Here is a 72,089-nt window from a genome sequence, read left to right as displayed (position 1 = left end):
CACTTTAATCGCATTGTTAGCAAATCCCGGAGTGTGGAAGGTCGGATTTCATCGTTCGTTATACCATTGAGATCCTTGCGTCGAGGGTAAGACCTATGTACCGTTTTTATAGTATTTCCTTTAAGTTGTTTAAACCCTAATATGGGGATTTGGGGGTTTTGTTGTAGATTGTAATTGGTAGTAATTATGTGTATGTATGATAGGAGGAGGATTTGTAGAAGAGGCTTTTTGATACAGCTGTTGAGACCGTCTGATAGTTGTGCTTTCCAGGTAGGGTTTCCTACCCAGTATTAGTCCCATAATGTGGTTGATTGAATAATATAGTAATTGTATTGTGACGGTTGTTGATTGTGATTGTTTGTCTTTGGTTCTCGAGATGCGTTCTCGGCTGAGTGGAGTCACTTGCGGGAGTGGCTTCACGCCCTAGTTTCGCCCTTCGTGGAACCCGCCACGGAAGGGGATGTGCACATTAATGGACAGGGTTATCGCTTATTATGAGGAGCGAGGATTTGGTGGGTACGGCTGCGGTCCTCCACTGGCAGGGTTGGTCCAGTGGACAGTCGGTGATTGAGATTGATGGGACTGATGTGATTGTGTGTGTGACGGTGTGAGATATTTGTTTATCGTATTGTTGATATATATAGATTGTGTGATTAGTACTGACCCCGTGTTGTTGTTTGTAAAACATGCGGTGATCCATTCGGGGATGGTGAGCAGTAATTGAGCAGGTTTGAGTTGAGTACTGGGATAGCTGGGATGTGCCACCGTCTGACGATAGGAGTCTTCCGCTGTAGCTTTACTAGTTTTATGACATTTTAGTTAGTTCAGTAGACAGTTGGTTTTGAGAACATGTATTGTATTTTGGTATTTGGTTTCAGTTGTAACCTTTCGCTAAACTTATATTATTTAAAGTTGTTTCGTTATTGTCTTATGAATATCATGCCTCGGGTAATCGAGATGGTAGCTTCCTTATACCTGAGTTGTCCTGGTAAGACATCTATCATACAGACACTGGCCTAAAACAACTATCTATCATACAGACACTAGCCTAAGACAACGAACTGGGGGCTATCCGCCACCTACCGAACTAAGCACTCTCTATCCTCTCAAACAGAAAAGAAAGGGAGCAACACAAGAGACAGAGGAGCAACAACGGAAGCAGAGGTTGTTACCATGACGGTAATACCTCGTTCCTGCTCCACGACAAAAATGAAGACAGTGTCTGGCAGACTTCGGATGATAAGGAGGCCAAGAACCATGATGCGATGCATGATACGTGCATTTTATATAGTCTTTTTAGGCCTTTTCATGCACGTATTTCCATGCTTTTATCGTAGTTTATGCTACGAAATGCCCCGAATATGCTACTTTGGGTTATTTTGTCTCATTTGCAGGAATGAACCCAAAAGTAGTGAAATCAAGCCTTTTACCGTCCGTTTAGCATGCATTTGGAGGAAGAGTGAATTTGGAGCGGGAATGTAGCTATTTTGAGATGCGCAAAGGAGTAAGATAGCTAGGCGAGCAAAGAAAGAACTTCAAATTGCTAGTGCCTACTTTGAAGAGCCATATATCGAGTTCTACAACGGTTATTCAGGTGATTCCAATTTTTGATGAAAGCTTGTCCTCTTAGCTTTCCAACGCCACCAGAATCACCCTGTTTGCCCAAGTAACGAAGAAATGGCAGCCGTTTGAAGTTCAATGCGCAAAGCAGGAAACTGTAGCTGGAAAGTACTCGATTGAGTACAATTTTACTCGATCGAGTCCTTTTTCTACTCGATCGAGTAGTTGCATTTTAGGATTTACTCGATCGAGTAGATTTTCTACTCGATCGAGTGGTTTAAGCTTTAGTTTACTCGATCGAGTGGTTTTAAATCACTCGATCGAGTGGATTCTCTTATGGGCTTGGGCTTTTTAGTTTATCTCCGTCATTAGGTCAAATAAATCATATTTTCTTATAAATAGGGATTTAGGACGTCAGTTTAGAGGGCTTCTCCTTTGAAATTTTATACATACACTGTTACTTTGCTACTGTTACTTTCTTTCCGGATTTATTTCAGTAATTACTTCTTTCCCTTTCTTTTCCTCTTTAATTTATGTTTATGTTTATTGTTCTTTCTTTCTTACTTGTTCTCCCTTTAACTATGTCTAGCTAAATCCTTTAATATGTTAGGATTAGGGAAGCCGTGGTAGCAATATGTTAGGATCGACTTGATTAGATTAGTCTTGCGATAAGAATTGTATTAGGCAATATAATTGTTATTAGGTTGAATATATGCATGCAGGAGACCATTTATTTAGTTAACCCCGACCTGGATCGAAAGATTGAAAGGGAAGGCTTGCTTAATTACAATAGGTGATACCTAATTAGGGCGAAAGCTAAGTTAGGAGACCCTAGGGCGATTAGAGACCGAAAGGGTATAATCGCAGGTTTAAGGACCGAAAGGTGACGACCTCGCTCTTCTTATCAATAATTTAGTCGACTCAGTTGACCCGATAGTGTAGCTGCCACGGTAGACCGACTCCTAGCATATTACCCTTCTCCTCTGTTAATTTCCCTTAATTCTTTCTCTCTTGCCTTAGCTTCATTAGTATAGCTAACACAATCAAAAACCCCACTAGTGACATTAGACAGATAGAATAGACAGGTAGATAATAAACCGCCTCCCTGTGGAGATCGACCCTACTTACCGCTGACTTCTGTTAGTTGTACTTAGGTTTATTTTTGATACTGCGACGACCGGTATCAAATTTTGGCGCCGTTGCCGGGGAGGCATCTATTTATTTGCTTGTTTTATTTTATCTGATTTTAGCCTCAGGGGATTTTTCCCTTGAGGCCGTTCTAATCTTTTTCTTTAGTGCTGTTTTGATAGGCCTTACAGGTTCTACCTATACAGTTCTAGGTGAAAGATTGTCAAGGGGAAGGCTTGAGTACCTTTGGCCCATCGCCGATGTCCCATTATATGGAACAGCAGGTGATTTGCTGCGGGAGATGTGATTCTACTGAGCACAATGCAGTCTTTTGCACGGCAGAAAATGATGAAGCTTACGCGTTCCATCAGCGCAATCGAGTTAATCAAGCAGCTGTAGTTGCGCCGCCACATCCACCCTATCAATGGCCACCGCAACAAGATCCTCCTGATATACAAGAAGAAGAAATTGTGGAGCTGAAATCTTTATTGGAGACACTTGCATCTCAAGTGCAAGAAAATGATAGACGCACTTTTTCGCGACTTGATAAGCTCGAGACTGAAATCGCTCAGTTAGCAGCTGATATACAATAGGAAGAGGTTGTGGAACTGAGGTCTTTAATGAAGACACTTGTATCCATGAGGCAAGAGAGTGATAGACGTATGGAAGCTCAATTCATTGAGCTGGAGTTTGAAATTGCTCAGTTAGCAGCTGAGTCGGATAATTGGCAACCAGAAGAGGTTTACTTTACTGAGAGCGGTTTTTCCCATGCAGAAACCGTGTTGCCCAATGCTGAGGATGACTTTTATGACTCGGATGACGAGTTTCTATCATATTTCACTGCCCCACACGAGGATTTCAGCGCTGTACAGGAGGAATCACTCGGTCGAGAGACTAATATTAGTCGATCGAGTGAATTTCCAGGAGAAAGTGCTCGATCGAGTGATATTTTTACTCGATCGAGTGAAACGCAGGAGGAAAGTGGTCGATCGAGTAATAAAACTGCTCGATCGACTGAATTGGCCATTGGGAGCATTGATTCGTCATTTGGGTTTGTTTCGGATGACGATTTTGACGATGATAACGGCTACGGTGAATCACCCTTATTCAAAGCCGAGTTAGATGCACTTGAGGCTGAGATTTACAGGACGAATTCCACTGAGGGCGACGAAAGGACAGCCGAGTCGGTATTTGCTCCTCGCACGGAAGAGGTAATAAATTCTTTTATCTATGATTCCGTCATTGAGAGCGACCAACCTGAGGTAGTAAATGATAATCTTATTATTGTTTGTTTTAATAATATTTTGCCTCATTTGACTCGTGCTATTTCTTTTAATGCTATACCCCCTCCTCATATGTGGACGCGTAATTTAACGATTTTTCACCATCCTTGTCATTTTAATCTTGTCAAACTAAAACGGGACCCTATTATATTGACAATTGCTCCCGCGCTCCTTTATTTTGTGGATAAATTTAGGAGCTCGCATAGGAAATTTGTTAGACTTAAACGGTTGTTTAATTTTAACAAATATTTCTCTATTCCACTTTGGTGCTACTTACATTTCTGTGTAGCACATGCGCAGATGTACGATCTAATGCTGCGCGCTTTGAGCTGTTTTGATTATAACTAATTAGAGAGCCTCGAAGAAAAGAAGGTCGAGCTGGGACCTGTCTGAAGCTAACGCTACCCGGGAGGCAACCCGACGATTTTATTTTACATTTTATTTTATTTCAGTTGTAATAAATGGTTTTTACATTTCAGTTTTGCTTGCTTTGTTAGTTTTGCGGGCTGTTTTCATTGCGTTTTGCAGGAACACACTACGGATCACTCGATCGAGTACTTTTTGTACTCGATCGAGAGCTTTTTCTGCTGTTTTACTCGATCGAGCACTCTTAATTTACTCGATCGAGTACCTGCATAAAGAGAAACTACTCGATCGACCTAAAAGCCTTTCGATCGAGCAGTTATTGGATGCCCATTCACTCGTTTAACTTGGATTAGCTTCTTGTGACGGTTTTCCGGGCCTTTAGCAACCTCCCATGTTCATGGTCGGTTTGGGGAGGTCCCTTTATTCGCGCAATCTTGTGAGTTTTTCCGCTTTTACTCTCTTTCTCTTTTAGTTTGCATTTCCTTTCCATGTTTTGGTACAATGAGGGCATTGTACGGTTTGGTTTGGGGAGGTTATGCATCCATATCTGTGTCTGCATCTTGTTTTTGTTGCATTCCTGTTATCACGTTTAATTTTCGTATTGCATTGTTGTTTATTTCTATAAAAATTCAGAAATCTCATAAAAATTAGAAAAATTCAAAAAATATTTTCAAAAATTTTACGTTTATTTTTGCATATAGGTTGAGTCGGAACGATTGATTTCAATGATGATATTGCACTACTTTTGTCTTTTTGCTTAAGCCTTGCATTGAACTATATATTCTTTTAGCTTTGTCTTTTGCATATCTACGAGTTAATGTCAAAAATTTAGCTGACTGTTTAGACTTGACCTGAAATTTTGGCAACCTACTTATAATTTCTAAGGATTTAGAGCCTTATAAACTGGTGTCATTTATGACCAGTTTCATGTAGGATTGTGAGTAGTTACTCCTTGCATAACATGTATCATCAATTTGCACGTATATGAAATTCAATTGCTTTTTGCCTACATACATTCGGGTTAGTGGTTGGTGTCACATGCAGGGAGGTTCTTACATTTCCCCTTTATTTCATTTTTACCCATTAAACTCCACATTAGCCAAATTTGCCTATTGACCCTTAGCTACATCCAAATTTAGCCTGCCTTGTCAAGCTAGTTTAGATTATCTTTGCGGTATATAATTTATTGTGCCAAGTTTGGTCTGTATTGCGTTATTTGGAGTTGGTAGAAAAGAAAGAAGGAGGATGAGAAAAGAAAAAGAAGATAATTTGAAAATGAAAAAAAAAAACGTGAAAAAGAAAGAAAGAGGAGAAAAAAGAAGAGAAAAAATCGAAGGAAACCGAAAAAAAAAAAGGGAATGGAAAAATTCGAAAGAAAAAAAAAAGAAGAGTTTGTATTGTTGACGGTTTCTGCTCCTATGCTTTATTTATATCATTTGAGGAGTATTTTCAGTTCGGTTTGGTGAGTTTTGTGCCAAATAAAGGGCATTGTGCTTATTTCATAATTGAGTTGGAATCGGATGTTGTCACATGGTTTTGTTTAGGTACTAGCTTGATCACCTATACCTTCACATTTCCATAAATGTTTTACCTTTTCTTACCCATTGCCTCACTTTACCATATTTTTGTAAGCCCTCGGCTGTGACAGGACCTTGTTTGGTTGGAATGTATGTACGGTAGTTAGAACTGTCTATCATATTAGCTGCATGCATGTTTATGTGGGTCGTAGTCTAGGTGAGAGACTATTTTTCTTTCTCTCTTACATATATATGTTCACCCTTTACTTCATGAGAGAAGAGTGACCTGTGAGAGTCCATTATTAAAGGTCTTGCAAGTTCGACGGTTCAGCTTTATTATAAACATCCTATAACTCGTTTGCATTTGACTGTTTGCTATAAGTGTTAGTTTGCTTGCATTAAATTGGTTTAAGTGGGCATTTATAGCTAGCTCTGAGTTATCTTTTCCTTTCCATTAGTTTGCATTTAGTTTACTCGAGGACGAGTAAGGGTTTGGTTTGGGGAGATTTGATACGTGCATTTTATATAGTCTTTTTAGGCCTTTTCATGCACGTATTTCCATGCTTTTATCGTAGTTTATGCTACGAAATGCCCCGAATATGCTACTTTGGGTTATTTTGTCTCATTTGCAGGAATGAACCCAAAAGTAGTGAAATCAAGCCTTTTACCGTCCGTTTAGCATGAATTTGGAGGAAGAGTGAATTTGGAGCGGGAATGTAGCTATTTTGAGATGCGCAAAAGAGTAAGATAGCTAGGCGAGCAAAGGAAGAACTTCAAATTGCTAGTGCCTACTTTGAAGAGCCATATCTCGAGTTCTACAACTGATATTCAGGTGATTCCAATTGGAAATTAAAGCTTGTCCTCTTAGCTTTCCAACGCCACCGGAATCGCCCAGTTTGCCCAAGTAACGAAGAAATGGCAGCCGTTTTAAGTTCAGTGCGCAAAGCAGGAAACTGTAGCTGGAAAGTACTCGATCGAGTACAATTTTACTCGATCGAGTCCTTTTTCTACTCGATCGAGTAGTTGCATTTTAGGATTTACTCGATCGAGTGGTTTAAGCTTTAGTTTACTCGATCGAGTGGTTTTAAATCACTCGATCGAGTGGATTCTCTTATGGGCTTGGGCTTTTTAGTTTATCTCCGTCATTAGGTCAAATAAATCCTATTTTCTTATAAATAGGAATTTAGGACGTCAGTTTAGGGGGCTTCTCCTCTGAAATTTTATACATACACTGTTACTTTGCTACTGTTACTTTCTTTCCGGATTTATTTCAGTAATTACTTCTTTCCCTTTCTTTTCCTCTTTAATTTATGTTTATGTTTATTGTTCTTTCTTTCTTCCTTGTTCTCCCTTTAACTATGTCTAGCTAAATCCTTTAATATGTTAGGATTAGGGAAGCCGTGGTAGCAATATATTAGGATAGACTTGATTAGATTAGTCTTGCGATAAGAATTGTATTAGGCAATATAATTGTTATTAGGTTGAATATATTTATGCAGGAGACCATTTATTTAGTTAACCCCGACCTGGATCGAAAGATTGGAAGGGAAGGCTTGCTTAATTACAATAGGTGATACCTAATTAGGGCGAAAGCTAATTAGGAGACCCTAGGGCGATTAGAGACCGAAAGGGTATAATCGCAGGTTTAAGGACCGAAAGGTGACGACCTCGCTCTTCTTATCAATAATTTAGTCGACTCAGTTGACCCGATAGTGTAGCTGCCACGGTAGACCGACTCCTAGCATATTACCCTTCTCCTCTGTTAATTTCCCTTAATTCTTTCTCTCTTGCCTTAGCTTCATTAGTATAGCCAACACAATCAAAACCCCCACTAGTGACATTAGACAGATAGAATAGAAAGGTAGATAATAAACCGCCTCCCTGTGGAGATCGACCCTACTTACCGCTGACTTTTGTTAGTTGTACTTAGGTTTATTTTTGATACTGCGACGACCGGTATCAATGCACCACCCCGGTGCTGACCCCCAATCATCAGCCATCTTGTCTATGAGCCACAATGAAAAGGACAAGCCGGCCACGTCAACCGCCTCTCCTCCTCTACGGAATTAAGCATCCTCCACCACCGCCTCGGATCCGGCAGCCTCCTCGGTCACTACAGCTCCTCTGGGATCATCCTCTTCCTCCAATGCCTCCACGACAGACCCCGTAGGTCCAAAATGGTACCCTGCGATCAAGAGAATAAAAACAAAAAAACGTCAGCGGAAATTTCGGCATTATGACGGCGTAAAATAGACAAATCCAAAAAAACAACAACAACCTGCAAAGCAAAACAAGGGCAATCCCGCCCAAATTCAACCAAACAAAACCTTTCAAAAAAAAACACAAAAAACGACTCGCCTCTCTTTTCAAGCAAAAGACGAGTCAAAACCACCAAAAAAAACGGCATTTCAAGACCCATACAAGGTCCGCCAACAAACCAAAAATACATTCCCAATGCAATGGAAAATTTTTCTACGGCTCGAAAAGGCAATTCATGCGCTAATTTGAGCACAAACCGGTCAAAAATTTAAAACGACCGCAAAAAGGCAAACGTGATTTTATCACACCTCAAGGTGACCTAAACTACCAATAAGGTCCATTTCAAGGCAAACTGACTCAATTCAAGCTCAAACAGACGCTCATTTTGTCAGACATAAGAGCGTCACAAAAGGCAAAAATTCCAATTTTGCCCACAATAACCAACAAAGGTCCATAATGGCAAATATGATCTTTTCCGACTACAATGCAACCTAGTGGGACCCATTATCCAAGCAAATAAACTTGGCATTGCGAGATGAGACGGTTTCTCACCTCACTCACGTTTTTCGAGCATAGGGAGCGGGAACGGGGACCAAAATGCAAACTAAAAGCACCCCTATACTCCTAAACAGGTTTCTAACCTAATGGAATCATCAATTTCACTCGAAATTGGCTCAATCAAAAACGCCCAAATCGATTTTCTAGGGTAAAATTTCGCCCTAATTCAATTAAGCTAAAGGGCTAACAAAAACGAATGGATTCGAGAGGAAAGGCATACCTTGAGATGACATTATTGTTGACGGCACGAATGGAAGCTAGCAAAAGTCCAACGATGGCAATTTTTTGTGGGTTTTTGTTTCGAAGGTTGAAGATGAATGAGGAATGAAATGCAGCCAAACCTCGCATCTTTTTACAGAAAAAAGGGAAGCCCCTTTGGTTCGCCAGGTGGCTCGCGCCTCAATCAGGCGACCCTTACTCTTTCAGTGAATTTTGGGCTTTGGCCCAATCTCCACATAACAAACTTCAAATTTTCATTGACGATATTAAAGATCGTCATTCTCTCAAAGACAAAAACAAATAGTGAAAATTTAAATTCGCTATTTTCGAAAATTTCAAACAAACGGCGATCAAAACCGCCAACTTCAAAAATAATGGTGAAAATTCAAAATTCACTATTTTCTTCAATTTTCAAAAATAATAGCGAAAATTCAAATTCGCTATTTCTTCAAATTTTCAAACGACGACAATTAAAACCGTCATTTTCAAAATAATGGTTGGAAATTAAATTCCACTATTTTCACCACACATGTCAACGGCGGCACATAAACCGTCACTTCAATTAATAGTGAAGATTCCAAATTCACTATTTCCATCAAATGTCAACGACGGCACATAAACCGTCACTTCAAACGTAATAGTGAAGATTTCAAATTCACTATTTCCTTCACATGTCAACGACGACACATAAACCGTCACCTCAGTCGTGATAGCAAAATTTAAAATTCGCTATTTCCTTCAAGATTCAAACAGACGGCGATCAAAACCGCCACTTCAAAATTCAAAAAGAACAACGAATGGTGAAAATTCCAAATTCACTATTCCTTCAAATACCAGCAAAGGGCTTCCTCGCGGAACCCGCTCATTTCAAAAGCAGTGATAGTGAAAATTCGACGTCACTATTTCCACGGCGGCATCATGAGTTCGCTACTTTCAAAACAAGCCCATTTGACGCGGCTATTCTCACGATCCATTAACCGACCGCCCTATGGCTAGCGAGCCTTACTACGCCCCATGGCTGGCGAGCCTTACTACATACCATGGCTGGCGAGCCTTATTACGCCTCATGGCTGGCGAGCCTTATTACGCACCATGGTTAGCGAGCCTTATTACGCCTCATGGCTGGCGAGCCTTATTACGCCTCATGGCTGACGAGCCTTATTACGCCCCATGGCTGGCGAGCCTTACTATGCACCATGGCTGGCGAGCCTTACTATGCCCCATGGCTGGCGAGCCTTACTATGCCCCATGGCTGGCGGGCCTTATTACGCCTCATGGCTGGCGAGCCTTATTACGCCTCATGGTTGGCAAGCCTTACTACGCCCCATGGCTGGCGAGCCTTACTACGCACCATGGCTGGTGAGCCTTACTACGCACCATGGCTGGCGAGCCCTCCTCATGTACGCACCATAGCTGGCGAGCCTTTATCCGCAAACGTGCAAGGACGTATCCGAAGATGCCTCGGATATGACTCCTTCCTATGGCTGGCGAGCCTTTATACGTAGTCTAATGGACTTTAAACGACCCGCACGGATAGTCGATAGACTCTAAACTGTTCCCGATGACAGGTCCTTGGCTCGCACCCTCGATTCGCCTTGGAGTCGCCCTTCCCGACGGTAGGTCCTTAGCCCGAATCATTTCGAGCCGCCTCGACGTCGCTTGGGTCTCCAGGTTGTAATCTTCGATTGACCTGGGGGCTCTACTTTGACTTTCGCCCTGTCCAAGCCTCGGTCAAAGTGGGGGCTCTGTAGATACCTAATATCTGCTGAGACTCCAACAAACACCCGATGATTATCGGACTATAACATGTTTTGGAATCGCGGCGTTTGATCGACAGTTTGTGTACAACTTTACGTCGGAAAACTTAAAACGATTTCGAAAATAAAATATTTCAAAACATTTCAAAAATACCTGGAGTGTTTAATGCACGACGACGGGGTCGCAATGACACTAACTAGAGTCAAAACCGACACCGGACCAAAAACCGACTCAAAAATTCAAATCCGAGCTCAACAACGAGTCAAACCGAGTCAACCACCAAAAACAAAACATTTCAAACCTTCTACCTTAAGTTTTCTCGGATTTATGTTTGGTCAAGTACCAAACATATGACTACAAAGCCTAGGATAGAACTAATCATGATTGCTCTTGTGTGAAAGCGACAAGACAACTCGAAGAACCGCGACGTGGCTCGCGCCTCTTTGAGCAGCCCAGGTGGCCACGTCGCTCAAAACTCACACAACCACTCATTTCCCTATAAATACCCCTCAAATGCCCCCCATTTGAGACTTACGCGAGCGTCCGCCCCCTCTTTTCTTCCTTAAAATTCTCGACTCGACTTCTTAAGTTACAATCCGACGCGTATTTACGACCTATCGATCGTAAATACAAGCCTTACACATTGTTTGGTACCGTCATCGTGCATTAAATCACTTGACCAACCACTTCGACCACTACACCGTAACTAATCTTAAAACACTCTTTTTACTTACCAAAACGGTTTTAAACCGAGTTTTTTCCGACCAAACGAGTTGTTACACTTACGTCGGTCACTCGCCATAACCAAACATGTAAGTATGAGGGTGTAAAAATCCTCTTTTTATCATGTTTTCATTTGTTTCATGACTATAACATGCTAAAACTTGCATAACACGAACCAAAACACGGGATAGACGAGCCAAAGCTGATTTTTGGCCTGAGACAGAAGCCCCTTAGGTTGCAGGCTTGCCCGCGCCTAAATGGGGTGTCCAGGTCAGAGATCAACCGTGTTTGTTCTCATTTTTTCCCTTTAATTTATTTTCATATTTGTAATCGGTTTTTACCATTTCAAATATTTTCAAACCCTTTTTATTTTATTTCATTTGTTTTAACCATAAAACATTTTTCACCCTTGGTTCCATATACCATGACGGTTAAATCCGTGTTTCGGTGATAATATTTGGTTAATAACATTTAAAAGGTATTTTAAAGCCTTTTATTTCGTTTTTTGGGAGGTATTTTAAAGCCTTTCATCATTTCTTTACATTTTCGAAACAAACATATTAGTCCCCAACACAAAGTCATCCTTGGTTCTACATACCATGCCGGATTTTAACCCGGGTACGATGATGAGTATCGACTAATTATATTCAAATGAACTTAAAACAATTAGTTCATAGTCCTTTTCAAAACTATTTATGTCAAGCTTGTCAAGTCGAACCCGACACCGAATATTATTAAAACAATGATGATTATTCGAGTCTAGTTCTTCAAATCAACAAATGCGGTCTAAACGACCCTTTCAAACCAAATCGGGTTCAAATACCCATTTCTCAACACGTTTTATAACGTTTTCAAAAGGTCAGAACACGGTATATAACCGTAGGCTGACCCGCGCCTCAAGCAGGCCTTTTTCTTTCTCATTTTCAGAACCATGGGAGGCTCCTTGTATCGCCGGCTGGCTCGCGCCTCATATAGCCGTTTGGTACAGGACCTGTTCCCTTTCCAGCATTAGTCTAGGACGATCTCGACTCCGGTTAGCCCGGATATGAGACGGATCAGATGACTATTTGTTTATTCAAAATCATATTTGTGAAATGCCTTACTAAGACAAATGGATTACGTTATGCACCCTAAACCTAATACGGTAAATGGATGTTTAATTTTCGTCTTGCATGCAAATCAATCATTAATCCACTCGACATCTTATACTTGATACTTGGATTAAATCAACCGGCTTAGAAATCTCTCACATGTTAGGTTTAAATTATTGGATGCACATTCATGCATTTAAACCGTTTTATCAACTTTTGCATTCAACCAACCAAGATCGATCAGTAGAGGCCGCTACCGTGGGCGGAATTGGGTGTCTGATTAAAGGGCTTCCCAATACGTACCTTCACCTCTTACTTAGAAACTTTGGATAGTGGACGACCTTATCCAGGGCGTACGACAGTCATTCTCGAGATAGGATACTAAAGAGGGACGATTTCCTTATCTTTAGTACCTATGTCAAACGCTGCTTTGTGCTTTGATTTGACCGAGGTATAAAGTGGAATTCGAATGGGTTCCAAGCATCCCACAAATTCTTTGTAGTGACTCCGAACATCTCTAATCGTTTCGAGACCCTTACCGAGACGAAACTGACCGATCTAAAACGATCCGGTCGAAAGCATTTTTACGCCGCCGAGCGTGGCTTTTAAAAGACCGTTGCATGTCCATAGATTGGCTTGGCGTGCAGGTGGCCCGTGAATACGGACCGGTAGGTGGCCCGAAATCCACAGACCGAGACGTGGCCCATGTCCACACTTTTTCCCTCGGACATCGCATCATCTCGACCGTGAAACAGAGGAGGAGACGGTTGTGGGTGTGGTGAAGGAAAAGTAGAGAGACTAGGGTTATTGGGTGGTTGTGACGATGGAGGATTGTTGGAGTTTCGGTGGTGTTGATTCCGGGTAGAGGAACGAGTTTTTGCATGGCTTGAATTCATGGTGATGGAGATGGTTGAATGTGATGATGATGGTGATGGTAAAGATTGTAAGAGATCTTTAGAAAAGAGAAAAAGTTAAGCAAGTGGATGGGTGGGTTGGTTTTCCACGACAATGAGGGTAAATATAGGAGAGCATAGGTTAGTCATAGGTCTAGGTTTAGGCAAGTAGTAATTAAATTTTGGTAAGTGTCCAACGAACGTGGTAACACCTGACGTGCTTTTCCTGTCTAGAGAACATCTAGCGTAGTCAGCATCAGAATAACCAACTAGGTCGAAATTACATTCCATCGGATACCATAAATAAAGTTTTGCCGTGCCGATAAGATATCGTAAATTTTTTTTTACGGCCGTCATATGCGATTCTTTGGGTGATGATTGATATCTCGCACAAACGCATACGCTAAACATGATATCTGGTCTACTTGCAGTCAAATATAACAATGACCCAATCATACCTCGGTAAGTTGTTTCGTTAACTGACTTACCGTCTTCATCTAAAGTTAATTTCTTATCTGCGACCATTGGAGTAGACATAGCATGGGAATTTTCCATTCCAAACTTTCGAATCAATTCCTTGATATATTTTTGTTGATGGATTTTAATGCCTTCCTCAGTTTGTTAAATTTGCAGACCTAAGAAGAATTTCAATTCTCCCATCATACTCATCTCGAACTCCGAAGTCATCAACTCAGAAAACTATTTGCACAGGCTTCGATTGGTCGATCCAAAGATGATATCATCAACGTAGATTTGAACAACCAAAAGGTCAAAACCCTCGGATTTTAGAAATAGGGTTTTATCAACAGATCCTCTATTGAATCCACTGTCAAGTAGAAACTTTGATAATCTGTCATACCACGCCCTTGGTACTTGCTTTAATCCATATAGGGCTTTGTCTAATTTAAAGACATGGTCTTCAAATTTGTTATTCTTAAATTTAGGGGGTTGTTCTACGAAGACTTCTTCCTGTAGATACCCATTTAGAAATGCTGTCTTGACATCCATCTGGAAGAGCTTCATCCCTTTATGAGATGCGAATGCTATTAGAAGTCTAATAGCTTCAAGACGAGCAACAGGTGCGAAAGTCTCGTCATAATCTATTCCTTCTTGTTGATTATAACCTTGGACCACCAATCTTACTTTGTTTCTAATAATGACTCCAGCATCATCTAATTTGTTCCTAAAAACCCATCTTGTACCAATGACAGATCGATCCTTAGGTCTAGGAACTAAGTGCCAAACCTTATTTCGTTCAAACTGTTGAAGTTCTTCTTGCATGGCTATAATCCAATCTGATTCTGCAAGAACTTCATTGATATTTATTGGTTTGATCATGGACAGAAATGAGTAGAATGAGCAGAAGTTATTCAGGGATCGTCTTGTCTGTACACCCTTCTTAATATTTCCAAGAATATTGTCCATTGGGTGTGAGCTCTTGTATTTCCATTTGGTTGAGGTACGTGGTTCTTCATCATTATTTGAGCTTGACCCAACTTCATTTGGCTCCGAATTGGAGGAAGTTCCCCCTAAATCCAATCCAGGTGTTGTATTAGAGTCGTTTATAACTTCGGACTCTACACCTTGATTTGGATTCAATGTTATAGTAACATCACCTATAACATTAGGTTGGGAGTCCTTATTTTGAGTCAATGTTATAGTATCATCAACTATAACTTTGGTTTTCTCCTTTTTATCTTTTGAGGAACGATCAAGTTCATCACTTGTTCCTTCAATCTCATTGTCCTCCAATTCTAATTCCGGGGGATCGTCTCTAGAAAGACGAAAGTCGGGTTCATCCAAGTCTTCTTCCTCAACCTGTAAAGGCTTATCAAACACGTTATCTTCATCAAAAATAACGTGGACACTTTCTTCAATACAAAGAGTTCTCTTATTGAAGACTTTGTAAGCCTTGCTATGATCTGAGTATCCTATGAAAATCGACTCATCACTCCTAGGGTCGAATTTGCTTAACCTATTTTTACCGTTATTGTGAACGAAACATTTACTCCCAAAACAACGAAGATGGGAGATATTAGGTTTGCGACCTCTAAGGAGTTCATAGGGGGTTTTCTTAAGAATAGGTCTAATCATAGCACGATTATGGTTATAACAAGAAGTACTAATGGCTTCAGCCCAAAAATTACGGGGTAAACCACTACATAGAAGCATTGTACGAGCCATATCTTCTAGTGTTCTATTCATGCGTTCCACAACACCGTTTTGTTGAGGAGTTCTTGGTGCAGAAAAGTTATGTCCTACACCATTAACTCTACAATATTCTATAAATGCTTGGTTATCAAACTTGGTGCCATGATCCGTACGAATGGATACAAGATTAGTCTTATATTTGTTTTGAACACGTTTCATAAGACAATCAAATTCATCAAATGTTTCATCTTTTGAATGAAGAAAGATAGGCCATACATACCTCGAGTAATCGTCTACAAGAACAAAGACTTACCTGGATCCTCCTCTACTCCTTACCTTCATAGGACCACATAGATCCATGTGTACTAGTTCCAGGGCTTGATTCGTGCTTACTACTCTTTTAGGTTTGAACGATGATCTAACTTATTTGCACCTAGCACATGTGTCACACATCTTTTCTTGGTCGAACTTGATCTTAGGTAACCCCTCAACCAAGTCCCACTTCTTGAGTTTGTTCAAGGTTAGTGAGCTAATGTGACTGAACCGTTTATGCCACAAACAAGGATCATCAAGTGTTACTTTCATACATGAAAAAGAGTTAGTAGACACGGCATTTAAATCTACCATGTATACATTCCTTTTCTGTGACCTTCAAGAATAACATTGCTAGTTCCTTCAATGATAATGCGACAGCTATCAATATGAAAAACAACTTTATTACCTTTGTCGCATAATTGAGATATGCTAAGCAAGTTATGCTTTAGACCATCCACTAGATAGACATCACTGATCGCGTGTGACTTCGAAATTCCAATCTTACCAACGCCGATCACTTTTCCCTTTTTGTTGTCCTCGAACGTCACTTTTCCTCCATTGAAAGGCTTGAGTGAAAGAAACAAATTTTTATCTCCAGTCATGTGTCTTGAGCATCCACTGTCAAGATACCATTGATTGTTTTCTTTCACTACTACCTGCAGAAAGGATTAGATACAGTTTTTAGGTACCCAAGTTAGGTTGGGTCCCTTATGATTAGTTACTCTATATACCAAATCCTTTCGTACCCAAACTTGTCTAATAGTTATTTTTCTAAACCTTGGGTTGTTTTGTCTAGGAGGAATTGTAGGTTTAGGGATTTTTTTTAGATCTAGGGTTTTCTTTAGGTCTTGGAATTTCTCTAGGTCTACCATTACTGTTTTCCTTGTGAGTAGGTTTGCTTGGTTTAGATCGACAAGGGGTTTTTGAAGTGCTAGGTTTCTTGGTGTAGTCAAAAGCCATGTCATAGAACCAACGAAAGTTATTATTCCTTTCTTCATTAGGTTCATCTACGGGAGATTCATCGTCCTCGACAGTTGTGTCAACCGTTTTAACATGGTCGGTATTTTTCCATATATCATGTGTTCTTTTGACATAATTGTTTTGGATGTGACCTGTATGACCACAGTAATTGCAAATCAGATATTCAGGAAAGTCAGCATACTTTCTTTTTCTGAAATCAAAGTCCGAAGGTGTTGATTTGCATTTAGCGTGATCTCTACGGCTGTAGCACTCATGTCCTAATCCCATCTTTATATTATTATCAGATTATTTGGTTAGGAAGTTTAGGACTTTTGTGCTACCCTCCCACTTATCATGGACTTTCCTAGCATGTAAGAGTAGATCCTTTAGGGTTTTGATTTCTTCTTGACATTTCGTGTGATCAATGTCGTTCTCCTTCTTATAATTGTCACGAAAGTCTTGAAATCTTTTGTTAAGAATGAGTACAACGTCTGAATGTTGTTTCTTAACATTGATTATGTCGGTCTTAAATTCCTTTAATTGTTTTGTGAGGGAATCTATCTCTCTCTTTTGGTCTAAGATCACTGTTTCATTAGATGTGACCTTAGTCTCTAAAAGTTCTTTGCCTTTTCTAAGTTCTAAAGTTATAGCTTCATTAGCTATAACTTTGGCTTGAAGGTGCTTAATGTTAAGCTTTAGGTCTGAAGTTATAACTTCATTAACTATAACCTTGGACTCTAATTCCTTCTTTTCAGCCATAACAGAATCTAATGTTGTAGCTTTATCAGCTATAACCTTAGATTTCAACTTCTTAGCTTTAGCCTTTAGAGTATGATTCTCCTCTGCAATATCAAGAATATGTTCCTTCAGATGTTTTAATTCCAAGTCCTGTTCATGACATTTATCAAGGGATTTCTCAAAGAATTCTATTAAAGCACTTTTAGACAGTTTCTTAACACGTTTTTTGAGTTCAAGATAACTTACCTCTTCATCGTCATCTTCGTCTGATTCTCCAAGAAAGCAATAGTTTGAATGAGAGTTGGTGCTTTCATCGACACTGTCGGAGATTAGGTCAAGACTAACGCTGCTGAGACAAAGGTTGGCTACTTCGTCATCTTCAGATCCTTCGTCATCTTCTGAGTCAAGGTCTCCCCAGCACGGCGCCATCATAACTTGTTTGAACTCTTTCTTTGAATTTTCGCGTTTGGCCTTGTCCTTGATTTTCTCCCATGTTGGACAATCCTTTATCATATGGTCGGATTCACCACACTTGAAACAACCTCAATTTGCGAATGATGACTTTGATTCAGTAACTTTCTTGTTAGACGACTTGTTGTTGTTGTTGCAAGATGATTTTGCTTGTTTGTTTCGAAAGATTCTATTTTTAAAAAGGCGTGCAAACAAGACGGTTTCATCCTCTATGTCGGAGTCGACATCTTCGCTTTTTAAGGCCATACTCTTATTTCTGCTTGGTTCAGCGTCATCTTTGTTAAGAGTAATTTCAAGGGCCATGAGAGCACCAATAAGTTCTTGGTAGGATAGGTTTTCAAGATCTCGTGATTCCTCCATTGCTGTGACTTTGGCACGCCATTTTTTAGTCAGGCTCCTAAGAACCTTCCTTGCAATGTCCTCGGTACTGAACGTCCTACCTAGGTTTTTCAGTTCGTTTATAATGTTTAAAAACCTTGCGGACATACTATCCAACGACTCATTAGGCTCCATTATGAAAAGCTCATATTTTTGCATTAACAAATCTATACGGTGCTTCCTAACAATGGAAGTACCTTCATAAGCTAGTTCAAGCCCATCCCATATCTCCTTGGCCGTTGAACACGAAGAAAACCGATCAAACTCTGTAGAAGTCATGCCGTTTTGCAATAGACTTATTGCTTTAGGATTCTTTTCGGCTTTCTTGTAGTCGGCCTCGACATAGTCGTCTTCCTTCTTCTCATAGATAGTGCCTTCCTCGGATGCGATTAGAATTTTGTGCGGTCCGTTTTGGATAATCCTCCAGCACTCCCAATCATGACCTTTCACATAGTGAGTCATCATGTTTTTCCATAACCCATAATTCTTCCCATTAAAGACGAGACACTTGAGGTATTTGGAATCCATTTATTACGTGATAGGTAGCGGAATATAAAATGATAAGATAAATAGGAAAAAGATAGATCAGTCTCTTTGCGGTTAGACAATCAAGAGCACGAGGCTCTGATACCAATTGAAGAGTCTATAGATCTAAAATACTCAGGGGGGGGGGAGGTGAATTGAGGATTTAAAACTTTTAAAGCTTTTTCGATTGTACGAGTATAATTGATTATTTAAAGTTTATTGATTAAACTTTAACTAATCAACTAATGAACAAGTAAGAACGAAGTAAACAAACAAACGAAAGAGAAGGAGACACACGGTTTTTGAAGTGATTCAGTTTCACAAATCGAAACTTACGTCCACTATTCTCGATTAATAAATTTAGTACCATTCTACGGATTACAAATTTACTAACCCAACTCATACAACTAACTCTAGCTGTAACTCAATGAGTACCGTTAAATACTCGAGTGACTAACTTACGCTAATAAGAAAGCACTAATGATTCTTGCAAAGGTTCACGTTAATGAACAAGTAAGAAATCTATTGAGCACTATTATCTTATAACGATAACTATCAAATGAACATACGAGTTTAAAACACACGACCTTTTTAAAATAGCAAATTGGTTTTCTTGCTTGAAACACACGGTTTTGCTTTGAAATATTAAATCAATTTTATGCTTAGGTCTCTAATTTAAATGTTGCAAAAGCAAAGTATTTATAGAAGAGGAGAGAGCAAGGCTAGTCGGTTTTCAGGAAACCCTAATAGCCGAAATAAGAGATATGTAAACAAATCATATCTTCTATTATTTCTTTCCTTAAAGCCTTAAAGATAATAAAGAATATTCCAAAAGATAGAATATAAATTATTCTATTATTATCTTTTCCATAAATTCTAAGATATGATAAGATTTTCCATAACAAGAAAATCTTTATCATAAATAATAATATCAAGTAAGATATAAAAGATATGTAAAGATAATCCTAAGGAATAAATTTTTTACAAAATATACCTTAGGTCACACGAGATATCACGGCTATATGCCTCGTGACTCGTGTAAACCCTAGCTTAATATTAGGTTAGAATTTAGGTTTTAGGAGTAGCTATATCAAAACCCTAATTAGTAATATGGTCCAACTCATAAGTTGACCCAAAAGATTACTAACTAACGTTTAACATATAACCGAACTCCGCACTAAACCGGGCTTTATTTAATAAATACTTTTACTAAAACATTTAAAATAAACAAAAACGTTTTTCAAAAACAATTTTGAAACAATTCAAGTCGTGTAATAAAAACTCAGCATCTCAATGTTATAGTAGAAGAGCTATAACATTGAGCTCTTTTACTAGTAATGTTATAGCTGCAAAGCTATAACTTTACCAATACAAAAAATTCACTCTTAGTTACCATTACGAGATAATCACATATACTATTCTAATCTTCATAGGAGATCTTCGAGCATAGGCTACTTCATCATCCAAGCTTGATTAATCTTTAGACGGACTTCATCTTCTTATAATACTTGAATGATTCTTAGAAAATCTTGATCTTTAATTGAGACTTGATCACGATATACTTCCATCACAATTCTTCTTTATTGCTTGTAATGAATAAGTTTAATCTAAAAGACTTAAACAAACGATTACGCGCAACGAGTATATAAAATATAAAGCAAACTTGACATTATCAAAACATAAACATATATTCTATATGGTTCAACAGAGATACATGTTGTTTTGCGTACCACCATTCAGCTTTTATACCGTCGTATGTTTACACACTGGAATATATTGGTTAATTGGTAGATGTTGTAGGTTAATCTAATTTTCGAATTTCATAAAGGCCAACCTTAGTCATCACGTGTTCATTTTGGGAAATTAAATCACATTTTTAGCAATGACATTTTATATTAACTAAAACTGGTGGTGCGTATAATAATAAAAATAGGTAACTACAATTTTCTTACCTTATTAAAAAAAATATAGGTAACTACATAATACAACTGTATATTTGGATGTTATAAAACTGATATAATTAATATCAAAGAGAGTAACTTTTATGTTAAAGGGACTGATGATCCATAATAATCAACCTCAAAGTTTTGTGTGTTCTAATTTTCAACATATTGATAGTTGGATTTAATCATCAATTCTAAATCAAAAATAATTTATAAAACTCCCAATTATAGTAGTATAATCAGGGTTGAATCACGAGGATGGAGTGGATTTGTACTTAATTTGTTTAGGTCAAAGTTTAGTAAAGCAAATAAAAGTTGAGATTTTTACCAACAATTGAGATAAACTAAAGCAATGTAAACAAAAGATGTGTAATTTATTAAGGAAAAAATAGGGTCTTTGGGTTCACCCGAGTAGGATGGGATAGAAAATGGGGATGACGACTAGGTCTAGGGTAGCGGTTCGATCAAGGTTTAGGTGCCAATTTCTTAGCATCCAAGAATCCTCCACAAAGTCTTCACATTTCATCAAACACCTTAAGTGCATACATGTAAAACCCAAACCTTTACCCAAAACCTATATGTCAACTACCCATAATCATCACCCAAGGCCTACTCAAGATCCCCCTAAACCCTAAAAGGATCTACTCACACATAGTTTATGGACAAATGTAAACAATTGGAGAAACACATGCAAACATGGTAATAAATATGATATTAATTGAAATAACAACTAAAAAGGAAATGGAAATGTAAACAATTGAGAATTAAACTAAAAAGAGAGGAAATTGTACCAATTCAACAATGAGATTGAATTTTTGATTAATAATTGAAAAAAGTTCTTCAACAATCTTCTATTACAAATCAAATACCCAAATGTAAACTAATCAACTAAACTAGATCTAGGCTAAATTGCTAAGTAATTAAGGTTTAATTAGGAAAAGATTAAAACTTGGATTAAGGAAACTTGCATAAAATTAGGAGGAAATTCAGATTTAGGGTACTGTGTCAAAATACAAGTCTTGACGGATTATTTATAATGTCCTAATAATTAGGTCAAATAAGGAAGGGGAAACAAAAATGCGGAGAAGGGAGGCTGGGCTGGTGGTGGACCGACTCAGACTTTACTGGAATTTCTTCAAATTTTCTTGGGTAGCAGTGGCTCTGGGCCGGTTGACTGGCCGCCAGCCTCGGACCGGCTGAACCATCTGATTCTTGGCCTTCAAAATCTCCTAGACGGACTATCAGCCGGTGGACCGGCTGCCGGCCGACCGGCCGGGAGTCCTTCCCTACTTTTTTCCTCCTTCTTCCCCATGCTAGCTTCATTCATGAGGTGCTTTACTTGCTTCCTTAGTCCTCTTGGGCTCAAATCCTGCAAGGCAAGACGAAGACTCATATAACGGGACTGAGAGCTAAAATGCAAGCTAAAAAGATCAAAAACCGTCTAAATTAGGGGCAAAATGCATAAGAAAGAAAGGGGAAATCGATACAAAATAAGCACGCGTCACATATCATAGTATATCAATGTAAACCAACGTTTACAATATACTGTTCTACAAATTCTTAAGACATTCAGACAAATCACTATGTATATTGTTAAAGATGATCCTAATGGGAGCCCCGTGCATCGCACGGGCCTTCCAACTAATTAAGTAATACAAAAATAAAAACTCTATAAGTACCGCGCATTCATTGCGCGGGATCTAAACTAGTATGTTATCATGTTACTAATCCGTAACATCTATGTTAATTATGCGTTCAATTTGTAACACCTCAAGTTATGTTATCTATGGAATGTGACCCTTGTATAAATAGGAAGTTTATATACTGAAGCCAACACATAGTAACACTATATCCCTACAATATTTGCAAAATTTCTCTTTATGTTACTTCTTTGAAAATTGGAACATATTGACATATTATGCACACACTTTCGAAATTAAAGTTATACACGTGCAGAAACAAAAACCACTGAACATTCAGCTAAGGATAGTTCAAAATAATTATCCTCCACGCGCGAAACATAACGACAATAAGTAATTGTTTATAATGCATTTGCCGAACATGACCAAATGTCCCCAAAATAACTAAATTTTTTGAACAAACACAAAATATTCCCAAAATAACTGCCCCCGGATTCCAGAATTACTGTTTGCCTGCACTACCACCACCTGCACCTTGTCCAGCACCACCTACACTATGTTGTTCTTTTTTCATCGCACTGTGAGTGTAGCGCTTACTACCTATATTAAGGCCTTGTTCTTTCTGGTTTATTTTCAGCTCACTTCAGTTCAACTCAGCTCTATTCAGTTCGGTTCAGCTCAGCTCAATTCAGTTAAGTTCAGCTCAGCTCGGTTCAGTTCAGCTCCACTAAATTCAGCCAATTTCAATTTTGCCCATCTTAAACTTAATAGTTATTATTATTATTATTATTATTATTATTATTATTATTATTATTATTATTATTATTATTATTATTATTATTATTATTATTATTATTATTATTATTATTATAAGAAGATGCGCGCAGCTTTCATTAAAATAAAAGTAAAAGTTTACATGAAATTGGTGGGGAGCCGAGAGACAATCTGGGCTCCCACACCCTTAGCAATAGCAAAGCTAAGCCTAGTAAAAATGTAAGCGGCTACCCGAGCCCCGTATCCGAGATACCGAGAATTTTGGATCCGCTTGAGCAAGGCAACAAGATCATCGAACCCGACTCCCGAGGGAAGAGAAAGAGAAAGGTAGGAAACCATAACTCGCTACCGCGCACAAATCCCCATACTTAGCACACTTTCGCTGAGCAGCATCAGCGACAACCCGGCCCGGCACAAAGTCTGTCAACCCAGTCTGAGTCAAAGGTTATTATTATTATTATTATTATTATTATTATTATTATTATTATTATTATTATTATTATTATTATTATTATTATTATTATTATTATTATTATTATTATTATTATTATTATTATTATTATTATTATTATTATTTTATAGAAGGATGCACGCAGCTTTCATAAATAGAAAAACAGAAGTTTACATGAAATTGGTGGGGAGCCGAGATAAAAGCTGGGCCCCCACACCCTTAGAAACAGCAAAGCTAAGTCTAGTAAAAATATAAGCAGCCACCCGAGCCCCCGCATCCTGAGATACCGAGAATTTCTGGATCCGCTTGTGCAAGGCAACAACATCCGAACCCAGCTCCCCAAGCGAAGAGAAAGAGAAGGGAAGGAAACCATAACTAGCTGTCGCGCATAATAATAATAATAATAATAATAATAATAATAATAATAATATTATTATTATTATTATTATTATTATTATTATTTGATTCAATTCAAACTCTATTGATTGGTGAGCTCCATTCAATTTCGATTCGATTAAACTCAGTCCATTGATTCAACTTAGCTCCATTCAGATTAGCTCAGTTCAGTTCAGCTCTTAAAAGCCAGAAAGAACAGGGTCTAAGCAAGAATTATCATATAATTTTATTCCAGTAAAAATAGGTAATTATAGTTAATTAATATATTATAGTTAATTAATAAAGTTAATAAATTGAAATTATTATTTGATCGACATGAGAACTAACATTCATAATTGAGTAATTTGACAAATTTGATTAATTATGTAACTCAAAATGACAACGCTACAATTGCAAAAGGTGTATATGAAAAAGCGAAACTTTGTTTTTTTGGAATAGGTAAGGTATAAAAAGGTAATGGTAAAAGAAAAGGTACACGAAATCTTTGTAAATGTAACCGCAACACTACGACCGGAAAACAGGATAATTTTGAACCGTCCTAGAAGTAGGGATGTCAATGGATCGGGTTCGGATCGGGTGAAGCCTCATCCGTCATCCATCCGTCTTTTTAAAATCTCATCCAACCCGTCCGTCATCCGTGAAATATATCATCCGTCATCCATCCATCCATCATCCATGGATGAAACGGGTGGATCGGGTGATAAACGGGTGTTGTGCATTTATAATTTCAAGTTTAAAAAAATGATGATTTTTTTTTCTCTACAAAAATAAAGTTAGATAATTAATTTAGTTTAACTTTCTAGTCGGTAGGCTTACAAAATATTTATATTGAGAGTAGAAAAATATGAAAATTTAAATATTTTATATCTTAATAATGTGTTATATGTAAAAAAAATTAAATAAAAAATAATAAAATCGGGTGATGGATGGATGGCGGGTGGATGGCGGGTGGAATTTCTTCATCCAACCCATCCGTCATCCACATCCGTTTCATCCGTCATCCATCCACCATCCATTTAAATCGGGTTTTCATCCATCTTTTAGGATCGGGTGGATCGGGTTTTGATGGATGCGGGTGAAATTGACATCCCTACCTAGAAGCCATATTCCCGCCATTAAACTTGTGTTGGCTTCTCTCTCATCTTTTCAAACATCCCCAACTCTCCTTCCTAATCAATGACTTTCCCAATTTCTGCATTTTAAACAGTTTAAGATTAGATCCTCTCGATTTCCTTCCATTTCCTTGTAAGCAGTGTCTCTTCATAAACCCTAACTCTTCTTCAATCAATTCCCCAATTCCTAGGGTTTCCATCTCAAAAACCCCCCAATATTTGTTCGAAAATGCACATCAAAGAGGTCTGCTTGGAGGGTTTCAAGTCCTATGCAACCCGGACCGTAGTCTCGGGTTTTGACCCCCTTTTCAACGCAATTACCGGGTTAAATGGATCCGGCAAGTCCAACATTCTTGACTCCATTTGCTTTGTTCTTGGCATTACTAATTTACAGCAAGTTCGCGCTTCCAATCTCCAGGAATTGGTCTACAAGCAAGGCCAAGCTGGCATTACAAAGGCTACTGTCTCCATTATTTTCGACAATTCCGATCGAAGTAGGAGTCCCCTTGGTTATGAGGATTGTACTGAGATTACTGTCACTCGTCAGGTTCGTTACGAGACCTTACCAATTAAGTTAGCTGATATTCGCCTTTTAAGGGAATTTGGCCTTTTTTTTTTTTTATAGTATTCGAGTTAATTGTTGTTGAATTTGGAGAATGTACTTGTGTTGACAAATGGTTGCTGTCACGATTTAGCTAACTGATATTTGGTTGCGATTTTTATGTTTCTGCGATGTTTTGTGTGATTATGTTCTTCGAAATTTGCGTTCTTCAGTTGAATCATAGTGTGTTTGATTTTTGACTATGGAATGTGTTAGCATGTCCAAATTGGGGTTACCATTTTGTTGTTTGTTGCTTTAGGTGTTGCACTCGCCTTTCGAGAATACTGAGTTGTTTTTTCCTTTTTCAATTCTTGCAATCGGAGAAAAGATGATACGGAAATAGGAAGTAAGGGGAAAATATAAGAAATAACTAGGACAAAGGCGCACTCTATTTAAGAGCAATACGACTTTAATACCTCATTCCAAAAAGAAAAGGAGGCGGGAAAAGCCCTAGAAGAAGGGCTTGAGAAGATGAAGATTGTAAGACACCATCATGTTAAGTGAGCTAATGTAACCCCTTTGAAGGTTCAAGTGTCAAATTGTCCGTAAATATTAGTTTAGGTATCTTAGTAATGATGCCTAGTTTCTGCTTCTGGGGAAAAAGTGTCACTGGTTGGTATTTGCAATTTTTTGGTTACGGTGTCTATTATCTTATGCCACTCCTGACTTCTAGTCTCTTCTGTGGCTTAGTAGTTGAAACAAAAGCCTGTTGAAGACTCTTTCCAAATTTCTTTATTTGTATCTGTACTGTGCTGATTCTTGCTCAAAGGCTGTGAAGTTCTTCAATTATGGGAGTTTACTTCTGCCTCTTTTCAAGGTTGCCTTTGTTTGTGTGAGCTAGTAGTTCTTCAATAGTGTACTAAGGTAAACAAAAAATCAGTCAAGAAGTAAAGAATTTTCTCAAAAACAAGCTATCTCTTGGCTTATCATCCTAGTGTCATCTTTTGCAGATTGTGGTTGGGGGCAGGAACAAGTATATTATTAATGGGCACCTTGCTCAGCCTAGCAGGGTTCAAAATCTCTTCCACTCCGTTCAACTCAATGTGAACAATCCACATTTTCTTATTATGCAAGGGCGTATCACAAAAGTTTTGAACATGAAGCCTCCTGAAATATTGTCTATGCTTGAAGAGGCTGCTGGGACTAGGATGTATGAGACAAAGAAAGAGGCTGCTCTGAAGACTCTCGAGAAAAAACAAAGCAAAGTTGATGAGATTGATAAGCTTCTTGATCATGAAATCTTACCCGCTCTTGAGAAACTGAGGAAGGAAAGAATGCAGTACAAGCAATGGGCTAATGGAAATGCTGAGTTAGATAAGCTTAAAAGGTTCTGCATTGCTTTCGAGTATGTGCATGCTGAGAGAATCAAGGATAGTGCAGTTCATGAAGTGGAGCAAGTAAAGGTTAAAATTATTGAGGTAGACACTGATGTACATAGAATGAAGTCTGAGTTGCAAGAAATGGATGTCAAAGTATCTGAGTTGACTGCTGCAAAAGAGGCAAGTATGGGTGGTGAAATTACAATTTTGCAACAAAAAGTAGATGCTTTGGCTCAGGATCTTGTGAAAGAGACATCAATTCTCAAAAATAAAGAGGATACTATCTCAACTGAAAGAAAGAATGCTGATAAGGTAAGTTCCTTTATGTCTATAACTAGAAAAAAAAATTGTGCGTTTTGCCCAATTTGGCTTCGAAAAAATGTGTTATGCTTAGTTTGTACTCCCTCCTATTCTATATTTTCTTCCCCTTTCATTTTTACACAAGAAATAACAAAGTGAATTTGGATCATACAAAACACACTACCCCACATGTCATTGAATTTGGACCACACAAATCATCCCAAAAAAAGAAATAGGGAAGAAAACCCGAATAACCGAATAAGGAAATAGGGAAGAAAATATAGAATAGGAGGGAGTATATAATACTGACATAAATTTTCAATGGGTTCTATAGACAAATTTTTCTGGGTTAGTTGATGCTTCCTTTAGCGACCTTATTGATACAATAGCATTGCAATAATGCAAGATCACGAAAAACATTGAAGAACTGAAGCAGTCAGTGGAAGAAAGAGCTGCTGCTGTCAAAATGGCTGAAGATGGTGCAGCTGATCTTAGAAAAAGAGCTCAGGAACTCTCTAAGGATTTGGATGACTCTGAAAAAGAGTACCAGGTGTGACATTGCATTGGAATCAATTAGCTGGAACTCTTTGAAGTTCCTTGTGTAATAATTTTTTTTCTGACAATCCCTTGTGTAATAAATTGATACTATTATGCTCAATGTTCTTGAGTAGGGTGTGTTGGCTGGCAAAAGCAGTCAGAACGAAGAGAAGTGCATGGAGGATCAGTTAGTCGATGCAAAAGCAGCAGTAGGGAATGCTGAAATAGAGCTTAAGCAGCTCAAAACACAAATAAGCCATGATGAGAAAGAGCTGAAAGAGAAAAATGCTCAGTTCCTGTCAAAGCGTGATGAGGCTACTGCTGTAGAGAAGGAATTGACTACTAGGAAAAGAGAAGTTGAAAATGTTACAAAAGCGTTGGAGTCCCTTCCCTATAAAGAAGACCAAAATCAACTCATTGATTCTCTACATAAGGTCTTTATGTAAAGCCAAATTCCACATAGAACGGTCTCTGAGTCCACTTTCTAAGCTTAAAGGAGGTTTCATCCCAAACCAATTGGCAAAGGGTGAAGCAACTCTTTGGGTTATAAATCTATGAACTTCTTGTCTTTCAATGCGGGACACTCATATGTGAGTGAGTCTGCACATATTAGGAACTATTCTAACACGTACTTCATATCCCTTCATTTATCAGGAGCGTGAGGCTGAATTGAACGAGGTGCAGAGACTGAAAGATAAAATAAGGGGACTTCATGCGCAGTTGGCAAACATTGAGTTCACGTACCGTGATCCTAGTAGGAATTTCGACAGGTCAAAAGTTAAAGGTGTAATTGCAAAACTCATCAAAATAAAAGATGGATCTACAATGACTGCTCTGGAGGTATCTTATGTATTCTTGACTTGTTTATTCTCCTTCCAAGATAGTTTTTAAAATGAGCCCAAGAATTTTTACCCCTGTATATTTCTGCGTGCTTCTCTAATTACCACGTCGGTTGTAGGTGGTAGCTGGTGGTAAGCTGTTCAACGTTGTTGTCGACACGGAAACTACTGGCAAACAACTTCTGCAAAATGGTGATCTTCGTAGAAGAGTCACCATTATTCCTCTAAATAAAATTCAAGCTCATGTTATACCACCTAATAAACAGCAAGCCGCAACCAATTTGGTCAGTTTACTTTATGTTTCTTGTTTCAACATGGCCGTTTGCAACAATATGTCATATTAATAGTCCCTACGCTTCTGGGTTTGTAGGTTGGAAAGGAGAATGCCAAACTGGCACTGTCTTTAGTGGAATATGATGATGATTTGAAGGTACTCTTTTATGCTGCCTGGATAACCGTATATTTAATAATGTGATCATTGCTTGTGCCAAGTTGCATGTCATGATCTCATGGCACGAACTTGGCACTTGGCTGTTCATAAAGACTATGCACTGTGTTCGCATTTAGGACGTAATTTAATGTTTATCCCAGGTTGCCTATGTCAATATAAATACACATCTTCTGATTCGCAGTATGTTCTTATTAAAGTCTGATATGGAGTACAATTTTAAGCAAATGCCATGATGATAGACTACGTTCAAACCTATTAGCGATTTGCTAAGGTTTGAGCGAATCCAATAACCAATACTTACCTTTACACGGGCTGTGTTCCCTGTCTGATCCTTGAGAAATGTGAATGCTATGAGAAGCTGTTGCTGTTCAGCCTGTTTTCTGTTCCGTAGTTTTGTTATGGTCCTATTTGATATTTACAATTCTAAAAGGATAGTTGCTTTCTCTTTTTATCATATAAATACATTATGAGTCTATGTTACTCCGACAATTCACTTAACTGCCGTGTCGTGTGTCCGACACAACACTTCGACAGTTCACATTAGAACACAACAACAACAACAACATCAGAGCATTAATCCCAAAAAGTTCACATTAGAACACAAAATAGAAAAATCTGCACAAAGTAGCTGTATCTGACACGTGTCAGAGTAACACAATTATAGACCTAGCAAAATCAACTTGACCCGAATAACCCGGCCTGACACTCAAACTAAGGACACGTACTTGACTCGAACACAAATTGACGCGACCAGAATGTTTATTGTTGGAAACCGATCGTTATCTCTAAATAACTTGATAATAACCGACACAAGAATGACCTGAACCTGAATTGGCCCGACTCGACCCGAATTTTCTTTAATCTATAACGACATAAGCAGACCCGTCTGCTAGGTATACACAGTTGTAAGTAGACCTGTAAATCCGACCCGTTTTTTAGGGTCAAAGTCCCGTAAATCTTGACCTGCGACCCTATTGACCCGAGCCCAAAATGACCCGTTATTTTAAAGTCGAAACCCGACTCGATCCGTTTGACCCGTTGGGTCAAAGATAAATGAAGAATATTATTGTAATATTTATATTTATATACAATAGGAAAAATTGTCGGGAATAATCCCACCTTTAGTCAATCTTCCAGGAATAGTCCCACCTTTATGTATTCCCAAAATAATCCGACCTTTTAACCCTATCTTCTTTAAATAGTCCTTTTTACTTGTTACTTGTTTAAAAGGTTTCTAGCCTTTTAAATCATTGTCTTTTCTAAATCTTTAGGTTTTTATTTTTATTTTATTTCATATCTCATCATCTCTCACCTTCTTTATGCCTAAAATACTTAGCATAATAACACAATCTAACCCACTTTTTGAAACTAAAAAGGCATAGAAACTAATCTAAACAAAATTTCATAAAGTCCAAATATCAAACAATCAAGAGATTTTATTTTTGGTCAAGAATTATAGGCACATAGGCCACAATCAAAATTGCCAGTTCGGATCCTCTATCCCATTTTTGTGTCTTATCTTGTGTCCCATTATCTCTCCATTTGACACATAAGCGATAAATATTAAAAATAAGTATGTAGATATTATCTAAGGATGAGGTGTCAGAATATTAAGGTAATGGAACACAAGATGGGACACAATAATTGGACAGAGGATCCGGACTGCAAAATCGCACGCACGAGGTAGGAGAAACTGTAAATTGGGTTTGAGTGTTTATACATGAGGATGGTGTCATGGTTACTTTGTTAAATTCACTTATTTATACTTCAACTTACTCAATTAATGATAGTCAACGTTAATTATCGAGTTAACTTTCATTATCCATCAATAAGTAGATTAATTAGATGAATTATGTACTTACTTTTGCTCCATTATGAAGTAAAAATTTATAATATTATGGTGTCATTGAATAATGCTATAATGTTGGTTATTTGTGTTCATAAAAACAGTAGAATATAAGTTAGCGAGAGGGGGATAAGAGGAGACTAAAAGAGATTTAAAGAAGGGAAAAATGGTTAGTAATGAAGTAAATTAATTAGAAGAGAAATTTAAAGTGTCAACTAACATTTGCCTATATGGCGGGTCATTTTTTTGAGGGATTGTTTAAAGAAGATGGGGTTAAAAGGTGAGATTATTTTGGGATTACATAAAGGTGGGATTATTTCTGGAAGATTGACTAAAGGTGGGATTATTCCCATCAATTTTTTCTATACAATATTTGAAATAAAAAATAAAAAAATAATTTCTTTAATATTTTAAATTAAAAAATCAAACTTATGTAACTTTTATACTCCCTCCTATTCTCCATTTTGTTCCCCTTTGTTATGGGCACAAGATTTTAGGAGGGGAATAAAGTATGAATTGTGTGAGTTGGGTGGGGTTTGGTGATAGGAGAGATAAATGAATAAATAGGAATTAAATAAGGAATTGTGAGTTGGGTGGGGTTTGGTGATAAGAGAGAGGAATGAATAAATAAGAATTAAATAAGGAATTGTGAGTTGAGCGGGGTTTGGTGATAGGAGAGAAGAATGAATAAAATAAGAGTAAAAGTTTTCCAAAAAAAGAAAGAGGAAGAAAACCTGAATAATCCGTTTAAGGAAATAGGGAAGAAAATGGTGAATACGAAGGAGTATCATTTAATAATAAAAAATATTAAAATAATTTAATTTTTATGAATGTTTTAATATGATTACGATAAGTAATGAATATAATTATATTATTAATATTAAATACTCCGTATGATTTAATTTTAAAAAATATGTTTTTGTGGCTTAAAAATTGTAAAATAAAAGACATTAGAAACTTTTCTTTGCCCCATATTCTGACCCTAACCCGACCTAGGACCCGACCCGCCCGAACCGTTTGACAAGTCTAATTATGTGTCTGCTTTTGGAAGCATTAATTCAGACTTGACAATGCTGGTTACAGAGTGCCATGGAGTATGTTTTTGGATCAACCTTTGTGTGCAAGACTAGGGAAGCTGCAGTAAAGGTGAGTTTGTAGTGGTTTATAAACATAATAATTTTGTTGGTTTGACATTCTTTTTACCTTTTGTAATTGCTACTAAGAGGAGACTAGGTAACAAGCAGATAAGTGTGGCAAAATTGTAATTTGTAACTGGTCTATGAAAAGTTATATGTTGATTAATTGGCCATTTCTGGTGTTGGCATCTAGTTAGTCTAGTCTCTAACTTCATGTTTATCAGATTGATATTTTGGTGATTAATATCAGATTTCAGATTTCCTTTTGAAATGATTTTCACAGGTTGCCTTCAACAAAGAAGGCAATATCGACATCAGGGAGCCGTGTGTTACTCTTGAAGGTGATATATTTCAGCCAAGCGGCCTCCTGACTGGTGGTAGTCGCAGGTAACATAGTCAGAGATATTACATGTCTTTTGAGGTTCTAATTTGAGCTAGTCAACAGCCCAACACAATTTTTGACTCACTGCTAAATTTCCATAAAGCCTTAAAAATTTTACTTTACATACAATTTCGACATTTTTGCAATGTTACTAGCTTTGCATTGATTGGCAACATTTTTCTGAGTAACAGTAGTTCAATATCTGATTAGGGCTGTCTAATAAATCACACGTAGTTGTATGAGTTGGTGTTAAAATAATTTTATTGCAAGACCACTTTACTTAGAAATTGAAGTGACCAACAATAACCATTTTAGCTAGCTACTGCTTATCATTTTCATAACGGTAGGGGCCATTTCATCATGTTTGATGATCCTTTTTATCATGGGACACCATGTTGTATGAGTTGCAACCATTTTACTTCTACACTTCTGCTGCACTAACGGTTATATGCTAACTTATTATAGGTCCGTCTAAGATTTGACTTTCTGAAGTGAAAAGGCAAGACAAGCCCTGACACTTGAAAAATTTTAGAAGTTATGTAAAATTTCTGGTGACGGCAAAGGCTTACTTAAACAACAGCCACCACAACGTCTTAACCAAAATGTTTTGGGATTGGCTATTCATTGAAAATATTACACAAATCATTTTTTTTTTGGTTATAATGTTATATACCACACCATTATTCGGTTATAGTATATCTGTGTATTATAGTGAATACCTTCAGCGATGTTTATATGTTAGACAGTCTGGATTCGGTGTTGTTTTTAGTTTTAATTATTTTTTGTGAATCAATTCTGTTACTGAAAACTAGATCCCTCTGGCTGAGCCTTTTTGCTTTTCTTGTTCGCTTATGGGCATGCTGCCATGATCTCCCTTTTGATTCTAGTAATCCACAGCTATGCTACGTAGTTTTCACCTGACTTTATGTTCATGTTTCAGGGGTGGTGGTGAGTTGCTTGGTCGTCTGTGTGTTTTGGCAGAGACCGAGTCAGACCTTAATGCTCACCAGAATAGATTATCTAAAATAGAAGCCGAGGTTAGTCTACAATTATCTTTCCGAATATGCTAATGTTCCATAGTATTTTCATCCCTTTTTGTTTTTTCTTTCTGGTTAGATCACTGAAAAGCTAGAGATGTGATAAGTGACTAGTGATTAGATGGGTCAAATTACTTAAATGTCTGCTTTGATATTATACAATTTGTGGCAAGTTTCTACCATGTTTAGTGTGTTTTTCGTTTCTTGTCAAACAGCATCTGACAATTGTAGTAGAGTGTTGGACTTGTGATCAATGTTCCTCGAAGTTGGTTACGAGTGTTGGATTGGGCTAAAGTATAGTGTTCTCATGACTCCATTTTTGAGACACAACAAGGATTGAGGACATACATGGGAATATGTTCACAAATTTGAAATTTATTACTCCGTAATAATCTTGAAAAACTAGTGTTTTTCATTGTAAAATAGCAAAATCTTTGTGACACAAGTCTTGGTAAGGAAAAGGTTCAAGTACAGATTCTCCACCCATATGGCTATATCCTTGAGTATCGTGTCATATACAGCTACGACACTAGGCGTATAGAGTTGAAGTAGCATGGGCTGTGGTTATGTTTTGTTGCGGAGACTGGAGAGTAAGAAATATTGGACGGAATTTCATCAAAATTTTGCTGATAACTGATAAAGCAGGGTTTCTTGCGCTCAGAAGGGAGATTAGGTTTACTTAAAGCGGCGACTAGCATTTTCCGAATGAAAAATATGAGAAATTCTCTTCTTAGAGTTAATGTTCTGATAGGTGGAATGGGGAAAATCCTTCAGTTAGTTTCGATAGGTCCTGAGATTTGGTATATTATAAATGTCAGGAAGCTAACGAAGATATTTATCTAGTTACCCAATGGAAGCTAGCTAAATGGTCATTTATCATGCTAAAATAATCTTAGATCTGCCTAAAGTGGGTTCATTGCTGGCGAATGGTGTTTATACTCTGTATCTTGCCTTCTATGTTTACCTTGGAAGTCACTACCCATGCTCTTCGTCTACAACATTTTATCAATGCCGTTTGACTTTAGTCTTGAATACCTACGCAGATTAATCAGTTGCTTCCCCTTCAAAAGAAGTTCACTGACCTGAACAACCAGCTCAAACTGAAGGAATATGAGCTTGAATTATTCAAAGGCCGCGCTGAACAAAATGAACATCACAAGGTAGAAATTATTATCTGCAATAAACATCACTTTGCTTCTCATGCTTATATGAGCTGTCGAGAGCCAGAATTCCTAAACTAGAACCACTTTCTTGCTTCATTCAGCTTGGAGAATTGTTAAAGAAGATTGAGCAAAATCTTTCAGATGCAAAGTCTAGTCTGAAGAAGAAAGAAGAAGTTTATCAGAATTGTGTTAAGAAGGTAACTTCTCTTGAGAAGTCGATTAAAGAATATGATAGCAGTAGGGAGGCCAGGCTCAAAGAATTAGACAAAAGGATCAAGGGTTTAAAGGCTCAAATGAAGTCAATATCAAAGGATCTCAAGGTATGTTATATTGACTCTCCATTTAGAAAGCCATAACTAAATGCTCGATGTGAGCTTCATGTGCGTGTCTGTGAGAAGCTGAGTGCGTTGTAAGGCATTTTATGGACTATTTGTTGTCTAATAGAAGTAATGTTTAACGCCTTCATGTTTTCTGTGATTTTATTGCTTTCTCACATTAGCTTACCCATGTTACTTTATACTTCATGTTTATTTTTTAGGTTATGTTGCCCCTTTTAAAATTTGTTTTTTCCCTACCATCATCTAAGACGGACATGAAATATGATAGGAGCATGAGAACCAGAGAGAAAAGCTTATAATGGAAGTGGAAGCCGTAACTGAAGAGCGCGCTTCCTTGGAAAGCCAACTTGATTCTCTTCAGACTCAAATCCAAAGTTGGGTGTCTGAAGTTGATGAGCAGAAAGCCAAGGTCATTTCACTATTCAGTTCTCCCAATTTCAATTAAGTTGCTGCATTTATTTTTTCACAATCTCAACCTTTTTTTGTCACAGGTGGCCTCCATGAAGGAAAATCATGACCAAACTCGGTCTGATCTTAACTCAGCACGTTTAAAGATGAAAGAATGCGACTCACAAATCAGTCACATATTGAAGGAGCAGCAACAACTCCAAAGCAAAATTAGTGAAGCAAACCTAGAAAGGAAGAAGATGGAAAATGAGGTATTGTGTATTTCTACTACTTTCTCTTTCTTTAATTGATGAATACTCCCTCTGTCCCGGTCATTTGTTGTCCTATTCCATTTTGGGGTGTCTCACTCAATTGTTGCCCTTTCTATTTTAAGAATGAACTTGATGAACAATTTGATCATTCACAATCAATTTGGTCCACTTGTCATTTAGTAATTGGCCCCCTCCTTTTTCCTTGGTCTTTGTGCCAAAACCAAAGGACAACAATTGACCGGGACGGAGGGAGTAGTTCATTTCCCTTTCTATGATGTGTACCATCTTGTTTTCAATGATTATCCTATTCCGTACCCAGAAACAGTCTCTCTATTTTAAACATAGGGTAAGATTGTGCACATCTGACATCCATACATAGATCATTTGAATGATATCCTGGGAGAGACAGGTCCATGGTGATATGGGATGAGCTTTTAGGTTTCAGGTTATAAGCTTCAAAACCTTAGCAACTAACCAGCTTTCACAATGGGACTGTTTCACTCACCTAATTTTGCCAGAGGAAGACCTAATAGATTCTTTTGCAATCTTCTTCACTTTGGCCCATCTTCGAACACAATTCTATGGTAATCAGTATATTTTATTATTTTAATGCTCTGAAGCTTAACAAAGCTTCGCACTTAAATATCTCGGATTGCTTAGGTGAGAAGGATGGAGGAGGAACAAAAAGATTGCTCCTTGAAGGTTGACCGATTAATTGAGAAACATGCCTGGATAGCATCCGAGAAGCAGCTATTTGGAAAAAGTGGAAGTGACTATGACTTTTCATCTCGGGACCCACACAAAGCAAGGAATGAACTCGAGATACTACAGACTGAACAATCAAGGTAAGCTCCAGTATGAATATAATTTGTTTATCAAGTTTTCTAGGAGATGAGTACCTATAGAGCAAGCATTTCTCTCTTTTTTGTTCATTGTGTTTTTGTATGTATATTTATTGTTAACGTCATCATTCATTTTCTTCTGCAATGACACCTTTTTTTCCCCTTTCCACTTCCCTAGCTTAGAAAAAAGAGTTAACAAAAAGGTGATGGCAATGTTTGAGAAGGCAGAAGATGAGTACAATGATCTATTATCCAAAAAGAAGATAGTTGAGGTTGGCCCTCCTACTCAATTTACTGTGTTTTTTTTTTTTTTTTTTTTTTTTTTTTTGTGGCTTATAGTATAGTATATCATACTCACCTTTTCTCCTTCCCACAGAATGATAAGGCAAAGATCAAGAAGGTTATTGACGAGCTTGATGAAAAGAAGAAAGAAACATTAAAGATCACATGGGTGAAAGTGAACTCGTGAGTCCTATATTATTTTTCTGAACTTTTGATTGAGTTATCAGTTCTGAACCACGACTAACATTTTGGTTATAATGTCAGCGACTTTGGGTCCATCTTTTCCACATTATTGCCAGGAACAACAGCAAAGTTGGAACCTCCAGAGGGTGGCACCTTTTTAGACGGGCTTGAGGTTCGTGTTGCATTTGGAGGAGTTTGGAAGCAGTCATTGTCAGAACTTAGTGGAGGCCAACGATCTTTGCTTGCTTTGTCTTTGATATTAGCACTGCTTCTCTTCAAGCCTGCTCCACTTTACATACTTGATGAGGTAAGCAAGTGATGCTAATCTTGAATGATCTTGGAGAGATCCATATGACTTAGTTAGAATAGCAAAAGTGGAAATAATGACTTGATAGATGATCGGAATTTTGGAATAGTTCAATCTGGTAGCTGTGCTAACCATTGACCTTTTAGTTAACTTACTTCCATTTTGTATCATTGTATGTGATGGTCATTATTGTTTATGTATGTTAGGTTGATGCAGCTCTTGATTTGAGCCACACTCAAAATATTGGAAGGATGATCAAAACTCACTTCCCACAGTCACAGGTTATTTGAATTTACTTATTATTCACCTTCTTTTTCCATAAGAGCTAGCTCTATATGTGATGTTGATCTAGTTTCCTTACCTGCATGAGAAGTATGTCATGAAAATAATAACTACAAATTTATCTCCCCTAATCTCTTCTGATAGTTTCATTATACAGTTCTGTGTGAAACTTAATATTTAGAATTTACTTTGTATGCATAGAAAATCTTTCTTTTCTTGCTGATGAATGCCACGCTGGAAGAAACAAAGCTGTTAACAGTAAAAGTTCAACTTTCGATGGGTTATAGTTTTAACATTGAATTTGGACTTCACCGTAAGATTCAACTCAAATAAGAGCATGGTCAACAAGTATCGAATCACTGTTAGTTATAGCTACATTCCGCAGTTGATATTTCCAAGATTGACCAATCTCTATACCTTATAAGCTGCATTTTTGGACTACGAGTTTCTTGTCTGTTTTAAGGACAATATTTGACGAGACTCAATTTTTCTAAGTTGTGCATCTAAACTCTTGTCTCGTGCTAGTTCATTGTGGTTTCTCTCAAAGAAGGGATGTTCAACAACGCAAATGTCATATTCCGGACCAAGTTTGTCGATGGAGTTTCCACTGTTCAAAGAACTATGGCTGCCAAACAGAAGTGATTTTCCATCTCATATCCCTCCCCAGGTAAAATCTTAAGTTCGTCGCCATTTGTACTTTATCGCTAAGAATCAAATGAGAAAATCCACATATTATTTGAGAATTTCCATGTATCCAATAACTAAAGCTGTAGTTACTTTCAATTTCACTTTGTGTTAAACTTAAGAAGATTAATTACTCCATTTAAAACTTAAAGGTTTCGTATCATGTTTGTCAACCCGTCATCTGGAACCAGGGCTTTATTGTTAATGTATTCTCTTATCCACCCGAGATTATTAATGATATTGAAGTCGTGCAATTATTGTAAGACCGTGTCATGCAAAAAATGTTGACAACAGTCGTTCTTTTATCTATAAGTGAGGTACTTACTACTAACAAACTAGTCGGAACAACAAATCATCTGAATTATTGACTTCGCTTTTTTTTTTTTTTTTTTTTTTTTTGTCAGCGTGCAGGAATATGTTCAGCTGGTCGCTAACAATTCTAAGCATTATTGTTTGACTGAATTTTGTTCTGGGTTTCACATGGAGTTTGTATAATTGATAGCGTTCCTTGTAATCTTTGGTAAATAGCTAGGTATAATAGCATCCATTTGTTTTTGCAAATTGTAAGTGAGGAAATGCCAAAAGTTTGAGCAATGATTTATGTTACACTTTGTAAAAAAACATCTGATATACTCTATTACAACCGGTGGGTTTATTTTTTAGCTTTATAATAAAATTTCGAGTATTATTTTAAAGATTGTGAACTTCACTATAAAATTTTTGAGTTTGTCACTTAAACATCAACTTTCAACATTTCAACTAATTTACCTTATCTTTTTATTTTTTATTTTATTAATTTTTTGTTAAATTGGGATGGGGTAGCTTTACCAACTACAACTCTACAAGTGCTTACCTACTTCACTGAATCGACTGATCATCCAAAATGGACACCTTTTGTTTCCTTAACTCTACGCATTCACCAACCTTGTTCACAGCTGGATTTGCTGCTGCCACATGGACCTTCTGGTACATAAATGTTACCTATGTGTTTCATTGGACTGGTGGCAAAGTCAGGATTTGAAGTTAATAGGGGCGAAAAATTTCAGCGGGGACAAAAGGATAATAATATCGGACGACCTTGAAAAAATTCGAAAAGTTTTAACATAAAATCTCGAAATTTGTAAAAGAAAAAAAATTATGAGCAACTATTTTCCATAGTCATAAATATGTTGAAGGTTTTTTTTTTGTGTGTGTATACCATCCGGTTTAACAACTACATTCCCAGGCTCGAACACGAGATCTTTACCAATTGATTTAAGTGATGACGGGTTGAAAGACAATGATTGTTAAAACATGTACCGAATGAGTCTAAGAATGAAAACGAAGTGTCGAAGCCTAGAGAAAAAGAGTCTCCTCTAGGGTTTCTATGAGGGTTTCAGTCCTAGTCAATCTTTGAGATCTTATTTCTTAAGGTTTCTCTTGCAATCTAATAGTAAGTTTCAGTTCGTAGTTCATCCTGTGTTCAAAGCGTGGTCTTTAACCTACCATCCATGTCTCGAGTTGAGGATGGGGAGGGTAGTAGGTGGGCTGGGAAAGAAGTTATGACGGGTGAAGAATTGTTTGTATGGGACGTCGGCGGCGAGGAGGAGGGGCCTAAGGAGGCGCAGCTAATGCTAATTGGAAAGATCTGGTCTTCGAAATCGATAAATGCGAAGGCGGCCGTGGATTCTATGATTAAATTATGGTCTTCGAAAGGGTCGATAGTGGGTAAATTACATGATGCTAAGGAAAAAACATTCACTTTCAAATTCCAGTACGAGAAGGATATGGCGAAAATTCTGGACGGGCAACCGTGGCATTTCGACAAATTCATATGGTGTTTTAGCGAGCCTAATATGGATGAAAAGATGACGGAGGTTCCGCTACATTTAGTTCCTTTATGGGCAAGGGTTTATGACCTGCCCCTTAGGGGTCGATATAATATGGAGAATGTGAGATGATTAGGGGCTCAACTAGGAAGCTTCATCAGTGTGGACGAGGCTCCACATCCGGAGATGGAGAGGGCAATACGGTTGAGGATTGTGCATGATGTCAGAAAGCCGCTTAAACCTAAGGTATCTATTCGACTTAACTCTGGGAGGGTAGACAATTTTAAGGTTAAATATGAAAGATTACCTACATTTTGCTATGGGTGTGGGATACTTGGGCATGGAGAAAAGGATTGTGATGACGGGCCTTATGATGACGGGGAGTTGCGGTATGACGAAACCCTTAGAGCATCCCCGTGGAAAGTTATTAAGACGGTAGTGGATATGAAAAGTGAGAAGGCTAGGTCCCTGGCAACAACATTTGAGACGGAATTTAAGGAACGAGAAGAGGAAGCTATAGCAAATATGATAGCGAAATTGTAACAAATTGCTATTAAACCAAGAAGGAGTTCGATGGATTCTGTGTTGAGAGATGATAGTAGGCAAGCTGAAGAGATGGAGGGCTCTGTGGGCCAAGGCAGGGATAGGGAGGGTCAGGAGGAGGAGGGCGGGGTGAGTAAGGTGGGAAATGAGGAGATAGGGGCTGTGGAGAGTTCGACTATGCAGTTGGCTTCGACAGTGCAGAAGGAGAGGCCACTGTCATCCACTGATATTGGTACCGGGGACGTCCAGGATATCAGGAAGGGTGGGGTCGTGAATATGAATGCTCGGGGTGGTGGGGATAATAGAGGGGGGAGTGGCAGGACTTGGACAAGACTGAAGGGAGAGAGGAATGAAGGGGTGCAGACGCAGGTTTAGGGGGGAAGTCATATGAAGCGTAGCTGGGAGGAGGCAGCAAAGGAGGAAATCAATAAGGCAAAGAAACTGAAATTGAGCAGGGGTGCTACAATACCCGAGGCGGAGGTTGAGATGACTCAACCCCGCCCGACATTATGAATCTTTTGAGTCTCAACTGTAGAGGGCTGAGCAACCCCGATGCAGTTGGAGGACTCCGTAATTTATTCCGGAGAGAGGCCCCCGCTCTAGTCTTTTTATGTGAAACCAAGTTGAGCAGTAGTGAGCTGCGTAGTATGAGAGCTCATCTTTGTGACTATGAAGGAATGGAGGTGGACAGTGTTGGTAGGGCAGGTTGTCTAGCATTTATTTGGCGTAAAGGCGTGACATGTACTTTCCGATCAGTCAGTTCATCATATGGACTTCGATGTACAGGAAGAGGGCGAAACATGGAGGGTGACGGGTTTCTATGGATGGCCCACGGTGAATGACCACCATCTATCTTGGGCACTTTTACGGATGCTAGGGGAGGAGAATAATGATAGGCCTTGGGTTTGTGTCGGAGATTTTAATGAGATTCTTTTTGCAACTGAGATGAAGGGAGGTAACCGTCCGCAGTGGCAAATGACTAATTTCAGAGAAGCTATTGATGATTGCGGGCTAAGGGATGTGGCGTTTGAAGGATATGAGTTTACTTATGATAATGGGCAGGCGGAGGAAGATAATAGACAATCTCGCATTGATCGTGCCATGGGTAATGATCGTTGGTTCGAACTGTTTCCAAGGGCAAGGTTGATCCATATGGATAGGGAATGGTCGGACCATGCTCCGATTAAGCTGATGTTGAGAAGAAGAGATGAAGGGGAAAGGGAGGGAGGAAGGTTATTCCGTTTTGAGCAAATGTGGGTGGGAGAAGATGGGTGTGAAGAAGATATTAGGAAGGCGTGAGATATGAGTGGAGAAGATTTGATGAGTACTATCTCGTTATGCGCAAAGGAGCTACAAGAATGGAATGGCATTAGTATAGGGAAAATTTTACGAGATATTAGAGCTAGAAGAAGAAGGCTGAAACGTTTGAATGAAGGCGATAAATCTTTGAGGGTAGTGAATGAAAGGAAGGCACTGGTGAAAGAAATTGCACAACTTCTTAAACAGGAAAAGATTTATTAGAAGCAGCGATCGCGGGCTTTATGGCTTAAGGAGGGAGACCGTAATACTAAATATTTCCATAGGAAAGCGGGTCAAAGAAAATAAAAGAACAACATCGCTAAGCTTGTTGATGATAATGGACATGAACACATTGGAACGGAAGCTATTGCCACGGTGGCCAGGAGGTATTTTATGTCCCTTTTTGAATCGGATTTACCGCAATTTAATGACGATGTGCTCGATGTGGTAGCTGACAGAGTAACGGGACAAATGAATGCTGGTTTGATAGCTGATTATAGGGAGGAGGAAGTATACAACACACTCAACCAAATTCATCCTCTCAAAGCACCCATACCTGACGATATGAACGGTCTTTTCTATCAGACTTATTGGCATATTGTTGGCCCGTTAGTTATGCGCACGACCCTCAATATACTTCGAGGTGGTGAGTTTCCTCCCGGACTAAATAATACACAACTTGTCCTTATTCTAAAAAAGAAAGCACCGGATAAAATTGTTGATTTTCGCCCTATTAGTCTTTGTAATGTAGTGTATAAGCTCGTCTCTAAAGTTTTGGCTAATAGGTTGAAAGCTTTTTTGGGTGAAATTGTCTCGGAAAATCAGTCGGCTTTTACCCTGGGGCGATTAATAACAGATAATATCCTTGTGGCTTTCGAAATCTTTCATCACATGAAAAATACTAGACATGGAGACGGCCACATGGCCCTTAAATTAGATATGACTAAGGCGTATGATAGGATTGAATGGGTGTTCCTGGAACGGGTGCTGAAACGTATGGGGTTCGATGAAGGATGGACAAGGAATGTTATGAAATGTGTTACCTCAGTCTCTTTCACTATTCGAGTTAATGGTAAGCTGACGGAGGAATTCAGGCCGACTAGGGGTCTTCGCCAGGGGGATCCCTTATAACCGTACTTATTCATTTTGTGTGCCGAGGTGCTCTCGGGTTTGGTGAGGAAAGCGATGGAGGGCAGGGCTATACTTGGAGTGAGGGTGGCGGCAGAGTCCCCGATGGTTTCACATCTATTGTTCGTTGACGACAGCATCTTGTTCGTGCGTGCTAGGGAGACTGAGCTTCGGAAAGTAAAGGATATCTTGTCTTGTTACGAGAAAGCTTCGGGGCAATTGGTGAATTATAATAAGACTACAGTTTCCTTTAGTCGGAGCACAAAGCCAACGAGAAGGGCTCAAATTGTGGAGTGGTTGGGCGTTCGAGCAGTTGAAGAACAGGAGAAGTACCCTGGATTGCCGACTATTGTGGGTCATTCGAAACAGGTAATCGCGAAAGTGATTCGAGATAAGTTGAGTAGAAAATTGCAGGGATGGAGAGGCATGCTATTATCGAAGGCAGGCAGGGAAGTTTTGATAAAGGCCGTGGCCCAATCGATTCTCACTTATGCAATGAGTGTCTTCAAGCTCCCCGCTAACTTCTGTGACGAACTACGATCTTTAGTCTCTCGGTTCTGGTGGGGGTCGGAAAACGGAAAGAGGAAGATACCATGGATTTCTTGGGCAAACTTGTGTAAACCGAAATGTTTGGGTGGGCTGGGATTCCGCAATTTCACAGAGTTTTAGCCCTTTTAGGGAAACAAGCTTGGAGAATGATTACAGAACAGGATTGTCTTATGGTGCGTGTGTTGGGGGACAAATACTTTCCCCATAGGTCGTTTATGGCAGCGGAATTAGGCTCGAATCCCAGCTATACGTAGCGAGGTATTTTTGAGGCTAGGACGGTGCTTATGCAGGGTATGCGGCGTAGGATTGGCAATGGTTTGAGTACCAAAGTGTGGAATGATCCTTGGGTCGTAGGCTCATCTTCGCGGAGGGTAATCACAGCTCGCGGTAGCCATGATGAGAATATGGTAGTTGCGGAATTGCTATCAGTAGATGGGTGCAGCTAGGGTATTGGTAAGGTACACAATACCTTCTTACCTATTGATCAACAACGTATCTTAAATATGCGGGTTGGACGGAATGATACGGACGATATTTGGCTATGGGACTTAGAAAGGAACGGGGTTTACTCGGTTATATCAACGTATAAGGCCCTAGTGGGAACTATGGATGGGGAAGAAGGTTCGTCGGATAGAACTAGGGAGAAGCGGCTATGGAATCGCATATGGAGTATGCGTCTCTTACCACGTGTGAAAGTTTTCTTCTAGCAGTTATGTTGTGAGGCTATCGCTGTAAGGCGGAATTTAGCATCCCGAGTAAGGTCCATTAATGCGGCCTGTCCGGTTTGCTTATGCGAGATGGAGACTTGTCTACACCTTGCACGGGGTTGTGGGTGGGTGGATGGGTTGTGGGAAGGGTTGGGGCTGGAGATAAGGTCGCACTTGGGGTTTGAGAGGGTGAGGGAGTGGGTGGAAGCGGTACTAATGGAGCTAGATGGCAGTAAGGCAAAGAAGTTCATACTCGGTATTTTGGCAGTGTGGGAGGTGCGAAATGGGGTGGTGTTTGAGGGGCGGGAGGTGCACGTTAGAAGGGTGGTGGCGAGGGTGACTGATTTGTTGAAGGAGATGGAAGAAAGCGAAGTGGCTGATATCGAAACAAGGGAAAAGCGAGGCGAGGGGTTGGGATGCATGAGGGACGATAAGGAGGGTGGATGGAAAAAACCGAGTCGAGGGATAGTGAAGATTAATGTTGATGCCGGTGTGAAGGAGAGGGGAGGGACGGGTATTGGTGTTGTCTGCCGTAATGAGGTGGGGGCTATTATGTGGGGCTGGGCTGAAAGATGGAGGGGCGAGTTCGATATTCGAGTGGCGGAAGCAGAGGCTATGCTTGTTGGCTTACAAATGGCGAGAAGGAAGATGGTGCGAGATGTGTGTATGGAGGGGGATTGTAAAGAACTCATTGAAGCTCTTCAACATCGTCATACAGGGCGGAGCGAGTTTCATGCAGTTATCGAAGAGATTTTGTCTTTATGTCATCATTTTAATTCTATTAGTTGGTCTTTTAGGAGTAGGAAATCTAATACTGTTGCTCATGAACTAGCGCATTTTTGTAAGATTGGGGGCAGTTTGCTTTTCGATGATTCGACTATTCCGAGTCGTATTGTTGATATTGCCGCTGCTGATTTATATGAAAGCTACTAAACCCGCTTTGGGTCTTCACAAAAAAAAAAAAAAAAAACATGTACCGAATGAAAAGCGGGTAGTGCCCTTTCGAGTTTCGACCCGTTGTTGCGTTTCCTTAAAACACGTACTCCTAAATCCTAATAACTCCCTGCCAGACTTCCTATAGTTGTTGCACGACTGACGACACTAAAGAAAGGAAAAGAAAAGTAAAGTAGGGTAAAATAAGTGAGAAGCAAAATAACAATGGCGCTTCGAGTGTTTGCTTCAACAGCCGCCTCTAGGCTCGGAATCTCACTTTTGCCTCGTACTTTTGCTACTGGTATCAATTATCTATCACATCTTTTTTACTCTCGTCTTCCTTTTTGTTTTTTCTTTTACTGTTATGCCATGAGATCTTTTTACTGCTGTTATCTGTTCTTGACATTTATAGAATGATGTCATTTTTACACTAGATCTCATCTTGGTTATTGTCAAAATTCTTCATTTGCGACGGATTTTGAACAAACGTATAGAAATGAAATGAATAAAGGAAATTATTTCTTTGACGTTAATCTTTTCATCTGGGTTGATTTGGTTTTACACGATTGTATTGTGTTGTTTCATTTCATTTTTCATTGTTATTGTATTGTTTGCTCTGGTATATTTAGGATTTATGATCCTAGAAATATGAGTTAGATTTTGGTGAAATACTCTGTATATAACTTTGTTCATTTGTTTACCTTTGGTTTTGGCACAAAGATCAAGGAGAGTCTAGGGGACCATTTGGGGGTGTTATTGTTGAGCGACAAATGGACAATAGGTTATGTGGATTAACACGTTACCTACTTTCAAAAATATTCCCCAATATAGAAAGTTAAACAAATGACCGAGACACCCATATATGAAATAGGTAAACAAATGACCGGTACGAAGGGAGTATTTCTTTTTCACATGTAGGATTATCAATTAGAATACATTTATTAACAAACCTTATGCCCCAATTACATGTCTCTGTCATTTTTGTATTTATCCCACTTGTGTGGGATAATGATTGATGAGTTAAGTGCTTCAAATTCCTGTTTCTCTTCGGATTATTGTGGTCTTGGCAATCAGTTTTTGAGTTACTTGCTTACTTTTGTGTTTTGTTACACCAAGACTCCACTTTGGTCACCTATCTTTTGTTGGACACTTGGAAGTGTCAGGATTGACAAGATAGCTTTGACACTTCAGTTTAGACCAAAAGATTGAAAAATTTACGGAAAATAACCGTTTCCAATACTCCAACACCCTGTCGTGTCCAATATTTGCAGCCGAGTCGGAGTGAAATAGCTTGTGTGTCATTGTGTTCTTTTGGGAGCGCATTCATGGAATCACGGTAGAGAGAAAGCCTTGCAGTGGGGGTGAACCCATTCAGTTCTTTCTCTGATTTAGTTTGTAGAGTTTCTGATTGTCTGGGGAAGCTAGAATAGCTTGTCTTTCCTTTAAATTGAGCACTCCCAACGGTGAAGGAAGGTCTGTTGGTTTAAATGGGAAGAGTCTAACTTTGTTTGGATATCATCCTTGTTGAGCATGACTGATGTTACTCACTTTAGTCACCTAGTAGCTAATAGCAAAACTTAAGTATAAAAAAAAGGTCACGAGGAGTTTCGCCATTTTGTTCCCAATGTATAGGGTTCTCGTTTAACTCCATGGAATAATAGGAAAAAATACTAGGAGAAAGAGCATCTATGGACCTACAAGCGTCAGTGTCAGGCATTGGCTTTAGTGTGCAAAAATTCATCTTTTGGTTTATGATTAAGTGTTGAATTGCTGCGTCGGTCAAAATGTGTCGACACACAGCCAAAGTGAAGCATTGATGTATGATAGCTAGTGTCTTTTGTATCTTGGATTTGAGTCCTAGACCTGAACCAAGGTTTTGTCATTAATTCTTGTGTTACTTTATAGGTTATAGCACTACAATTGAGACCCTCTTGTCCTTTCGTTCTTGGTGAATTTGTCGACTCGGCCATTTATACTTTTACTACTTGTGAGTTGACCAATCCTAATTTACTGCAGTTGTTGGTGATTTGATGTACTCTGATTCTCATGAATGGGTCAAAGTCGAGGGCAACTCAGCTACTGTAGGCATAACAGATCACGCTCAAGGTCATCTAGGTGATGTAGTGTATGTTGAATTACCCGAGGAAGGGGCTTCTGTTGCCCAGGGGTACGTATTCGGTGCAATTGAGAGTGTCAAGGCTTCTAGTGATATTAATTCTCCTATTTCCGGTAAGGTAGTGGAAGTTAACAAGGAACTCGAGAAATCTCCGGCATTGATCAATGGTGAACCTTACGGTCAAGGATGGATGATGAAAGTCGAAATAACAGATTCTGATGAATTTGAAAACTTGATGGATTCTGAGAAATACAGCAAGTTTTGTGAGGAAGAAGATGCTGCAAATCACTGAGCTTGTCTGACTACTACACTTTTCTTTAAGGTCTATTTTCTTTAGTAATGTTGGCATCTTGTAATTGGAATTTTGTTGACTATTAATAACCTTGCTTTATGTTAAGTATTGTGTTGCTTGAAGATAAAATGGCTGCAGTATGTTTCTTTTCGTCGGTCCTCACTTGTGATTTGTGGCAGACTTATTATCATTTTGTTTTTGGCAATTGTATGTGCTTTTCTGAAGTTTTGCAGCACTAGCAAGCATTGGCGGATCAATGTCATGGGAACTGGGGCACCCGAAAGTAGAAACATTTTGTATATTGTCCAACTTTGTGCCTAAACAATTTAAAATGCACATTTCCTGTATATTAGTAAATTTTAATTATTTACCGGAACATTGGATACAGAGCTTTCCGGGTCGGTCAGGGTGCGACTTTGTTTTACCTTTTCTAGGCCCTTCTTTTTACATGAGTTTCTGAGGCAATGCATGAAATCGAGAGGGAAAATGCCTAAAAATGGGAGTGTTTTAAAGTGGCATCAGACAAAATTCCAGGAAACCAGTAAAGAAGACAAACTATTCAATTTACGCTCAATTGAAGAAGTGAAGAAGCCAAATTATAGTAGTACTAAATGACAAACAAATTATACACATCAAAATCAAAATTATTATGGCACCAAAAATTTGCAAAATAAGGTCCAAACATTTTGCAACTCACCTTCCATATTATCCTACTATTCAACTTCTTTGTGGCTCTCCTTCGATATCGATTTCTAACATCAAACACACCCACAAGCATACCAATTAGCCTAAGCCCCTCTTCAAACACAATTTCAGTGAAAGGAAGCTCCCAACTCTCAAGAACCATGAGCAATGACACCCTTGACAAGCTAGTCATCTTCCTCGCCAAGAGGGATGGCATCGACAAGCTTGTCAAGACCTACCAATACGTCTCCAAGCTAGTCCATTGGCATATTGAGGCAACCCAACCCGATTTAGCTCACCGTGCTAAGCAGTGGGAGGTGGCATCTGGCCTAAGCCGAAAGGCCTTTCGCAGTGGTCGGTTTTTAACAGGACTCAACACCATTCGGAGAAGCCCTGGCCCTACTCGAGGGTTTCGGACACTAGCTGTCCTTGGAAATGCAGGGGAAATGGTTTACTTTTTCTTTGACCACTTTTTGTGGTTATCAAGAGTTGGAGTTTTGGATGCAAAGCTGGCTAAGAAGATGAGCTTCATTTCGGCTTTTGGCGAGTCTGTTGGTTACATCTTTTTTATAATATCAGACTTCATCGTCATGCGCGATGCGCTCAGAAAGGAAAGAATGCTGGTCAAGTCCTTGGCTTGTGGAGAGAGCAAAGAAGAGGATGTCAGGGCAAGTGTGGCGAAGATAAGGGCAGATAGAGTGATGAGGCTAATGGCCGTCGCAGCAAATGTGGCTGATTTAATTATTGCGGTGGCAGAAATCGAGCCCAACCCCTTTTGCTGCCATCCTCTGACTCTGGGGATTAGTGGGCTGGTTTCTGCATGGGCTGGTTGGTACAGGAATTGGCCTTCTTAGAAATTTCCTTTACTACTTTGTTCTTCTTTGATTATATAAATACATCATTATCTATATGAATGATCTCTATGGCTTTTGTATATTATTATGATGAATTTGAGAATAATTAAGTTAGCAGAGGAAAAAAAGGAAGCAAATTGGTAGCATGTAATCAGATAGACTCTTAAGACAATGTTACGATCATAACGTATACAACTATACAACATAACTTCAATGCCTCGAGAGCTCCCATAAATAGAGTAGAAACGGGTTGGATGAAACCAACCTTCCTCCGGTCTTAAAAAAAACATAGGTTGTTTCTGGAGTATGGTTCATCACGCCATTGTTTCAAAACACGCTTTCAGAGTTTTAATACTCGGTATAATACTACTGTAAAACCTCAGTGTTCTATGCCATGCATAAGAGCCACCTAGAAGTTTCTAAACTTCCAGAGTTTATCAACATCTTGTGGAAAACGCTACCAAAAGTTTCTTAATCCCTAAGGAAAACAATTTCATGATTTTGTAAGAAAGTTTAAGAGCTCTCGTTAAGCTAGGCTAACTATTTATTAGTTGATCTAAATTGCTCAAGATGCCAATAAAACAACTCGAAGAAGTATAAGCAAGGTGATTTTAGTAATGTAAAGAAGAAAAAAGAATAAAAGAGACCATTGCTTCATTTAGATACTTCAGTTGATGCATAAATGTATAAGCCTTAAGAAGAAGGAACCAAAAGAAATAAAAGGTTCGCTTATGTTCCGAATGTAGGAAGGAAAATCATGCTTTATTTACTAACTCAGGTACCTTGGCAGGATAAACCTCTGTTATTTCTTCATTCCTCTCGTTTAGGTAAACAACATCTTGCATCTTAAGCTGATGATATTCGACAACCTCCCGTAAGAAGCGATTCTCCCGGGCATAATCGGCGTTCTCCTGATTTAATCGACCTTTCTCTGCCAACAGCGTTTCCAGTTGAAGACGTACCTGGAACGCAAATTCCAATGTAAAAAAAAATCGACAAGTAGTTTGACTTGGGGAAAGAAAAACAGATTTATACAACTGAGTGTATAAATATCATGGTCGACTGAATGAAATAAGAGTTTGGTAGCACACCAGTTCATCATCTTCGACGTTGTCCCCTTTTTCCATGCCCTCACGTAGAATTCTGTTTTCTTCCTCAAGCTGAGCACAGCGCTCCTTGGCAAAAGCAAGATCAGATTTGACAGTCTTAAGCTCTCTTAAAAGCAGTTTTGTCTTGGCGGCCATAGCCATAGCAACCTACACATCACAAGATGTCCATCATAAATGGAATTGTAAGGGTACAGTGCTTACAGAAAATAAAGAAAATTATCCGTGTGTCAACAAAGGTTTGAATCAATGTTAAAAGGAAGTACCCATAGACCTGTGATATAGTGTAGATTTATAGCTAAAGTGAAGTTGCAACCACAGAAGTTTTATAAAAACAGTAATTGAAGTATTGTAATGAGGTAGCGCATAAACCTAAGACTGTTTCACATGCTGACCATCCAATTAACCCTATAATAAGATAAGGAATCCAAGTATCGCACTCGACTATTTCACGGATAACACTCGTGTTTTTGACTGAAGATGAAGAGTCTAAATGTCATACCAAGGTCCGAGTAGGCGAGTATCAAGTGTTGGCATGCAAAGCCTAGGCATGAAAGTCTCACCTGTGAATCTGATGGGCAGAAACAATATAGGAAACCAGGGAAAATAAATATTATGTGGGTCGTGTGAAGACATCATTTTCCAGTCTATTACCCAACTACTTGCATTTTGTCATCAATGGTTCTGCAATAATCAAGAAAACACGAAATACACGAGATGCCCCTATAAATGTCTGAAAAAACAAAACATGGGATGAAAAGTAAACCATAAAAGGCCAGAAGAAGAATGTGAATCCAAATATAGAAGTAAAACGGCGGAGGAAGACATCTTGTTCATGCCATGGATATCGATTGTATAACCTATTAACCAGTGATAAAAAAATTGCCACCTTACGTCTCGAGATGCCTGCAATTGGATGTCCATATCCGTTTGAGCAACTGAGGGCGCTTGGATTCCAGACGGCCCCCTTGCGTGTCCAACATCAACTGGCGGCCTATTCAAATCAGGAGCAGCTTTTTTCTTGACATTTATCCTCAGACCCCGAGCTTCTTGTATAATGTCTGTAGTGCGATTCTCCACTTTATTTATTCCTTCCTGGACATCAGAACAACACACAAATAATGATCAATTATGAGTGCCCGGTAACTGCTGCTATTTCAAATGGAGTCAAAGAATCATTGGTTTTAGATTACGATGAAATAACGCAAAAGGTTCATCTAATTGGCTGCGCTTATTTTTATTGCGGAACTAGAAATCATTCAACGCAATTCTCGACGCAATTTTCATTATGGGTCATCCGGAAACAACCTCTTTGTATTGTTAACATAGGGTAAGGCCGCATACATCCAATCTACTTACCCAGCCGTTTGCGCCCTAGAAGCACTAAAGTAACGTATTTCTGTTGTACCACCGCTCAACTATTGACCATTCTTGGAAGTTGGAACTACCTCTAGCATGAAATGCAAAAAGTAAGGGCTGTGTCAGGATCTCTAATTCCTGAAAAAGTGTTGCTAGGAACTTAACGGTTTCTTGTAAAGAGTTAATAAGCTTCATACAACCCCAATCACCTGCTCACGTCAAGCTCTTCAAACACCACAACATTTTCGTAAGAAATATCCTTGTGAAATAATTTCGATTATTCCTCAATAGAAAGGAAAAATAGTATATTATTCTAACATGTAACCCATACCCTTCTAGAAGGCTAGTAAAAAAAAGGTTGTGATAATAGCTTATTATCGCAAGCCCATTTTGTGCACCTATGGAAACAAACCGCAATGAACCAGATGCTAGCTCTTACACAAAACTGTAAGCTCCAAAAACTGACCTTAATAAGCCCACATATATGTAGCTTATATACGTGGACTTGTTAAGGCTGGTTTTGGGGCTTGCAGGTTTATGTAAGAGCTAGCATCTGGGTCATTGTGATTTGTTTCACATCATATTTGTAGGCAAGAATGTATGAATGAGTGTGGAGTTTGCTCAAGGACATCATCTACATCGACAATCAGGAACTTCAGGATAAATGAGTTCCTGCAACATCTCACATATAATTGACAGGAAACAAAAAATTCAATCAACGACGATGAAGAAAGGATATGCACAATGGGTCAGAACTCAGAAGTTTTCTTAATCATGTCTAGAAATTTGAGGAACAGCCACACAAAGAGTGAAATATATGATGTACAAGCGTCTTCTTAACTTTAGAAAGGGAAAATTAATAGCTACCTATTAACAAAACATACCTCTAAGGCATTGCCAAGGTAACTGATCGAGGAAGCAATAACACCAAATCCCTTTCGCAGCCCTGCTTTGTCTGGTTTCTTGTGGCTCCCAGACGGTTGAAATTGCGTAAAATCCTGAAAACAGGAGAGAGACAATGAGGCATCCTCCCTCCAGTTACTAGTATTAAAATAGTAAACTATTAATCTTTTTTCTGGAATGTCTCTAGTTTTGTCATGAGCCTAATTATAAGACCTTTAATTCATAAACTACGAGGTAAAAAATCAATTAGAGTAATCATCCAAGAAACTTGCTGACTGTTTTCACTTCCTAGTCACTCTTAAGAATGTCAAGATATCCCTTTTCTTTTTCTTTTCTTTTTTTACCATCTTCTTCTTAAGTCGAGAAGATGGGTGGAAGAATTGTAGTGAAAGAAAATATAGGCTCCATAAGAAACGATAGTTTCTCAGTTCTCACCTGCTGTCCAAGACCAACATTATTTCCATAATGGCGAGTTGCTCTAGGGACCTCAACATGTTCAGAGGGATCATCATCATCAAGGATGGCTTTAGCTTTCCTAGCCACTGTTCCCCAGAATCCACTGTGTGTATCGTTTGATTTCCTCATTTCTAGTTTATTTAAATTCGCCTGTATCCACAAACAGAAGGACTATGCATAAAGGACAGAGTACAACAGATCTATTAAAGCCAACAATTCATACACACACATTAAGAGCATGAAGCCACATAGGAAAAATTTACTTTGTTTCCTCCCGCTTACAGAAAAACGAAATAATAATATGAACACATTTCCTGTTACTAGCCAAAGTACATTAGGATGGTACTAAAATTACCAATGCGACATTTGGTGGTGAACATGAAGTCCAATCCATACAAAAGTGAGGAAAAGATTAAGACAAACACTTACCATATTTACGTGTTATCGGTTCCTCTTCCATGTCACTAGGAGTCTAGGACGATCATAAGACCAAAAACAATAAGATGGATCAAAGAAATATGATGTTGACACTTGACGGCTCTGATAAAGTGGTACACATAATGTGCAACCGTAGCATTACCTCCATACTTGTGAATTGTGATATACATAACTACATGACGCCCTCCTACAGAGCCCCCATTCAGAAGCCTTTCTTTTACATCTTTGTTTGTTTATTAATCACATCCGTTGTTCCTACGAAACGCTTCCTCTTGCGGGCCTCTAGAATTTTAACAATTACCACTCCCTCACAAAACATATCAAAAATAGTGCTTATACAAAGCATCAAACAAAAGAAACAAAATGTGGAACAACAGTTAAGCACATATGAGGCCTCCTCTAAAAATTCAACACAAACACACACACACACACATTTTCTTTTCTTCATCTTCCTTTATGTTACTTCAGCACTTCATAATACCTTTTATTCAACACACTTGACACATGAACAGGAGTATGGCACTTGAATACTTAGTTTTACACATGGGCACTTTGTTTTACGAATGTTTTTTCACAAGGGAGCCAAATTCGGCATTTGGACACACGTGTGCCTCGTATACTTTCTACCCTGTGTTTGAGTTCCATTTATCATCTAAAATGCAATATATCTCATGCAAGTAACCTACTTATTATCAGTCTTTTTTTTTTCTTCCATCAAGATTCACGACCCAAAAACCTAGCTTTGAAAGGAACCCCCTAAAAAAAGGAAGACGAGGAAACCTAGTTTATTGATTAATCGCGTCCGGAAATCACCAGATTACCCTCAACAAATCCGTCACAATTGACATCAGTTTACTCATGTAAAAGAGCAGCTAGAAGAAATTCCATCTGCATACCCTTATAGCAACTAACATAACATTCCGACGATTCAGATATTTCATTTACAAATCTTAGTGGAATAACCAACTAACCAAAATAGGCATTTAGCAATCTACCAACGGTTCGTCCCGCTCATTTGTTTAACTATTCTCCTTTAGGGTGTCTCATTCATTTGGGTAACTTTCTTGTAGTATATTATTGAGAATGGTTTTGAAGGGTAATTAGATGATCAGCATTATTATCCACTTGTCATCCGATAACAATAACCACAAGTGGTCCCTTCCCGGAATCCTCTCTCAGTAGTGTTTGTGCTAAAAATGTAGTGTTTTTGCACAAGGGGTTGAATTGTGTTGAACACAAGTTGAAAATTGGTGAAGCAGAAACAATAAAACAAACAGAAAAGCGAGAAATACAAGAATGAAGAAAGTAAAAGTACCTGTAGAGACTGAGTCAAGTATAATGAGGGTATGAGACGGAATATTGCTGATTATATTATCGACCGCCGTCAAGAGGGTTCGGAGTTGGGAGGTGTCTGTCGGTGCCTTTGATTCACTGCCTTACACTCCTCAACTTGGCCTCCCAACATAGTACCCTTATTTGAACCAAAAATAATAAGCCCGGTCCCATCTTATATAGGAAATTATAAAACAAATTATAATTTGTTACGAAGTACTCCGTATCCATACTCTTTAAAAAGGCCAAACCCAAGTTACTGTAGCCAGAACAGTATTTTTTCCCATTTCTCCCTATTTTACCCCTGGTTAGTATTTTACGGGTTTTGTTGCTGCTTTCCTCTGTTTGCCTGTCTTTCTCCTTCTCGCTTTGTCGCTCCTCTCCCACTCTACCTATCTTCTCTTTCGCTTCTTTCTTCTTTCATATAATCTTATATATCTAATCTAATAATTCCAACATAGATTGTTTTCACCATTTTGTTTTCGTCTTCTTCTTCATTTTTTCGCTCCCGCTTCTTTTACATCGATTTGGGTGCTTTCTTTTTCATTGATGGGTCACATTCTGGTCTGTCTCTTCCTATTTTCCATCCGGTTTCATGTATTTGTGCCATTTAGTTAATTGTTTTGGCCTTATGTTTCGCATTTAATTGGTCTTTGCGGTTTACTTATCAAATCGATGGCGATGACGAATTGAATCCAGCTTATACAAACACGTAGGAGTAAGTTGCTGTTCATTCTGTGATTTTCTTCATATTTTTACTATTGAGGTCGATTATTGATTGTGCATTAAATTAAGTAATTTAGGATTTAGTTTTCTGGGTTTAAATTGCTTGCATGCAATAATTTGTTTTCGAATTGTGCCATTTTTGTTTTTTGGAATTGCAGTAGTAAATTAGGGCTTCTTTCAGGTTTAAATTGATTAGATTATTTGCCTTTCTTACCATCCCGTACATTCTCCTTTCATTTTTGCCTTTCCGAGTGCACCATTCCTCTCTCTCATCATCCCAAAGTATTGTTCCAGTATTGATGGTGAAAAGGATCCGATCATCTCGATCAATGACCTAACTCTTTCATTTTCTTCTTCTTTGATTTTGAAAGTGTTTTTCTCTCAATCTAGGTGGTTTTAAAAGTATTTGGGCGGTGTTCATCGTCGTTCACCGTTTGGAATCAACTTACCGAAAGCGATATAGTGCGAAGAGAAACGAGATATCATTGAACGTTTTAGAAGGGCTTGGTTGGGAACTACAAGCTGCTCTTAGTATTCCGTAATGGTAGGTATTGGCCAGTTCATCCCGTTCATGTGTCTTAAAACCATGTTTTTATTATAATAAGCCTCAATAATGGGACATGTGCATTGTTATTCTCTTATTGTTCTTTAGTAATATAGTTTAGCTCTCAGATCGCCCTACAAGAATGCACTAAAATGCAATGATTTTTTTATATATCTTGATTGATGAATATGCGAAGCAATAAGTGATAATGGTGAGCGGAGATTTGGTGTAAGGCGATAAAGATGGCGAGAGATTTAGTGAGAGATGAAAGATTCGGTGAGCCTTTCTTACTATTTTACATATACTTGCTTAATAGATCTCGGTAAGTGAGTGTTTTATCTCGCCTTATGGACTGTCTTGTTATTGAGTGCGATTGTCGGAAGTGAGGCGTAAAAGAGTTCTTGTGGTGATAGTAATTTAGGGAGGGATTAGGAGTAATGTCTTTTGGAGTTTTGGTTCAATAATGTTTTAAAGTTGGCTAATGGGTAGCATTATTAAGTTTAGCTGATAATGTTTGGTGTAATAAGTATCCAACATATATTTTAATGAGTGCTTTATTTTGCTACAAGTTTTTTCCGAAGGATTAAGTGACGCATTTTTTTGTATTTTTTTAGCTACACATGGCTCAATAAGCACCTGGCCGTGCATCTTTTAGCTCAATTGGTTAATGCTTTTGTGTAGGGGGATTCACGTCTGACTATTTTAGGTCGTGGTGAGCCATGAATTTAAGCACGTGGAGTCATTTCGAGACTCGTTGTCATTTAATATGGGGTCTTTAAACTAAAATAATTCTCGTTTAGCAGTCATCATTTGTCGAAAAACCCCTGGGGTATCAAGACCCCAGCAACCCACATGTGAATATACCACTTATTTTTAGACATTTAAGGGTATGTAGATATTGATTGTTGCTGACAGAAGAGGTTCCTTGAGCAATCAGAAAGTAGTTTGTTACCGTCTTTTTCGGTTGCTTTCCCCAGTTTGACGTACAAAAAGGAGATACAAGCCAATTTTTTCTCTTTATGTATGTAATATAGCCTATCAGTGTGTAGCTCGGTTTTTTAAGTTTATCGGTGTGTTGCTCGATTTTTTAGAAGTTCTTATAATGAACAGGTTGGCCAGAATATAGCCATTTGCCTTGCTCGACGATACAAGAATTTGGAGAGCTTGGATCTCTCATGGTGTCAGTCTTACGGATGATGCACTGGGACTGATTTTAGACAGCTGCATTTCTGAGTTTGCTTAAAACCCTTGATTGCACATAGGTATGTAACTCCATCAGTTAGCTTTTCTCTGAAGGGAAGTTGAGGCTGGTTCAATGGAATACAAATTGTTTTCCCCTGTTAGCTTGCTCTCTAACCTTTTAAGCATTTAAACTGTCTAATGTGATATGGGGATATCCAAGATATTTGATTAGCTACTAACATGCAAGCTCATAGCGCTTGTTTAGAATGTAATATTATGGTTGTTGTTGGATTTTGTTGTTTATATAACTCATTATGAGTTATGACAAACTATTGGAGTAAATTAAAGATCAAGGCGATAAAGACCGGATTAAATCACTTAGCCTGTTAGCCATGAAGGGGTCACTATTCTTGTTTACATTGTTGAAACGTCTATAGTAGAAGCTTCATCGAAGAATCTCATTGAACATGTAAAAGATATGATATGTTGTTTTGTACTAATTCCGAGTAAGTTATGGTTTATTAGATATTATTTGGCATATAGTAGACAATTGAATAAATGAAGGTTGAAATTCTGGAAGTTCGTTAAAAATTGGGGGTAAATAATGAGAGTTTATGATGTTTCATGGTTAGAAAGACATGGAGTGATGCTCACAGCATTGTTCATGTTGCAGGGTAAGGATGAATGGGTGAATGTAGGGTTTCAGTCTCCTTAACTTTGTTCAGATGACTGGGGCTGTATTTTTTTCGCCCTCAAAGAGTAATTATTATTTCTTGTTGCTCATGTGTTCTCCTATGTCGGTTTTCATTTTTTACTAGATTTCTATCATATCAGATACTTACTCGATGTGTTAATTCTTTTGTGCGAGAATATAGGAGCACATTAGATGAAAATGAAAGTTGCACATTAGTTCATTTTTGTTCTTCAAATAAGCTAGAGTCCTTTCTTTTAGTTTCAGTTAAAAAGAACTACACCTAAAGAGATGAAGTCCATGAAGGCAAAGTCAAGTGTTATCTATTACCATTGCCATGTTGACCAATTAACCATGATAGAACTCGAGCATTCCATGACTGTCGTGACTCGTGACACTAAAAAATTATACTCGCAAGTCCAACAGAATAATTATAAAACGTGAAGTATAAGTAATTGGTGCAGTCACTAGCATGCTCTGTAATAGTGAATGGGCATTCTATACGAGATTTCTTGGTAATAGCCTTAATTTAATCTGGCATGTAGTAGGGAAAACATACCCATTTATTTTCTTAAGTCCCAATTTTTTAACCAGTTATTAAACATGGGAAGTTATGTGAATTGTTTTCACTATTTCAGTAAGGCCGCTGAAAGACGGCAAACTGTGGAAGCGAATAAATAGGAAGAAGGTGAGTGAATGATTAATCCTTGAATGTGCACATACCGAAGATTCTACATCTTATATTAATAGGACTCTTAATCCTAATTGGAATACATGTCCCTCTATTTCTATTACCTCCAATTCAATTTGTTAACCAAACAAATGAGATTGTTCCCCTTCACATTCCTGCATCCAAACAAAGGGGTGTCTTTTTAACTGGTGTATATGTGCAGTGCCATTTCGTAGGTAATGGCTCCTAAACAGCCAAACAATGGTCTTTCTTAGTGTCTTGAACAAGAGTCGTGTTCTCACTATGAAGGAACTTGCTCCAAGATCATCTGAAGACAAGGCGTAAATTTATGTTAATATAAAGCACTTTCATACTAGTGACTAACAAAACCCTGGTCTAAATTTTGTTCGATGATAGCTGGAACATAGCTTGATGTCAAGTTTATCGGACTCCATTCATTTAAATATCCACTACCTATTTTTTTTACCATTCAAACCAATTCACTCATGAGCATCTTTTGGTTAACATTGGACGCCAACATCGAGTTTGACTCTATCCACTCTAATAAAACAAGTGACTGCAATTAAAAATGTTTGTCTAAACTGCTTGTTTCCATCCACTTAAACAATTATGTTTATCTTGCAATTAAATTTGTTTGTCTATTTCGTTCCTACACTTCATTAATGGAGGTTGTTTTGTTCAGTCGACGAGATATGTCCTTGAATAGTTCCACTTACAGTGAAGAGTGAAGACCTGCATTATGAACATGATTAATTTTCTCAAATGATTAATAGTATTTAAATCATTTTATTTGTTATTTTGTACTTCTGCTCTCATTTGGTAGATAGGTATCATAAGTTTGGTTAAAGTGGGTATTTGCCTAATATTTGTGGGTTGTTTTTCATTTAATTGGCGAACATTGAATTGTTGATAGACTTTGAGAGGTCGCATTTGTAACTCGATAATCTTACTCGTATATTTTCTTGTGCAGACTGCTGAGCCTTCTGTTGTCGAAGAATTGCGGAATAAGAGAAACTGTACAGATGAAGCCATCTTAGTGAAAGTCTGATGTTCAAGCACATGAATGTCTCGGTAACTTGTTCTGTTTAGAAATCGCAGCAGCTATATTGTTGTATTTATCTACTTCAACTTTGTTTCCATTCGAAGATGTGTCTGGACAAACAGTTTTTACCATGTTCTCATGTTATTTTCTCGTTATAAGGCATTGCGAATTTACCCTGGGCAGTCTTTGACAACTAATGTTGTCACTATTCCGTTATGTTTTATTTTTTCAACGGGTCTGAAATAAAAAGATAATAGGTTTTAGTCAGCACCCTCAGTCTAATGTGTAAACTTATGAATTTAAACATAGAAATCACATGAAACTTGAAAGTTTGGGATACTTGTTTTTAGAGCATCTCCAATGGTTACAACAAAGGACCTGCTTGCAATTTATTAAAGTTTTCAAGCATGTTGCTAACCATTGGAGTCAAAAAAAATACGACTTGCTAGAAAGCTACACCTGCTCTACCAAGCTACATGCTTGATTTTGAGGTGCTTGCTTTTTATTGGTTGCTTTTATAAAGTGGGCCTATTCGAGCTACAAGATAATGTAGCTCACCATTGTGAAGGTATGTAGCTTATAAGCAAGGTTGCTAGAAATAACTACATGCCAAGTCAAGCTACAATGAAATATGGCTCACCACTAAAGATGCTCTTATACTGCCTGAATTCGCTACTGTCCCACCTTAACACCTCAACTACAGCCATTACTTACTTAATCGTACATCAACTACTACTTCTACTACTAATACTACTACTACTACTACTACTACTACTACTACTACTACATATGGCTTTGCGAAGCTTCAGTATTTAGATTTGAAAAATTATTACTACTTAATCATATGGCCTTGCGAAGTTTCGGTATTTAGATTTGAAAAATTTCTTTTAATGTGAAATGTGTTTGTTTCTAGCTTGGCTATTGCCATTTTCTTAGTCAAATTTATGTTTTTGCTTATTTTTATTTCCAGGGCAGGGTGTATATCAAGTTGCTAAGTGAAATGACATCAAGGCTGTTGTAAAGGTACTCGGTAAGGAAAGCTATATTGACTTAGAAAGCTTGTATTCCACTATACCTCCCACTTTAGTATCTTATTTTTTTTCTTAATAAAAAAACTCAGAAAATGTTTAATCCAGCTCATATAAGAACAGTTCACAGTTCTTATCTACAATACTTGTTGATGAGAATTGGAAATGAGGTGTAGCTGTTGGAATTTCTAATTTTCTGTGCATCCCATACTTCACTATCAAGTTTTTAATTTTATAGTGTAGCAGCCAAGCTCCCTCTGAATCCAAGAACACGAAGTATTGCTAAATTACGTACCCAAAACTCATACTAACCTACAGAATTGTTAGTCACTTTTGGGAGAAGATGAGGAGAGGGAGGGAGAGTAGGAGTGGAGGAGGAGGAGGAGGAGGAGGAGGAGGAGGAGGAAGAGAGGTAGGGGTACGGGAGGGGTCATAGGAAGAGAAATGGGAGGATGAGGTGTAGGGTGCAGAGCAAGGGAAGAGGAGTAGGAGGAGAAAAGGGAAGTGGAGGGAACTTACGTTTGGGGTTTTTTGAATGAGATTACAGTTAAGGAAGACGAAAGTCATTAAAAATTAACGCTATAGATCATAACATCTCAGATTATTATTTAGCTTGGAGCGACCGTAGACCATTAGCTTTGTTTTTGACGATTTTAAGTTCTTTAAAGTGCATTTTCGCACCACATTTTTATTGACAAGTTTTCTAGATTAATTACGTTGAAATTTACAGGGATCTCACATGATTTCACCGTGGTCATTTGATTACAGGCGTTTTTCACTACTATTCGTGTTGGCATTTTCAAGATCTACATATTCACGATGAGGCAATACTATGTTTTTAATTTGTTATTTTTCTTCTTTAAATGGTCGAACGTGTTGATGAAGGTGATTTAAGGCTGTACTGCTTGTCGTTGTTCAGAGATCATATCCTTTGCTTGATTACTTCTGCCTCCTCTTCTTAGATATTACGATTGGTAGCTTATCTTCAATATGATTATCTAATAGACTGTTATTTTTTTATGCTTGGTTATATGAAGTTCGTTCCCTTGTTCAATCTTGCCTTGAACAAAGTGTTGTTTTGAACTGGCTCTCTTTACATTTACCAATACCTTTTCATTAAAGAAATAGCTCCCTCAGTAACCAAAGACACCAACAAGAGCAATTTTACCTGCATTACGATGCACAATGCTTTCCAAGTCTTCTTGTTCGCAAACTAATTTGTTTAAGATGTTTCACAGACATCTTTACTAACCACCAACTGTAATTTTTTTTTCTTTCCCCATAGCGACTTGCTCGAACTTCGTATTATGTCCTGAATTTGTTTGTTATATCCCATTTTTAAATAGGCTTTGGTTCTTTGAAAAGTTCTTTTGAGGGATGAAGGAGAACGAATGATTAGAAGACAAAGATGTGCATGTATGTTAAGATAAATTATTTTGGAGGAAAAATAACAATTGCAACATGAAGAAGACTCATAATTACGCGGGTTTTACTAATATCTTACAGAGCATGATGAAGCATTCATACCTAATAATTTACGTTACTATTTCTCTAACAGTTACGACGAAGCGTTATTAGAAATTGCGTGACATGGAACTCTAAATTCAGCGCTCGTGTAGTCATTTTCTTTTGTAATATCGGTCTTAAGTCTGTTTGCCAACAAAATAAAAGCCTCATACGCCTTTGTGGCGCTGTCATCCTATCTTCCATTTTACGATTGTTGACCTATAATGATTTTTCATTGACATGGCGGTTTCAAGCATTTACGTTAGTTTTGTTATAAATACTATACTTGTTCCACCATCTATAAATATATAATGGACCTCATCTCTTTCTATTGATACACTACCGACTTACTTCGCTTGGAATTCCACCAAATTGGGGCACCGCGCCCGATAGGGCGCGGTGCAACAACTAGTGAAATAAAAAGAAGGGATAAGGGTAGAGAGAAATTAGAGAGAATATAGGAGAGACAAAACTGTATTTTTATTCCTTTATGAGGGATATATACACATACAAATAATGAGGTAGAGTTTTCATAAGCTCATACACCACAGAATATTTCAAAACTAGTTTGAATGCCCGTGCGTTGCAACGGGATAATTAACTTATTTATAATGCAAAAAAAAAACGTTATAAGCGTTTAATGTTTACATTATATGTCTAATGATTTGTTTACATATTATTAAAATATCTCTTTCAAAAAAAAAAAAAATTAATATATACATGGGTTAACTCTTATTTATAATTATATAGATTGGATTTGGTGTATTTGGTTCTTATGGTGAGTTGTGAGTTGGGTGAATCTCAGCCATTAGATTAAATTAGAGAAGAGTGGCCAAGATTAATCTTAGTTGTGATATAAAAGCATTGTTATTTAGTTTATTTTCTCTTTTTTCTAGTGCTACTTTTTTTTTTACTTTAATTTTTTTATCTCTTTTTTTTTTACCTCGTGTTATTATGCTTTTTTTTACAACTTTGATTTTTTTCTCTTATGTTTTTCTCTAATTTTCTCATTATGTTACCTTTTTTCTTTTTCTTTTTGTACCAAATTTTTTTTTGCTTGAATTTTTTTTCACTCTTATTTTTTTTTACCTCGTGTTATTATGCTGTTATTGTGCTTTTTTTTTTAACTTGATTTTTTAACGAGTTTGATTTTTTTTTTCTCTTTTTTTTTACCACATGTTATTGTGTTGTTATTGTTATTCCGCCGTTATTGTGATGTTATTCTGCTGTTACTTTGATTTTTTTTTACGACTTTGATTTTTTTTTTCCTTTTTTTACCACGTGTTATTGTGCTGTTATTCTACTGTTATTCTGCTGTTACTTTGAATTTTTTTTTACGACTTTGATTTTTTTTTCCCTTTTTTTACCACTTGTTATTGTGCTGTTATTCTACTGTTATTGTGATGTTATTCTGGTGTCACTTTGATTTTTTTACTCCTTTTTTTTACTACATGTTATTGTGCTGTTATTCTGGTGTTATTGTGATGTTAATCCGGTGTCACTTTGATTTTTTTTACTATTTTGATTTTTTTATTCTTTTTTTTACCACGTGTTATTGTGCTGTTATTCTGGTGGTATTGTTATTCTGGTGTTATTGTGATGTTATTCCGGTGTCACTTTGATTTTTTTTACACTTATTTTTTTTACTCTTTTTTCACCACGTGTTATTGTGCTGTTATTCCGGTGTTATTGTGATTATGCTATTATTGTAGTGTTATTGTTATTTTAAAAAAAAAATCTCATTTTGTTACCTTTTTTTTCTTTACGTGATGTTACTCCAGTGTTATTGTTCTGTTATTCTGCTATTATTGTAGTATTATTGTTATTTTTTAAAAAAAATTCTCATTTTGTTACCTTTTTTTTCTTTACGTGTTGTTACTCCAGTGTTGTTGTGCTGTTATTCTGCTATTATTGTTGTGTTATTGTTATTTTTTTAAAAAAATTCTCATTTTGTTACCTTTTTTCCCTATACGTGTTGTACTCCATTATTATTGTGGTGTTATTCTACTATTATTCTAAATTGTTACAACATATATACTCTTTAAGTCACCGAAACCGAAAATTTGCACCAATTCTTGAAATAACCATCACCGCTCTACCCAAAATTTGCACCAATTTTGTCCGAAACCCAACATAGAACCAAACAAATTGAGTTTGCACCTATTTCACATAGCATTAATTAATATTAATTATATCAAGTGACATTTAATCCATGCTAGAACAACTATAACCTGACTTGAACAATCGAAAAACAATAAACAAATGCTCTAAAATTTAGCCAACTGAAATCATAAAAAAAGCCGAATACAAAAACACAGAACCATAATCCATGGTCTTAGGTCGAGGAATAGAGCCAAGATTTGGAACTTGGTGTAAAATCATCTGATGCTTTCCTAGCAAATTTGGAACTTGGGTGTAAAATCAACCCGACTTGCACATCACCCCAAAATCGTTGTAACTTGTAAGTTACAATGAAAACCTGGTCTTTTCTTCTGATGCTTTCCTAGCAAATTTGATTTCTGTGGAGTTCTATTCGTTCAACTTGACATAGTACATGTGTGTTTTCAGGTGAACCATGATATGACAGCTCCATTGCAACATTACTACATATATACAAGACGGTAGTATTTTTATATTAAAACCCAACAAATTAAAATATCAATCCAGTTGAATATTATTCTCTTTAATCTTCATGTATGCTATAATCAGGTAGGAAAAATTGAGACAGTTTGAGACTTGAGATGATGCACAGCATTTTATGATTGATCATTCACAATATCTTCAAATAAGGGAGTTGTCCTAGAGAGAATGGAACAGTCCCTTCTAAGTGATTTCCTGACAGGTTTAGGTACTCAAGAGCAACACAGTTCCCAAGTTGTGATACTATAGTACTTGAAAGATTGTTCATCGATAGATCAATAGCTAAGACCATCTCCATCTTGCTTAGTTCCAAAGCTATAGGCCCTGCAACTTCACCAGGAATTTTCTCTGAAATTTGGTTGTGTGAAAGGTCTAGAATCTCCAAATTGATGCAACTTCCGAGACTTGGACGTATTTGTCCCGAGAGTTGGTTTGAGTGGAGTAATAGCCGCCTTAATTGAGGTAAATTGGCAAAACTATTAGGGATTGAGCCAGACAGCTTGTTATCAGACAAGTCTAAAAGGCCTAGATGTGGGATTTCACCAAAAGATGATGGGATTACGCCAGACAATGAGTTATTAACCAAATATAGCCTTTCAAGGGTCTTGATTCTACACAACTCAAGCGGGATTGATACATTTATGGGTTTCCGGCCAACGTCACCACAGAGTAGCTGTAATTACAAAGTACTCCCTCTTGGTGTAATCGTCGGCTTCCTCCTCCGCTACACCACGGTAACCACCGCCTCCAACGCCGGATCCACGGGATTAACCTTGGTTGACGGTAATGCTACGGCCGTCGAGATCTTGTCCATTAATTCGTTCGATCGCATCGTTCATCGATTTTTCGTTGGCGAATGTCACGAATTCAGGATTAGAGAAAGAGAAAGAGAGAATTACGTTTTGAGATCTGCGATTTTGAATGTTGAATCGAAGAAATTGGAGAGAAGAAGAGTAAAAGTTTTGGGACTTGTCCTAAGTTTGTTCAGCGTTCTTTTTTTTTTTTTTTTTTTTTTTATTATTACAATTCTTATTAGATTCAATCTCAGCCATCTATTTCCTTTTATTCAATGGCTGAGATTTGTGAGTATACAAACTCACAACTCACCGTAAGAATCCAACTCACGAGATCCCGCCTCATCACCCTACCTTATATTAATACTAGATTTAATGCCCGTGCGATGCACGGGCCTGTTTGTAATGCACTGTAGTACATAATGCAATAACCAAGAATGTTTCAAGAATCGCAACCATATGTTACTTTGTTTCTGCGGTGTTCTACACTTCTACCGATGTATAAGATTAATGTTTTCATCAAGTAATTGCTAATCTTTCTACTCCTCTATCCCAGTGAACATTTTACACTTACTTTATTTCGCGAGGGGGAAATAAAGCAATTGTAATTAACTGGGGCAGAGAGAGTATATTAATTTGAGATTTTTGTATATTAACTAAAGTGGCATTTCACTTACTATTGTCGCAGATACAAAAAAAAAAAACAGCCTTATAAAACATTCAACCATGTACTAACATGCCTTTTTTAAGTTAAACTTGGATTCATCTATGGTGTGTAGTACTACTACAACACTAACAACTTCTAAAATACTTATATTTTGATTGATTCCTATCCATGAAGATTATTTGATTACATATCAAATTGTTTGTTTTAAAATCCTGTAATTCATAAAACTCAAACTCGGATCCTTACCGTTCTAATATTAGTTGAAAGTTTTTTCTTTTTTAACTTTTATATGGAATAACTCCGAGAAAGTATTTAATTTAATTTAGGAATATAATAATTCAAATTATATTTTCCAGTGGTGTACTCATAATGGAATTAATCTCCTCATTAAATAATAACAATATCATGTTCTGTTTTAATAGAAAAGACTTGCGAACTGATGGACTCTCACCAAGTATTTCCATTATCCAATTATTTATTTACCTTTTTAATTCTTTGTGAGAGGTATTCTAGTAAAGGCAAACAAATAATTAGAACCATGTAAGTAATAATTAACAAATTGTACTTGTGTGTTTTAATCAATCGTACTTGTACTCTAAAATGTGATTGAAGAATATGCTTTTGTAACTCAACACCTCAACAATCTCATGTAATATTAGTATGAAAAATATAAGCATAAAAATGATATAGGTGGATGAAAATAGACATATAGTAGTCAAATACTAACACGCTGAAAGACAAAAATCTCTATTATTTACCAATATAAGAGAATTAAGTAAAAGCTAATCAAGATATACTCGCTCTGTTTCGGTCATTTGTTTTCTTATTCTATTTTGGGGTGCCTCAGTTATTTGTTGTACTTTCTTAAAAGTAATTTGATCATTCACACCCAATTTGTTGCACTTGTTATTTAGTTATTGGCCCCTTCTCTTTCCTTGATCCTTATGCCAAAATCAAAGGACAACAATTAACATGGACGAAGGGAGTATATCGTATATTTGACGATTAAATAAAATCATTAACTTTTATTTTGTTGTTTGGTACATCGACAACTGGGTACTTGAACCGATCAGTTGCTTCACGTAAAATGAAGCTAAAGTTATTAGCTCATTAACACACTTATAAGCAACCTATATAAATTTAGTAATGATTACTTCATAATTCTCATGTTTTAACAAAAACAAAAGCACTCTTTGTCAATAATTCTTTGGCAAAATAATGAATGAATTAAGTAGGGCACGCTGAGATTAAAGTCATGTCGTAGTAGAGTCTTTCATAACGTAAAAATTTGTAGACGACATAACTCTAAGTTATAAAGAGGGTGATTTTGTCTTACTCCTTAGCTTCATCCGTTTCTCACAACACTTTTATCAATGAACATGACGGGTATTAAACGTAAAAACCCATGTCATTGTCACATTTCGTCTAATGAAAATTATATTTGACCTATATTTCGCTCACAATCAAAATTACTCGTCCCACTATCCGTTTGACATATCGAATCATATGATCTTCAAATTATATCGCCTGCTTGAATTATTATGGGAGTGACTTTTTATCTCATAGCTGTTGGAAAATGCATATTAGTGAGTACGTATAGTGGTTAGCGTGTTTAAAACACACGTCGTCCATCAGAAATTTATGTTTTTTAATTACAAATTGACAGAAATAATTTTTTTGGGTGATAAATTGTAGAATAATCTTGAATGAAAGAATTAAGTCCATAATACCTCTTAACTTACAATTTCCAACAATCTCGTACTTTTTTATGTAAGTCAAGATAGCAAGAGTTAGTTTATCTGTTCATAACAACACTCAAAAACAGTAAAAGAAATACAATGTAAGTCACTATTTTATTTGCCACTCGATGCTTAAAAACAGTAAAAAAAGAATACTCCAAATAAATTTTTATAAGGCGAGTTTTACTCTGAAACGGATCTAAGTATAACCATATTTTGTTTTTAATATAACAACATTTGTTAGAAAGTTACAATGCATATTAAAAACTCGATTTAAACAATTTACTTGTCACTATGATAATCAAATAACAAAGTAAATAAATTTAAGAAGCAATAACCTTCATTATTAACTTCATAATACATCTTTTATCATATGAGCCACGATCATATCATCAATTATACCTGCATGGATAAGGCAAATAGTGTATTAGAGAAACTTCACGCAACATGAAAATTAGTGGGGAAGGGGAGGGGATGGGGGGATTTGCAGAACAACGTAGTTGGGGTTTTTGTAATATTTATAGTGGAAACTCAATAAATTACTTTCAAAGACCTAGTGTCCTTGTTAAACAAGTCTTATGTAAGAATCCTCTCAATAAAAGAAGTTTACTCAAAACCAAATTCTTGCCATTCTTGCCGGTTATATTATCCTCTATATTTTTCAATATTATTATAAGTTAGATTTATTCTAAGTAGTTTGCAAAAGGTGGAGACTCTATAATCGCTCGGAAAAAGCTTCCTTTAATAATATAGATAGATTTCGATGTGAGACAATTCTACTATTTATAAGTAATATATTCACAAAAATTGGACTTTTTTTTCTGATGTGGGACAATTCTAATATTTATACTAATATATATTTATCAAACCTGCATTATTTTTCGTGGGACAAATAACATACTCAGAATTACACCATCTTTTTTACACTTAGTTCGACATCCAACCAGATCTCGAATACCGAATACAGACAATTGCTACTCATTATATGTAATAGTTATATTTAAATTTAATAATATGATCAAGTACTCTCCATTAATATTTGTACGTTGTTTTTCTTCAAAAAAAAATTAAAATAATTGAGATACGGAAATTTCCCGTAGTACCCTTAGTTTTGTTAGATTTTCCATGTTATCCCTACTTTTAAAAATCTGCCCATGGTACCCTTGAGGTTCTATTTTTTTGCCCATGGTACCCTCTAATGTAAAGGCTGTTAAATGGACGTTAAGTTTGATGGCGTGACAATAAAATAACAATTAAAAAATAATACCCCCTTTATTGTTTTATTGGTACGGATATCTCTCTTTTAAATGCAAATTTAATTAACTATATCATTATAATATTGGAAATTTCTCATGGTAACCTTGAACTTTGATAGATTACACATGCTACCATTGACGTTTGTTTTCTATTTTTTTTATCATAATTAAAATATGTGCAAATGATAAGAATCTATACTCTAATGATAGAATATTTTTTAACACAATTCTAATTATATTATTTAAACATTATATATTTACGGATTTACCACACCTACATTATTTTTCAATATGGGACATATAAATTCTATAGGTAGAAAATATAATGATATAAACTTTTAAGAGCTCTCCAAGACAATACTTAAGCGACTCAAAAGATTTTGGGTTGATGCCTAAGGTCCAAGGATGCTCATAGAATCACCCACCTTATGCTATATTTTGATGTGGAAAAATTCTATTTTTTATATGTAGTATATTTATCACACCTATATTATTTTTCAATGTGGGAGATATAACATACTATGAAATACACCATCTTTAATATGTGCAAATTATATGAAATCTATATATACTCTAATGATAGCATTTCTTACCATGAATCTAATAATATTATTTTCATAATTTTTTTACCGACATTATTTTGTCAAATGAAATTTAAAAGTTTTTATATGAAAATTAGAAACATCACTTGAATATAAAATAAGAAATACATAATATATTATAATAACTAAAAGATTTTCCAAACATTAACTTAGGTTAAAAATCATTATTGTAGAAACAGTAATATAAACTCTTTTAAGAGTTATCTCTGACAATACTTAAGGGAATCAAAAGATTTTGGGTTATGACTTCTATTTATAATCATAAGATCACCATGCCTTACGGTAATCTTCCGATGTGGGACAATTTTAATATTTATACATAGTATATTCACCACACTTACGTTACTTTTCAATGTAGGACAAATAACATACTAACTACTAAGTACATTTTTTTTTGTACCTACTTTGAGATCAACCCGATTTAATAATGAGAAAATACAATACAATACAATATACACTCTAATGATAACATTTTTTTGTCACAATCTAATTATATAATTTTCATACGATATTTTTTTTCAAATGAAATATAAAGTTTTTATATCAAAATAATAAACATCACTTTAATATAATATAGAAAATGTATATATATGGGACATTTCTATTATTTATACATAATATATTCACAACACCTACATTATTTTTCAATGTGAGACATATAACATACTAAAAAGTCTATATCTTTTATATCAAAAAAATTTTGGATTAATACCTAAGTTTCAAGGATGCCTCCTATTTATATTTATAGAATCACCCTACCGTATACTATTATTTCAATGTGAGATACATAATTTAATTATTTAGACGTAGTATGTTCATAATGCATACATTATTTTTCAATGTGAAAGATATAACATACCAAGAAATACATGTCTCTTCTTAAAAAACCACTATTGTATACATATTATTTTTCTTTGAAGGTAAAAACCACTTAGTCTCGATCATTAGATATGGATCTCTACATCGTACATATAACGACTCATTAAAGCTCTATTACTGCATTCAGAAGACAACCATTAGTAAAATCTTTAGTTTTGTATTGTGTCAGGAGACTACCATTAGTAAAACCTTTTATTTTTTGATTTTCTTGTTCAACCTTTAGTTATTTTTTGGTTTTCTTGTTCATATTCTTAACTCTTTCCCGAGTAATTACCAACGATTTCCACTTTATTTTTATATCATATCGTAGATAACGATAGAAAATCTTAAGAGCTCTTTAAAACAATATTTATGAGACTCAACAAATTTTGGTGGATACATAAGTTCCAAATATGCATCCTATTTATAATCATAGGATCACATCACCTTATACTAATCTTTGGATGTGGGACAATTCTACTATTTATATGTAGTATATTCACCACACCTACTTATTTTCCAATGTGGGACAAAATATACTAAAAATTATACAATTTTACGTATTAAGAAGTATACCATCTTTAACATGTGCAAATAATATGAAATTTATACTCTAATGATAGCATTTTTTTAACAAAAAGCTAATTATATTATTTTCATAATTTTTTTAACGATATTTTTTTGCCAAATGAAATGTAAAAGTTTGATAAAAAAATTGGAAATATCACTTGAATATAATTTAGGAAATATACATATTATAATAATTAAAAGATTTTCCACTTCATTTTTTACATCAAAAATTATACTTTCCTAAATTGATTTTTGATGATGTGGACGCTCTCAGATCGCTTGAAAAAACTCTCTTTTATATATATATATATATATAGATATGGACATTCATATAATATTATACTATAATATTTCATAACACTCCCACCTAGATATCCATCACTGAAAAAATATCTCGTTAAAAACCTTCCTAGAAAAACCATGTGGGAAAAACACTAGTGAAGGAAAATAGTACATTAATTTCAAACACGCATAACATGGTGCCTCGTTAAAACATTTCCATGGAAAACCCAGTGGGACAAAATCATGGCTAAGAAAAAAGAATACAGCGTGTGCTACCGCTACTCCCCCTGATGATTACGTAACTTGATAAATCTTGAAATGATCTATGATTTGACATAACTTCTCGATCGTTGAAAAAGTACCCATT

General features: G+C 37.2%; 5 protein-coding genes and 1 long non-coding RNA gene across 7 annotated transcripts; 5 read left to right on the top strand and 1 right to left on the bottom strand.

The window, feature by feature from the left end:
* Positions 1–24,576: 24,576 nt before the first annotated feature.
* LOC141605692 (structural maintenance of chromosomes protein 2-1-like) lies at positions 24,577–39,156 on the top strand. The gene is made up of 22 exons (XM_074424565.1): positions 24,577–24,641; positions 25,196–25,756; positions 26,761–27,441; positions 27,836–27,979; positions 28,101–28,400; positions 28,621–28,806; positions 28,925–29,089; positions 29,176–29,235; positions 32,186–32,248; positions 32,522–32,625; positions 33,561–33,657; positions 34,701–34,817; positions 34,922–35,140; positions 35,427–35,567; positions 35,650–35,817; positions 36,478–36,662; positions 36,838–36,931; positions 37,036–37,124; positions 37,206–37,431; positions 37,638–37,712; positions 38,239–38,380; positions 38,802–39,156. Exons 2-21 carry the CDS (start codon positions 25,439–25,441, stop codon positions 38,353–38,355), a joined length of 3,549 nt encoding a protein of 1,182 aa, XP_074280666.1. The 5' UTR covers positions 24,577–24,641; positions 25,196–25,438; the 3' UTR covers positions 38,356–38,380; positions 38,802–39,156.
* Positions 39,157–44,521: 5,365 nt separating this feature from the next.
* Positions 44,522–45,364, top strand: LOC141647032 (uncharacterized). Its single transcript, XM_074455070.1, has one exon. The coding sequence runs from the start codon at positions 44,522–44,524 to the stop codon at positions 45,362–45,364; it is 843 nt and encodes a 280-aa protein (XP_074311171.1).
* Positions 45,365–45,394: 30 nt separating this feature from the next.
* On the top strand, positions 45,395–47,922 carry LOC141605682 (glycine cleavage system H protein 2, mitochondrial-like). Its single transcript, XM_074424556.1, has 2 exons — positions 45,395–45,665; positions 47,381–47,922. The coding sequence occupies exons 1-2, from the start codon at positions 45,590–45,592 to the stop codon at positions 47,770–47,772; spliced, it is 468 nt and encodes a 155-aa protein (XP_074280657.1). The 5' UTR covers positions 45,395–45,589; the 3' UTR covers positions 47,773–47,922.
* Positions 47,923–48,515: 593 nt separating this feature from the next.
* LOC141605671 (peroxisomal membrane protein 11-4) lies at positions 48,516–49,493 on the top strand. Its single transcript, XM_074424548.1, has one exon. The coding sequence runs from the start codon at positions 48,618–48,620 to the stop codon at positions 49,308–49,310; it is 693 nt and encodes a 230-aa protein (XP_074280649.1). The 5' UTR covers positions 48,516–48,617; the 3' UTR covers positions 49,311–49,493.
* A 451-nt stretch (positions 49,494–49,944) lies between these two features.
* On the bottom strand, positions 49,945–55,051 carry LOC141605661 (uncharacterized). The gene is made up of 6 exons (XM_074424540.1): positions 54,888–55,051; positions 53,114–53,284; positions 52,660–52,773; positions 51,311–51,511; positions 50,402–50,566; positions 49,945–50,272 (listed from the first exon to the last, which is right to left on the bottom strand). Exons 2-6 carry the CDS (start codon positions 53,261–53,263, stop codon positions 50,066–50,068), a joined length of 837 nt encoding a protein of 278 aa, XP_074280641.1. The 5' UTR covers positions 53,264–53,284; positions 54,888–55,051; the 3' UTR covers positions 49,945–50,065.
* Positions 55,052–56,429: 1,378 nt separating this feature from the next.
* On the top strand, positions 56,430–61,838 carry LOC141589770 (uncharacterized). Of its 2 annotated transcripts, XR_012520475.1 has the most exons (6): positions 56,430–56,450; positions 57,285–57,436; positions 58,686–58,735; positions 59,709–59,809; positions 60,751–60,810; positions 61,577–61,838. It is a non-coding gene; the product is annotated as an uncharacterized LOC141589770 (long non-coding RNA). The 2 variants fall into 2 exon arrangements; XR_012520474.1 differs by lacking the exon at positions 58,686–58,735.
* The last annotated feature ends 10,251 nt before the right edge of the window (positions 61,839–72,089 follow it).

The sequence above is a fragment of the Silene latifolia genome, chromosome 1 (genome assembly GCF_048544455.1).
Source record: "Silene latifolia isolate original U9 population chromosome 1, ASM4854445v1, whole genome shotgun sequence".
NCBI classification, from domain to species: domain Eukaryota; kingdom Viridiplantae; phylum Streptophyta; class Magnoliopsida; order Caryophyllales; family Caryophyllaceae; genus Silene; species Silene latifolia.
The sequence above is the reverse complement of the archived record's forward strand: the minus strand, read 5'-3'. Positions and strand labels throughout refer to the sequence as shown.

Coding starts and splice junctions, on each gene's coding strand:
- LOC141605692 (XM_074424565.1), top strand. CDS start 25,439: ATGCACATCAAAGAGGTCTGCTTGGAGGGTTTCAAGTCCTATGCAACC. Junction 29,090..29,175: donor AGCAAGCCGCAACCAATTTG/GTCAGTTTACTT, acceptor CTGGGTTTGTAG/GTTGGAAAGGAGAATGCCAA. Junction 34,818..34,921: donor AACAAAATGAACATCACAAG/GTAGAAATTATT, acceptor TGCTTCATTCAG/CTTGGAGAATTGTTAAAGAA.
- LOC141647032 (XM_074455070.1), top strand. CDS start 44,522: ATGGAGACTTGTCTACACCTTGCACGGGGTTGTGGGTGGGTGGATGGG.
- LOC141605682 (XM_074424556.1), top strand. CDS start 45,590: ATGGCGCTTCGAGTGTTTGCTTCAACAGCCGCCTCTAGGCTCGGAATC. Junction 45,666..47,380: donor GCCTCGTACTTTTGCTACTG/GTATCAATTATC, acceptor AATTTACTGCAG/TTGTTGGTGATTTGATGTAC.
- LOC141605671 (XM_074424548.1), top strand. CDS start 48,618: ATGAGCAATGACACCCTTGACAAGCTAGTCATCTTCCTCGCCAAGAGG.
- LOC141605661 (XM_074424540.1), bottom strand. CDS start 53,263: ATGAGGAAATCAAACGATACACACAGTGGATTCTGGGGAACAGTGGCT. Junction 51,512..52,659: donor ACCTTGGCAATGCCTTAGAG/GTATGTTTTGTT, acceptor TCTGATGTCCAG/GAAGGAATAAATAAAGTGGA. Junction 50,567..51,310: donor AATTGCAGGCATCTCGAGAC/GTAAGGTGGCAA, acceptor TGTGATGTGTAG/GTTGCTATGGCTATGGCCGC.